General features: G+C 33.9%; 1 protein-coding gene across 2 annotated transcripts; it reads right to left on the bottom strand.

Moving 5' to 3' along the window:
- Window positions 1-18,953: 18,953 nt before the first annotated feature.
- On the bottom strand, window positions 18,954-53,685 carry DNM1_1 (Dynamin- GTPase protein; the record flags this gene model as incomplete). 2 transcript variants are annotated; one of them, XM_012939441.2, is made up of 18 exons in its annotated part: window positions 18,954-19,440; window positions 23,813-23,917; window positions 25,417-25,631; window positions 26,491-26,649; window positions 27,912-27,968; window positions 29,665-29,817; window positions 31,721-31,957; window positions 33,361-33,474; window positions 36,203-36,260; window positions 39,487-39,644; window positions 40,254-40,392; window positions 40,960-41,027; window positions 42,799-42,934; window positions 43,955-44,258; window positions 48,585-48,887; window positions 53,165-53,314; window positions 53,349-53,422; window positions 53,462-53,625. In XM_012939441.2, 18 exons carry the CDS (start codon window positions 53,623-53,625, stop codon window positions 19,305-19,307), a joined length of 2,730 nt encoding a protein of 909 aa, XP_012794895.1. In that variant the 3' UTR covers window positions 18,954-19,304. The 2 variants fall into 2 exon arrangements, with proteins under 2 accessions (XP_012794895.1, XP_051068222.1); XM_051215041.1 differs by adding an exon at window positions 37,182-37,217 and having other exon boundaries at window positions 18,954-25,631; window positions 36,212-36,260; window positions 53,462-53,685.
- Window positions 53,686-54,928: the final 1,243 nt, after the last annotated feature.

Below are 54,928 nucleotides of genomic sequence, written 5' to 3'. Positions count from 1 at the left end.
AGGTAGCCCAGCTATTTAAGCAGACCGCCAATTCTATAATTCAACCAATTGAGCAAAACAAGATTTTGATTAGAAATTGTTAATGTGAATAAAACGCTGAAATTAATTAACAACATAAATTACTTGTTCAGATTCATTCCTGTTATTACGTATTTATTATGTTAGGAGAAAATTTTATACTAAGACATTTATTTATCGTTTCACTTTGCTATCTATATACTGTTCTACTACAACCTATTGATATCAGATATAATTACATAATTACATAGATTGTGGGTTCGAATCTCGCGAGGAGGTATAATGGATGTGCACTGCTAAGGAGTCCCAAAATAGAACGAAACAGTCGTCCAGTACTTTCAGGTTTTTCATAGTGGTTTAGCTTCAACTGACTCATGATCTGAACTATTAATATCACATATTTGTTTACTAAAAGTATAAAAACTCGTTAGTTGTTTTAATGATTCTTTAATTTTCTATCATTACTTATCAAATAATCATACTGTTTAGTTGTAGTGCTCATCATTTCAGGAATTCGACAAATTTAATGTATGTTCTTAACAGATATGGATGTTTTTTGTTCTAATCAGTAAAAGCGATTTCTCTACTTAGTTAACTGTCCTCTTTTTTTATCATCTAATCATCACAATCATGTAGATTGTTCTATTTCTCTAAATGAATTGTAAAACAAATCGAAATTAGTAAAGTAACCTTATAGCATAATAAAGAATAGTAAATAGGTTAAATGAATACACTGGTCAAATGGACTATTTAGGGTACTACTATTCATATTTTACATATAAGAAATACTTTTTATTGAAAGGAAAATTTTACTTATAATAAAAATGGTATCTTAATGATTTCATCCATTATAACATTAATCTTCAAAGCAATTTAATGAAGAAATAAACTTGGGTGTATTCAGTCGACTAGTTTAACATGAATATTCGAATTATGGCAAATTGCTATATACAAAATGTTTTCTATTAATTATATTCATCTTGACAAGGATAAGTGAAACTGTTTAGTCTAGTTTATTAAGCATTCATCTTTTTCTGATTTTAACTTGTTCTTATTTATTTTATCATCTCCAGTGATTTCATTTTACTTATCGTAAATAAGAGACAACTGTAATTAAGACGATTCATGTCAAATTCATAATTCTGAATGTATTTTCAATAATGAAGCGAACTGTCGTTATTGTTTAGGACATATATATATATATATTATTATGTGTAAAACACTATGTGAATCACAACTTTATTATTACTGACGAAACATTCACAGGAAATAAAAACAATAGAATATGCTATAATAACATAGTCTGTAATCCTGACACCCAGCATTACATTCCTTGGTTAAGATGTATTTTGGTCATGATCTCCGTGGAGCGTAAAGTAAACGGTTAATAACGTAGATTATCTTCACTATCCTCTCATCGGTTTTTAGTTTTATATTTTTACCTACTAGATAATCATTAAGTAGTACATCTCTTAAAATTTAAAAGTATGAGCAGATGTTTAAAGTCTAGTCGTTTAAATTTCTTATTAGCCTATAATTTACATTCTCATTGGATCATCTGTTTTCTAAAAGTGCCCAAACAAATGATTTTAAGTGTTTTAATTGACCGAACAAATACCATTTTATTTTTAGCGAAATTGTAATATTTTCTATTTAGAAATGATGTCATTAGATAAAATGATAAAATAACAAACTTATGGTACTGAACAATACAAAGCCATAACATGTACATTACTACAACTTCAGTACTTCATGGCTCATTAAGTTTCATAAGTATCGAGAGAAAACAAGTAATTTTTGATTATGTAAACTTAATGTTTCGTAAGATTTCTAATCAACCGAAAACCGAAATGAAGAGAAATAGAACAATGTAGATAACATAACAGCATGAATTGAAGCAAAAAAAGAATTTTAAAAAAGAAAACAAACTTATTACTTAAACAATTGGGATTTAATAAAGTCATTTCCTGCCAGCATGATGTTAATTACTCATTGATCGTGTGATCTATATAACTCTGAACTAATATTATTGAGGTCAAGTTACTCTTTTAGATTTAGTTTGTTTTTATCTTTCAATATATTAAACAATATTAAATAATATAAAAAATCTGAAGATCAGTACTTAATTTTGTTTTAATCTTTACGGAAAGTTTTTTTGAATTTATACGAATATTCGTCAAGATTAGAACGAATAGTTTGACAGAAATTGGGCGCTGAGTAAATAGAAGTCATTATATGATTATTTTGATTTTGATTATTACCCTGAAGAAGTCCAGACAAGTTAGCTGGATGAATCTTTGGAATCATTTAAATTTCAGTCGCTGAGATTATTTCAAATATAATTTTCACAGATAATATTTGTTTGAATTGTTTTTATTTCTGAAGTAGTTAACCATATTTTCAATGAACTAGTAAACTATCTATAAACTAAACAAATCATTCGTTTCAGTAAGGGCGAGACTATAATTTATGGACGAATCAATCAGGTATAAAATAACAGGTCTCAGATTTTAGTGCGAACTTCACTCATTCATTCAGATAAATAGAGTTCTGATATTATAGCTGATGTCAGTTCGTGATGAAAGCCCTAAATGAAATTTCTAACCCTAATTATCAACTGTAAATCGCAATTCTAATTCCTCACACAGATTTATAACCATCATTTGGTCCTAGTTATTAGGTGAACACTCTCAAGGTCAGCCTGGTGTCGCTAAAAGGTCGTCCATAAATTATATTTTCACCTCAGTAAGATTTAAAACTGTATATGTTGTGACTTTAAGCCGGGCTAGCTATCACGTGATTTATTCGCCAATCGAAATACCACTTATTCAATATTAATACCGTGCCAAACCAAAGACGTCCGATCGGTATGGTCAACCTAGCGTCCTTATTAGTCCATTGTTGGCGTAGTTCATCCAGTTGAGTCCAGAGCACCAATTACAGCTCACATTATACAAATCATTTATTTCAAACATAATTGGTTCATACACTAGCCAAGCAGACCTCATCACACTATAAAATAGGAAATAACATTTATACAAAATCAAGCCAAAAAGTAGCTGTAAACGTGGGAGACGATAGTTAATAAACTGAACATAATTCAGGAACAGTAAATCGTATAATAATAATCTATAGGTCAAAATGAAGCTTATAACAAGAGGAACACAGATATACATAATCTAGCTACTGAACAGTTATACAATAGGAATATATACATAATATTAATTCATTAATAGCTCTCAGAAGTTGCCCGTAACTTAATCTTTACTAGGATATAACAGTATAAATCTGATAGTCTCTATAATAATGAACATTCTTAGGAACACTTATTTGAATATTTTTGCTGATATTGGTGCGATCCATTGTTTATTAAATTATAAAGTATCTGTCTGTTTAATATATGAAAAATTCCCATTATATTAAAACATAATTGTATTAACGAAAAATATTCTTTTCAGTAATTTCTCATCAGGTAGATATCCATTTACCTAGGTTACATGAACTACCGAAGGTACACAAACCGGATATCCAATTGAGATCAATTTCGGACATTTACGATTCCCCTTATCATACTATAGTAAAGTGGTTAGTAACTGTTTTAAAACCACTTCATAAACACCTAGTGAAGAATAGTATTAAGGATGTATTCCAGTTCGTCGACAAGATGAAACACATAAACACGAAAGGTTAAACTATGATGTCCTTTGACGTAACGTCATAGTTCACAAATGTTCCACTCAGAGAGACTGTCGAATACGTTTGTGAACAATTTAGAGAACAAGAAATAAAAACTACAATCCCTGTGGAGATCATCAAAGAATTATTACTAAAATGTACAATGAATGTAAATTTCAAATTCGATGGTGAAATGTATAGACAAATAGACAGTGTCGCGATGGGTACACCCCTAGGTCCCATATTGGCTGATATTTTTCTCTCTAAATTAGAAAACGGCCCAGTGACATAACAGATTGACAAGTTTTCATTTTACAACCGATATATAGACGATACGTTTATCCTTTGTAACGAACATACTGGCTTGATTATAACAATTGAGCGATTCAATACAGTTCATCCGTCCATAAAATTCATATCTGGTGAAGAAAATGGGAGAAGAATAGTCTTTCTAGATATCCTACTCACAAAAAGAAAAGTTAATGAGAAGAAACATAAACAAGAAAACTACTTAGACAGGCCAATATAGAAACATTTCTTAGATTTGTTCCTCTACAATACAAAAGGAACCTGATTACGACACTGCAACATAGAATCAGGACCATATGCTATCTAGATGTGGTTGAAAATCAAACAAAGGCAATGGATATGACCCTGAAAGAAAATGGATATCCGGAGAAGTATGTATTATCAATAGAAAGTGAATTGCTTAGTGGCAGAAGGTTAGGAAGATCGAAGATAAGAGAACAAGAATGACTGGTGTGTAAATGAAGGAACAATGTATTATGAGACGATTGATTGACATTTTGCAAATGAGGTGTTTACTGTATGGTTCCCAGATTTGATCAAAATATTCCGTAGTGTTATATCCAAACACATTGTCTCAACTTGTGTCCACGTTCGTTAGGATATTAGTGACACCATGTTTGAGTAGACATTTGCTATATAAGTTTTAGAACTACGCAATAATAAATATATGATAATAATTGTCTTAGAATAGGTCAAAACCGTCATGAAACAACTATCTTAGTAAATAATAATCGTCCTTTTATTCCCGATAATCTCTAAGATGGATTTTTCTGAACACTTGGTGGTAAACTGTGACCTGTAAACTTTAAAAAAAACTTTAGAATGAAACAGTAACATATCAATCATTATGGATCAATACTCTGTATACCATACATTGGCTAATGTTAAACATTTAGAATATAAACGATTCTAAATTCGTAGAAGTTTAAATGTTCGAGATTCCTTGCCCAGAAAGTAAATAATTTAAGACAAGAAGGTAATCTCTACATAGTTCCCTCCCGATATGTAATAATCCTTTGGATTAAATATAAGTAAAACTAAACAAGAAAGTTATGTAAATGTTAATTAATTTTCACCACATCTATCAAAATCATCTACAGATAATCACATATCATTATGTTGTTATTTGCAATATAACTAACTATATAAACTTATATTATTTCGACTTACTAGGGGGATTTGGTTTAGTATACAATTAAACAGCTTAAAACTAATCTATTTCCTAAGTCAAATTAACTGAACAAAGAACACATAATTAAATACACACATATTTTGTAAAATGGTAATTATTTTGGTAGTTGAATTGATAGATCGTTGTAATCTAGACCACCATTGAAAAAGTGGAAAAACTGGACGGCCACTTGGCCGTAGTACAAAACTTCTACTCTAGTGAGAAGTCATGGCCAAAAGAGTTCAATTTGAGTCAGGTAAACACCTCAAACAATAAATACGTGGACCGATCGAATTTAAATAATAACATCGATGGATGCCGGTTCAGTGGTTGAGAGGTCAAACGTTCACTTGCGAAACCGAAGGTTCTGGGCTCGAGTCCCTCATGAGAGGTCATGGATGCGCACTATTGAAGAGTCCCATCAGTCAGTCAGTCAGTCAGTCAGTCAGTCAGTCAGTCAGTCAGTAACAAAATGGAACTTCGTACGTACGTACATCAGTTCGAGTTGCCACACCACATTATCACACAAATACAATTGTCGACTGAAATCCCGTAGTGGTAGAGGTGTTAAGAGTATAAGCAGTAATCAGAAACATTAGGGTTTGAAGATGTTATTTAAAGAGTATAATACAGTGAAATAAATTTGGAAAGAGAAAAAAGAGGGACATGAAGAATTCAGAAGATTAGAATTTGGGAGGACACAAAGAGTGGATGCACCTGCGCCATTGCAAACGATTTTGAGCCATGTCACTCAACGTCTCTAACCATCGATTGCTATCATCTCGCGGTCCCCAACCAGGTAGTCTACACCTACCAACATGACTCAGTCCACTCATCAGTGACTTCATGGACTTGTGCCATGTTTTGGTCTGGCCGCCCCTAGCTTTCTTCCAACCTACTACTACACCATAAAACATCGCACATCGAGGCAGTTGGTGGTTGGGCATACGTAACACGTGTCCCAGCCATCTCAACTGATGAAGTCTCACTACTTCATCAACTGATTTGCCATCCTCACCCAGTACCCGTTTCCTAACAACTGCATTACTTACTCGGTGGTCCCAGGATATACGAGCAATGTTTCGAAGGCATCTATGATCTAATGCCAGTAACCTACGAATATCCTGTACTCTTACCTGCCATATTTCACTGCCATAAAGTAGGACGGAACGAACTGCTGCGCAGTAAACCCTTCCTTTGTTTGGTAGACAAATATCTCGCCTACGCTATAAATAGCGCAAGTTGGCAAAAGCTAGTCAAGCCTTCTGTATCCGTGCTGAGACTTCATCACACACCAGACCACAAGGGCTGATGCGACTTCCAAGATAAGTGAAGCGATCGACACGCTCAACTACTTCACTCCCTATCACTAGTTCGAGTGTCGATGCAACCCAATCCTGAAGCAACATTTTGCATTTCGAGGGAGAGAATCGCATCCCGAACATGCTTGCATTGTTGCCAATAATGGTCAAAAGACTGCATTTTGTCAGTGTCTTCGGCATATTCTAAGTCAACAAGTGAATCCCCTAATAGAAGTTCAACCCCTGGAAATTTAGATGAGAAAAGCGTTATCTCCAAAATCACGTCAACGACAAAGTTGAACAAGAATGGAGAGAGTGGGCAGCCCTGACGAACACCACTTGAGGTAGTCAATTCTGATGACAGTTCGCCATAAGCTCTCACTAGACCAGTTGTGTTCGAGTAGAGAGCCTTTATAAGGTTAATGTACTTCTTTGGTACTCCTTTCAGTGACAAACACAGCCATAGAACATCACGATCAACAGAGTCGAATGCCGCCTTAAGGTCGAGAAATACTACCATTGTGGGGCGTCTGAACGTGTGTCTGTGTTCTAGAACCTGACGTAGTGTGAATATCTGGTCTATACAACCACGTCCAGGTCGAAAACCAGCCTGATTTTCTCTAGTCTGCTCTTCACGAGCTTTAGTTTGGCGTCGAAGTATTATTGAAGCTAATATTTTAGACACTATATTAGTCAAACTGATTCCTCTGTGTTTGTCACAAGAGCACTTTTGTCCTTTCTTATAGACTGGCACAATCAGTGATTGAGACCAGCCAGATGGGATTACGTCCAGTTCCCAAATTCTACCTAAGACCTCAGTTAATCTCACTGCTATTGCTGGACCACCATCCTTAAAAATCTCAGGAGTAAACCTGTCAGGGCCTGCTGCTCTCCCCCGCTTCAGATATCCTATGGCTTTTTCAAGAGTCAGAGGACTTACACTAACTTGCCATTCAGGTTGACTGGAGATCGTAGGAAACCGAAGTGTGGCTGAAGGTCAGTTGAACTGATCCCTAAAGCGTTCTCCCCATCGATCCAATCTCCTGGATTGAGAATGCATTATATGTTTATCTTTTTCTGAGATAGTTTCTCTAACAGTCGGGTTCCTAATACCATTACGTAGGACCCTAAGGGGTTTCCTTGCATCAACTTTCCTACGTCCAGTAAGACGTAGAGCATGATCTGAGTCTAATCATGTGCTCCAGAATGAGAGGCAGTCTTCTATCCAGCCCCTCCATCGGTGGCTGTTAGTGTTTGCAAGAAACAGGCGGTTATCCGAGCATAGACATTGACATTATCTGTTCTTTGAGCCACGACACCATAAGATCCACCCAAGAGTCTCTCCCTTTCGCTTAGTTTACCTATTTGAGCATTAAAGTCCCCAGCCACTATTACTACATCAGAGCCCTTACCTTTTCGAAGAAGGTCGGAAAGCTTTCTGTAAAACATATCTTTTACATCGTTTGAGCTGCAGTCAGTGGGAGAGTAGGCAGAGACGACGAAGAGGCGACGGCGAGTGTCCCTATATTTCCGAGTCCTTACTGTTCCGTTTAGTCGGACAGTGCACAAACGACTGTCTACTGGGATCCAGTCTAAGAGAGCTAGTTCTGCCCTAGGACTCAATACCATACCTACGCCGGCGAGGCCACAAGAAGCAGCACCTCAACTTCTAGATACAAGAAGCGTAAATCGAATTGCTTCGTTACTTTGACATGGTGAGGTAAAATGAATAACACTAGTCGGATCCTGTATGCGCATTTCGGAGACGCAGCACACATCGATGGCGCGAGATTCTAAATTCCTTGCTAAGGAAGCCTGTTGTCCTATTTGGCACAGTGTTCGGACGTTGAAAGCTCCTACGTGTAGCTTAGAGTGTGGTTTCAGGAGACCAGGAATAACGTTCCGTGTACTCGAATCGTTTGCCCTAGCGGTGCGAGGTGATAAAGGGACATAAGAAGAGTTAGTCGTAAAGATAAGAGATTTGTTTGGAGGTGTAGGAGGGATTTGAATGTGACCGACTTGGCCTCGTGTGCTGTTACTGGTAAGAGGGCTGATATCACTTCCCGGCTGCCCATACCGTGGAAGGGTATTTCTTGAGGAACCTGACAAGGAAATTGGATTAGTGTTGGTCTTAACGACCTGGGAGCGTGACCGCAGAACCCAAGTAACAACTGCTTGAGGCTTGTTGCGCACGGCTTTTTTGTGGGAGGTTTTTAATATGTCAGCTCCGTTCTTCAAAGAGCCTTACCGCCGAAGACGGAAATCGGTGAGGTAAGGTGAGGTGTGATATTTTTTGGGTCGACCTTTTCTAACCCTTTCCTTCCTTGCAAGAAGGCAGCATCACTACGGATGCTGGTTGCCTGAAGGAAATGCCTTACTGCTGTCACACCCCTCTACAGTCAGCAGTAGGACATCGACCCCAGACCTTGAGTTGCTGCTTTTAGTCTTACCGTTCTCCATTCGACCTGTCTGGCACGGTAGAACCTACAGGAACATACGTTCCAGCCAATATAACTCGGTTGGGTCATCACGGTAGGCAAGCCTGACCAGCACGTCAAGGTAGTAGTTACAGTCGGGTGAAGAGTCCTACACTAGGACGAAGCGGCCGCCTACTGTTTCCATGTTCTCAGTGGTGGTCTAGATAATACTGATTCATGAATTCAGCTACAATCTCCACAAACACTCATTCTAATGATAATTATTTGTTAGACGTTAATGTTGTTATCAATTTAAAAGAGTATATATATATATATATATATATATATATATATATATATATATAATGTAATTAACGTTTATAATAGATCCATATACAGAATCGTTGTAAATATTGTTTATTATGAATTAATATTCATTCTGTTTACCATATACCTTTTATGTTCTAATTATATAACATTGTTTATGAATTAAATGATAAAATACATTATTTTTATTGACAAGTTTTCATGATCATAATAATATTTTAACAATAATTGGAAATAACATGTTACTGATTGTCAACTTTAATAAATGAAATACTTGTTAAACTATAAAATCAACTAAACTCTAATTTGCTCCTTTTTTTAAAAATGTTACATTGGTTACGATGATTTCACACATAAAGTCTATGAAATAAATGAAACCATTTAACATTCAAAGAATAAACGGAATACACCCATTATGACATTAAATAAGAAAGAAAGATTAGTTCAGCGAAGAGTTCTCTTTTCGGCGAATTCATTTTCAAAGCTGTACAATCGCAAATATATATACTTATTTTTACAGGGTGATAATTTTAGTCAAGTTGACTTTAATTACTCATAATTCTATAGAGATCTGGTTATCTTCCAGCATCCTTAACACTGTACTGATACTTGAGTTTCCCAACACATATAGATGTAACAATAAACTATTTTCATATGGATTGACAAGGATCTTATGACAGTAAAGGAAGTTTATGGATCTCCTGGTAACGTTGTTATAACGAATACTGAAATCATCTTGCTGCGCAAATGTATGTATAAAAGAGAATTCTGGAGACCATTCCAGGATATACTTGGTTGGAATAATTTCCATCAGGAACATTGACCTCTGAAACACCTCATGCTGAACTAAGTCTTGATTACTAGAAACTGAAGGGCGTGTTTTATTAGGAAAACCTTTGATATAGAAATTAAGAGATGGTGAACGTGTGAGATTTAAAGAATACAGGAACACAGCAACAAGAAGATGCTCAGAAAGCATGAACATTAATCACATGAAGGTACGCACCCGTTTCTCAGAACTTCTGAGATACTAGAATTTACGTACTCTAGTATTTAATTACACACCCTTAAATCTTAAAATGGTTTTCAGTATTGTCCAACGTTGATTAAAATGTCACTGAATTCTAAGGGACGTTGAACTGTTGTAATTGGCTCCACAAGAGCAGGTGATAGAGGAAGAATTGAGCCTTTTAAAAGAAATTCTTATCAAAAACGGATATCCTCCTACATTCATTGATAAGAACATGAAGCCGAAAATGCCAAAACCATAAACAATTACAGTAGAAAAGGAAATTTTATACATGAACATCGACTTCAAAGGTGGCAGAGCCGCATATATCTTAAAGAGGAGAATTTCGGATTCTTTAAAAAGAACATTCTTCGCAGCAACATTGCGAATATTATTCTCCAGTCGATCACTGTTCACCAATAATCTGAAAGATAAATTATCGCATCTGACCAACTCACTGTGCATTTACCAATTTATCTGCTCTTGTGGAGCTAGGTATATAGGTCGTTCGATGCGTACTTTATCCAAAAGAATTCAGGAACATTGTCCGGCGTGGCTAAAAAGAGGAGGCAACGGCTCAATAAGAAGTTCTATAATCGAACACCTTGTGAATACAGGTCACTCAATCAAGACAGACTCTGCGTTCAAAGTCATCTACAAGGTAAGTAGAAGCCTTCCTAAGACAATTAGACTACATCTTCTTTGCATTGCCGAGGCAATAGCCATACATTTTGAAAAACCAGAATTATGTGTACAAAAGAGACTGGTACAACCTCTTCTTTTACCATGGTCTTAATGTATTAAAATTTTTCTCTTTCTCATTACTCTTGTTCCTTTACAGCCACCTGCTTCACCTTCCATCTTCCCTTCAAATCTTGTACCCCCAACCGGTTTGTTTTTATTTCAACGATCATTCCGATCACATTTCATCTCTGTTTCAACATTTTATGTTATTTTATCATGCTGAGCTACTCTTACCCGATGAATATCTAAGTCATTTACTATCAAACTTTCCTTGTTTTTTAAAAAATTTTTCTAATACCTTTGTTTATTTAACCTCACTGTCACCATGTATATCACAAGTTTATTATCAGTATTATTATCACCCTGTAAAAATAAGTATATATATTTGCGATTGTACAGCTTTGAAAATGAATTCGCCGAAAAGAGAACTCTTCGCTGAACTAATCTTTCTTTCTTATTCAAAGAATAGTTTATAAAACTAAAAGTTTCGTAACATTGTGGAATGACATCAGATGAAAGATAACTAAATATTTTGTGAGTACTGGACAGTTTAGGGACGCCTCGGCAGTGAATACTTACGAATATGCAAGAAATCTATGTTGAAACGTGCATCTCTTACAGAGAAGATCAAACTATTGGTTTAATCTAATGCTCTGAATTTTCGACTTCAGATAATTATTTATATTGCTGAACTATTATTGAATATAATAGATAATGTCTGTCCGTACCCTATTGTTAGTTTGGGTGCGTCGATCGGTGTGCACGAGTGACGATAGCTGCTCCCTCGTTTGAAAAGTATCTCCAGTAAACATAAGTCTGTGATGACAACTTATCTCAAAATGAACAACTTCCATACACCATTTCCTGATTAATTCACATATCTTGATAATAGCATTATGTCAAACAACAGTCTATACTAGTAGCAAATTTCTGAATTTCACATAAACTTCAGTTGAATAATACGAAAGTAACACAGATCTAACATAAATAATGATTCTGAATTCTAAATCGTTTAAGATGTTTGTTTGATAGTGTTGATTACTTCCAGAGTGAGACTATCCTCATAAGATTAATACATAATCTTTCAAAGAAGTTGTGTAACAGTAATTATAATAATAATGACCCTATTCAATACTATATGTTTGAAGACAATAAAGAATGTACAGCACAAAACATACAATAATACTATAAATTTCATTTTAACGTTTATCACATTTGTAACTATTTTAAAAACAATTATTGTTGGGTGTTTCAACTTCAACCGTAAAGGTTTTCGGCCATTACCGCAGAGCATAATAGGTTTATAGTATGAATTCTAATATATCCTGCTCTTGTTTGATCCAGAGAATAAACAAGGGAGAAATCTTCCAACCATAGTGACGTTATCTCCTGTATCTTATGAACTTCAGTATGATGATAAGTTGTAGGCTTTTTAGAATTCATATATATAATTACTTTGTCATAACGAATCTAACGCAAAACATTTATTATAATCAAATATGGATGGTGTCTAACAGTGGAATCCAGGACACGCGTTTCATCCTATATGGGACTTATCAGCTGGATGTACCTGCATTCCAGAGTTGATGTTCACTATGAAACTCGAACATAGTACCGTTCTCTCTTAAACGTCATCGCATTGTTCACTTAGTCCTGATAACCACTTGCTTGTGCAATGAAGTAAAGTTTAAATTCATTTTTGTATTGTTTGTTTGAATCTCTCGATTGATATTCAGGAATGCAACTGATAATTGTAGTTTTAAAATAACTAGACAAATACGTTTGATAGATCGTGAAATTAATTTGTATTACAAAATTATTAAAATGTGGATTTAAAGTCTAAAAACCAATTGAATACATAATTGTTATATCCGAGCTAAGATTAAATCACGAGTAACTTCTGAGACATATTAATTGACTAATATTATCTATACATTCATATGGTATAACTATTCAATAAGTGGATTATGTATATTTATATTCCTCTTATTATAAGCTTTATTTTGACCTATAATTTATTATTGTACGATTTACGGTTCTTAAGCTATGTTCAGTTTATTAACTACTGCCTACCACGTTCACAGTCACTTTTTGGCTTTATTGTGTACAAATGTTATTTCCTATTTTATGGTGCGTTGCGGTCTATTTGATTGATATATAAACCCAGTATGTCTGAAATAAATTATTCGATTCGCACATTGGAAGCTGGTATTTGGTGTTCTGGACTCAAGTGGGCGGGATAGGCGGGCCTGGGACCAATAAGGACGCTAGGCTGCTCATACCGGTCGAACGTCATTGGTTTGGCACAGTGCGAAGATTACATAAGTCGTATTTTGATTGGTGGATAAATCACGTGATAAAGGCCGGACATAAAGTCACAGCGATAATTAATACCGTTTTTTTATTGCATTTCGCTAAAAGTTATTCATAGTTTTAGTCTTTTTATTCATGTTTTAATTGGCTTAAACAAATAGGGAAGTTATTCTTGAAACCCAACAAAGTTGTTGAAATAATTATCTGAGGGCATAACTGGTCTTCATTATAGAGGTTTTTGAACGTTACTGAAATGATGAAACACCTATCCAGTGATTCCTGGCTTTTAATGGTTATCAATCATGATTTCAATAACATATCTAGTTGTTTGCTTAAAAATAACCGGGTGGAAAAAAATTAATCATTACAGGTTTCTCATTATAGAAGTTTAGGAAACTAGGATTATCTATTAAAAAAAATAATGATAATAAAAGGAAGACCAAAGGCTAAACACCATGAACCACTACGAACAGCTTTATTACGTTAGGGGAAAAACACAACGGTTACTGATTTGTTATTTCAGTAGTAACAAATTATCCTATCAATTGTTATGATCTGGTATGACAACTGTTCAACATTTGTATTTAGAACAAATAAAGAAAACTGATGTGTGGGCGAGAATGATAATGGTTGGTTGTCTCCTTAAATAGACATGTAGATAGTCTGACAGGTGTTAGATGAATTATACATTACCCTATCCTTATTATTATTGTTGTCACTCACTTATTATTGGTTGTTCATTGTTGTTGAATTGTGTCGGGTTTTGGTTTGGAAATAAATTTACGTTGTAGTTAGGCTAACCACATGTTCTTGATCTGAATTGTGTTGACGTCCTGTAGAATAGACACTGGGAGGGAATCTAGTGTAGATATTCATCTATGGTAAATTAACGTCCCATATGTCTAAACGTGGAAACACAACAATTACAACATTAGACGAAGTAAAACCAAGAGTTATAACAAAAAGGTGAATGATAATAGATTACAAGATAAAATAAATATGCACCCTACCAAGTATAATAACACAGAACAGTTTTTCCGCAAAAAAAACATGCTAATCACAGAACTAGACAATGGACAGAAAGGGAAAAAGTGTTAATATTGAGAAAAAAGTCTGATACAAAAACAAAGTATCGATTTATTTTCACATTAGTCAGTAAATGTGTTAGGGATGCCGAGGAATATACCAATCATTATCATGTTAAGTCTAATGATGTCCTTGGACTCTAAATGGGCATTCCCTATTGGCCATTATTTATTTCACTCGTTAAATATTGTACAGATGTTGTTTTCTATTTTTATGGTACGATGTGGTCTGTTTGGTTGGTATATAAACAGAGTATGTTTGAAATATAACGATTCGTAACTCAGAGGCTGTGACTTGCGTTCTAGACTCAACTGGCTGGGCTAGACAGGGGGAGTGGGACCAATCGGGACTCTAGGTCGTCCTTACGAGTTTTACGTGTCACTGAATCGATCAATAAAACGCTGCGCATCTGACCGTGCAATCCATCCGTTACAACAAAATGCTTTCGCTGTACAAGATCACATCGATCATGTCGTTAAAGTGTAAGCGGATTTACTATTAACCAAAAACAGTAAACAATTAAGAAATCAGTTTGATAAATCCCACAGACAATTAACAGATAGATTGTTATAAGTGAACTGTTAACCAAGAAATAATATTTGATTATATTGGCGATAATTAAGATTAAACAAGTTTTTATAATGTCTCAATTCAACCGGAAACTTTTTCAATAATCAAGTGAGTGATTTATACCGTCATTTGATAAAAGAAACGATGAAATCAATATTTCCGCAGAAAAAATATGTGTATTGTTGGTGGTAGTTAATTTCGTAAATATAAGAAGGATTTTTAAGCTGAATAGTTTAATAGCTGTTAAACTACATCAACAAAACAATTGTAATAGAGAAAATGATCTCAAGGAAACGATGAACTTGTCAAATGAAGACCCTAATTGTCGACTTCTGTACGAATAATTTCAGTGAGAAAAGCATAATTCACTTGCTACAAAACGTCGAATTGCTAAGTAAATTGTTTATATCCAAATGTCAATAGAAATTGAAGAGAAGTATGAGCTGAAAAGGCATTTCGTTTAATGGTAAGTCTATGAACTAAATGGATAACTCCCAGCTGTAACTTCAATGGTGGAATAAATAGAGAAAGAAGTTCAAGCGGCGAGACTCTAATTTATGGATGACCTTTGAATGAATCTCAAGTGACCCTCAGAAATATTAGCCAATCGGAAAACAGTCAGTATGGAGTAAAAATATTTATACAAAACCAAGGAAATAAAGTGGATACAATTCTCACAAGTGATTCAAAAGCTTGTCAAGGTTAAAAAGAAGTTCATAGGTTCTAAAATCGTAATGCAGGTGGTAGAGGAAATCACCCAAACGGCTACAGAATAGTCGGCCTCTGGAGCCACCATAAAGTCTCAAATACTCTTTCAGCCACATAGTTTCAATATTGGTTATGTCCACTCCGGTTGTTGAGTGCACAAAATGCTACTTGTGGATAACGACACGATGCACATAACCAAGCCCATGTAGGAGTTTGTACGCTCTCCAAACATCCGTATATATTGTAGTACCTGGCTTCAGCCAGTGTTACTAGTGCTTTTATTATCCATTTCGCAATAAATGTCGAATTTGCCTTAGTTAAATTTTCATCACGAACTGACATCAGCTGTAATGTCAGAAATTTATTTAGCCAAATGCATGAAAGGCTTTCGCATTAAAATCCGAGATCTATTATCTTATACCTGATTGATTCGTCCACAAATTATAGTCTCGCCGTTTTATTTGTTATAGCCGCTCAATTATCACGTTTTGTACAAAATTCCTGTGAACTGATCGTACGTTAGCATTAAGCACTGAAGTCGGCGCCGTGACCTTGAAATCTCTAAAACGCTTCTGACTAGCCCGTCCACAAATTAGGGTCTCACCGTTCAAGCTTGTTTAGAAGTCTTACCTAAGATTGTTAGTCATTCAAAAAATATTTTGAATTACGAGATTACTTAAAAACCGGCGAACGGAACAAAGGATCAGCGACATAACTACAAGACAGTTAAACTATTCCAGTTCATCCCAGCCCCGTTAAGCAGAGGGAGAAGTCCAGGGTTAGATGAGGGAAAGTATATTCCGCAAGCAGTCAGAAACACGAACAACAAGCACACAACTTAAGTTTATATAAACAGTATAAAGATGTATTCGGGAAACGTCACAAAATGTCATATTAAAGGAGCCAACCAACCAATGACATTTAGGGTCCTTTCAAGTGGGAAATATAACCTGAAAGTAAAAATGGGCGCTTTCGACGCGAAAATGAGAAATTCAATTTCCCAATATAAAATTACAAAAATAAAACGTTTACTAAGTGATTTCTGGGGGTCTAGCATCCCCAACATATTCATTGATTATTAGTTAAAGAAAATGTCAAAATAATTAACTTTTATATGAAGTTATTATTGAATACCATATCGAACAAAAGTCAAGTGAACATAAAATCACATTGGATTAATGAATGCAAATTAGTTTGATGTTAAGTGTAAATTACAATGAATCGATTCATAAATCAGATGAATATATATCACACTTAGCTAATATGGAAGTTAACTGAACACAAATTACATTTAAATCAATACATAATCTTCCATTGATTTTGAGTATTAGCCTCCCTCAGTAAACTAATGTGTGTTGGAGAAAGAAATCAATCGGGAGCAATGCGTTCCCGTTTGCTTCAAAATTTTAACTCGGACAAAACAGCTATTTTTAATACACAGAGTAACGTAAATATAAGTAACTACCGCAACTGGATTAAAATAATTACAATACAATAGTTTGAACACCGTTAATTTGTTTCATTTGAATTTTCCATAGAATCAATGAGGGAGTACACACTGAAAATGCGGAATTTATACAGGGTAGTTGAAAAACCCATTCTTAATCATATGAAATCTCTTAAGGAGAGATGGATACTTATGAATGAGATTTTTTATGGACTTAACAGTTATTCTGACAAAATTCAAATATCATAAAAGCATTATGCATACATACATACTTCTTGATTGATAAAGCTTAAAACATATTTTTACGAGGAATTGTCTCATAATATAACGAATTTTTCCTGCAGTACGCATGTTCTTACATCCTTCAACTGATATGTATTGTAAGTAATCATAATTAAGTTTCTGAGTTATGCTTTGAAATTATAGCAATATTTGTAGTTATGTTGTCATTGTGTCCCGTCTGCTGGGCGTTTTATTCCTTGGGATTTCGTAATCACTCTAGAGTATATTATTGAGAATGTCAATGATAACTAGGTTCAACAATACGGATAAACCTGAGCGACCGGTTAAATAAACCTGGGATTCCTCACCGCAGTTAGCCAATCAGAAGAACTCCAAGTCTTGCAGTAAACATTTAGAACTTAAACAATTAATGTGGCATCAAACGGTTCGAATGTCCCAATACAATCTTTCTACATTGAAGATAACTAAATTTATTACTAAGTAAACATATAAGTGTTCATTTCTAACAATAATTTTAGCATAAAATGTGTAATGAATTTGAAATGGAGAAATTTCTATGTCAAAATAACGCTACTCGAAATTAAGTGAAGAACATTACTGATATTGTCATATTAGATGATGGTTGGAGGTAGTCGACAGGAAACCCTGGACCCGGGTTTCGTGCTACTTGGCACTCGTCAGAAAAGTGTGCCTGTAATCTTGAGGGAACTGGTTCTCCCTGACGGATTCGACCCCGTGTCACACAGCTTCACAGTCAGAGACGTTACCACTGAGCTATCCGAGCCACGACCGACCTCCTGTAGGGCTGAGATGTAATCACAATTGATTGGTCACTGGGTGGTGACTAATGTCATGTGTGTCAAGTCCTTATTAGTGCAGGTCGAATGCTATCGACCATGTTGCAATGTGGCCACCAGTAGCGCAAAACCCGGGTCCAGTGTTTTCTGTCGACGACCTCCAGCCGCCATCTAATCTCAACATAGTGCACGCAGTGTCGAGTCACCTAGACTGATGGTCACATTCCAACATGGTCGATAGCATTCTATCTGCACTAATAAGGACTTGACACACATGACATTGGTCACCACCCAGTGGTCAATCAATTGTGGTGATATTTTCATAATTTTTATTATAAAGAAAATCCTATATTTTTATTGTTTATTAGAGAATCAAAAGGGGCTTTGTAAAGATTTTAGTAATTTCAATAGTTGAAATCATGAGTCAATTGAAGCTAGACCACCATGGAAAACCTGGAAGCACATGATGGCCGTCTTGTCCTAGTATAGAACTCCTCTGCAGTGCGCATCCACGAACCTGTCTCGCAAGATTCGAACCCAAGTCCTATCAATCTCGCGCACGAGCGCTTAACCATTAGACCAGTGAGCCGACATCCAACAGTGTTAATGTCTAACTTCAACCACTGCTGGGGATTCCCATACTAGGACGAAACGGCCGACCTGTGCTTCCAGGCTTTCCATAGTGGTCTAGCTTTAAATGACTCATGATATCAAATATTGAAATTATTAGAGAATCATTAATTTCAATTTAATAGAGAAAACCGAAGTTTTCGATAACAATTAATCAGATTGATTTTTATTTTGTTGTTTTTATATGTTAAGAATTGTAATATAAGATAGTGTTTTACAAATCATCAATTTCAAACAATAAATCCTATAAAATATAACTAAACAGGAATGAAACGACTGTTTATTATTTTCTTGTTTTCAATAACTTTGAAACCGAATCGTGTTTTATTTTGGTTTGTTTGATACCCACAAGCACATTAGTCTTAACATCGTTTCTTCTCAAAAACGTACGACAATTAATCATCAACGGGAAGGCTGTATGTTAAAGAACTTATGAGTGGATTGTTACTATGTTTAACTTACAAAATACAGATAATATAACTTATGGATATGTTATAAACGTCGATTAAACATAACCATTAACAGTTTTGGTGGTTTGCTCACTCAATCTGAACAGTTATTAACAAATAAAGACGGATTTTCTCCAAGGTAACATGCGATTTTTTCATTACATCCAATGTGTAGTTGAATGTTCCACTTTTAAATTTAGCGTTTCCATTTAATTTAGAAAAATTCCTTTTGTAAAGAAATAAAAACTGACCAGAGATGGAAAGCTGGTTTGTTGTAGCCTATTGACTAATTACTAAACTCTGACAATGAGACCCATAAGGCTAGTACGATTAACCCTAAGCGCTGACGAGATAATTTTGACTTACATTAATCCGTCAATATGAGCACCTTCTTCCCTTTAGTCTTGAGTTCAATGGGAAGGCAATGCAATCAAGCCTCGATTATTATATTTCAAACACTCAGTATATACTCCGCCATAACACAAAATTCACTAATTTGGTCAATCCTATAGTGATTTATCTGTTACTTCACTAGAATTGCAGTTATACTTTACGTTGAAACCTTCCAGTTAATACGAGAACTCACGTTATAGGGACAGTGTTACAAAATTAAAGGTACATTAATCTTATTCATTTCGAACTACTTCCCATTTGTGATAATACACTTGCACGATTTATATTGGAACTGTTCAAAATAACCTCAGTCACATCCACAGATCCTTACTAATTTCACGTTTTATCGTCTCTATAACATCTTAGTGCTACTTACGCATAACTTTTGGAATTCGATGAATAAAACGAAATTCCAATTTGATGTTTGGTGATGATAAACCTTAGATACAAGGTTGGAAGGGGGAGATTGATTATGAATACAGTGGTCTTGAGTGCTGTCAAAGATGAGGGCGGTTATCACTTCCTGGTTGCCCACACCGTGGAAGGGTTCTTCTGGAGGTACCTAAAAAGGAAACTGGATTAGAGGTGGTTTTAGTGACTTGAGAGCGTGACCGCAGTGCCCGTTCGACAACTGCTTGAGGTCGGTCACACACGACCTTTCTATGAGTAATTTTTGTGTTAGCTCCGTATTTGTTGAGACCTTACCGCCTGAGACGGATATCCGTGGGATAAGGCGAGGTGTGCATTTTTAGGGTCGACCTTTTCTAACCCCATCCCTCCTTGATGGAAGGCAGCATCGCTGTCATGCTGGTTGTCTGAAGGAAACACCTTACTTCTGTCACACCCCTCTACAGCCAGCAGTACGACTTCGCCTTCGGACTTTGGGTTTGTTGCTTGTAGTCCTACCGCTCTTCAACCGACCTGTCTGACATGGTAGGACCGTGAGGAATGGTTGTTCCAGCCAGTATAGCTCGGTTGCTTCATCACGATAGGCGAGCCCGACCACCATGTCAAGATAGCAACAACAGTATAAGGCAACATTCCTAGTTTGCTTTCCTGGAAAAGGATCCATTGTATTCGATACCATCAAAAAATAGTAGCATGAGACTAATTTACAAATGAAGTTTCCTACTTGCAGAAACAAAATTGCCTAAATTCATAATTAATAACGTAAATATCTTAATTTGCATATTTTTGTGGACAAACTATATACATAGTTCTCTGAAAGCAAATAATAAGTTTTAATATATGTATATCCATTATTTAAAAGACAATTTGATTTCTAATAATCTTTGCTAAAATATAAGTTATACCACCTTATGATTAACAACAATATCCCAGTCAATATAAAAAAACCATTAAATAATTAACTTAAGACAAAATGAAGGAAATATCTACAAAATAAATAGTAATCCTCCATCACAACATATTTCAATTAATTAACGAATGAATAAAAACACAAAGAACAAGGAATGAATAATAATATTTTCCAAACCAATCATAAGTAATATTATACTTATCGTTAACATTACCATAAACTGGTAATAAATGTAGTATGGGTTTTAGGTAATGATAATAGTGATAAAGGAATAACAACTGTAATATAATTACAAACAGAATTTTAAATAAAAGATCAATAGTGTAACCGTATACTACTGTGTAAATATATGGTTTGAAGGATAAAGTTGAAGACGGTAAGGAATATGATGATGATAATGTTGAATGAGATTGATTACAACAATAAGAATAATTTATGAAGTATACAACAATATTTGTTATTATGCATCAAAGCAGCTTGGTTATTAACCAAGCTTCATAAATTTTATATATATATGAGTGTATCCATGTGCATGGAGGTTCGCATGTAAGTTAACTGATGTAACACATTGAAATGTATAATTGTTTGACATAAATCGTCACCAACTGAAATTGTTTTTCACAATATAATATTATTATTAGAAGAAAATGTAATATTGATTTTAAGAATAAATAATTGCATTAATGGATTCTGATAACAGTGTTTGAGTGATGTGACTTATCAACGACACCTAATAGGTATATCAACGACGCCTAAAATGAAATCGGACAAAGTGTGATTGAAAATTAGTGGAGAAAAAAATATATTAAAACAGTGAAAAGTGAAAAATAACATCGGAAACTAAATACTGAACTTTGTTTAATCTAGACCTTAATTGAACGTTTCCTGTCTAGTGTGAAACATTTCACAACAGACCTTTAGAAAAGACTATTATTATTTTTCTGACAAGTAAATTATATACATTTACTGATTCAAGAAGCGGAAAACTAAACCGACAAACCAATCAGATTGAAGACTGAGGTTAATTTGTACTTTATTAAGATTTGAGTAAGCCCTGTCAATATTTAGTTAGTAAGATGCTTAAAATTTATAAACATAGAAAGAACACAATTTATAAATATTTAAAATAATAAGAAAGGTACTAGACTTTAAAGAAAACCAAAGAACTAACTGTATTTTCATTCTTATGACAGCACAGCATTCTCGCATTTGATTTCTAACTTGCTTCTTAAACCTTTATGGAATTTTACGTAGTATATTATCCACATACATCACTTGGATTCTGATAGGCTTAAAATCAGTTCAAAATCATCAGTATAGGTATAGCTTTACCTAAAGAGCCCTTAGTGTGTACCACAAGATTAAATAAATTTTCATCATAGTAGATGTCTTATTACTATTATTAACATGTAAGATAGGAAGAATGAAGAAATTTCACATTTCCTCAACGATTATACAATGTTTAAAAATAATTCATGACTATTCGTTGTGAACCGAATATAAATTACAAAAGGTCACAACAGTGTGTGAATAAACAACTCAGAATCATTGAAAGTTTTAATCTGTGAGATATGCAAAGATCTACTGTGAAAGACATTTTAAGTGAAATGATTGATCACGATTATTGAAGTAGTAGATCGATCAAAAAGTGTTCGTAGCTATTACTAAAGTGTTATTATGTAAATATAACTGGGGAATTTAGAAAAAAAGTATGTGGAATAAATCTCATAAAAAATATTATCCCTAAAAGTCGTTTGAGTTTTAATTACAAATAACATAAGACCGAGTAGAAACGTGCATCGGTTGGTTATCACAAACTTTATAATATGCATTATGAGTTTTCAAACTCACAATGTCAATATTATATGTTCAAGCACATTTGACAATTTCAAATCATTACAATAAAAACAGTGAATAATCCAAACAAACCTAACATTTAAGGGTGTCGAAGATTCAACATCAGTGATAACAACCGTAAGCATAAGATATACATCTGTGAATTTATAGTGTATCTGTCGATTAATGTGTAATATGTTTTCAATATCCTAGCATTATTTCTGTTTATATATAATAAGTTAATACTACAGATAAAAGAATTATTTTAGCTTTAAATTTCGTTGTAACTTTCACTTTATTGCTTTTTTTCATCCTGCAAGTTGGAATGAGCTACAGTAGCGTATTAACAGAAGACTCTCAGTGTAAATTACAGTTTTACATGTCACACTGACGGACTAAATGAATGAGGAAATGGTCGAAATTATTGAATATTGTACGTTTTACTGAACACTGAGAAAGGATGGTTATCTTCGAATCAAGCGTTTGTTATCTATTGAACAGTTTACCTTATCACCTGATGATAAATCACTTTCACACTTTAAGTACATTAATCTACATTAATATCATCGATATAAGGCTGAGATGTAACATAGTAACTCATTTAACAATAATAAGGAATTCGTACAATTAGTTTCGTACTAAAACCAAACGGCCATCCAGTGCTTCCAAGTTTTCAATGGTTGTTTAAATGCGATCGACTCAAGATTTCATTGAAATTAAATTTAAGTCGTTTGGTATTTATGTACACTGTTATTAAGAGATTATGTAAAAGTAGTAGCTTGATAGAGTAATTAATTCATAATCTCTTGTTCATCAATTGAATAAGTAGGCATACATTCGCCTTAAGATTTTTTTATCGCATCCTATGGTGTGATTAACTGTTTACCACTTTCTGTTCGGTATACAAATAAAAAAAGAAACAAACGGAAACTCACTTCAACCTCATGCAAACCAGTTTTTAATGCAAGAAACAACGACAACAACAAGGAAAAAAATCAACATTCCAAATTGGATGGTAAACATTGACTGATATATGGTTTTATTTACTTACGCAGGAATGGATGGTGGTACTAGTGGAAAACTTGTAATAGAATTAATTAATCCAGGAGAATTGGAATCTTTCACGATCGAGAACATGTCAGCTGGATATAACCGTCTATATATACATACACATGTATAGAATGTGCACGTATACATGTAAAACATGAGATTTACAATTGTGACGGTAGTAGTAATCGTAGGAAATGTGCATCGATGAAAAACAGACGTACAAAATGAATAAAACAGAAATAAGTGACAACATATACAATGCACAACACATGAAACAACAAAAAGACAAATAATTTAAGAAAACAGTGCAGTTTATCATGTTTACAACAGGAATAATGTAATATTATGAAGTAACTCCCCCTCCAAGTACAAAATAAACCAGTACCCAACAGAAAACACAAGTAGTATCACACATATTTATTGACTGAATTTACAGACAACTGTTAGTAGATAATTATAATGAATGAAAACAAATAATAATATAATCAAACAGTTGTTTGGAAGCTTATAATATAGTACAGTGAATCATAAATATACATTGCGTTATCTACTGTTTAACTCCCACAAATTTTGAGGTATAGTTTGACTTTATGGCTTTGAAAGTTTTAATTTAAGTTGTTAGAATTACATACTACCGCTATTGTAAGTAGTCTGTAAAACTTGTAAACGCTATAGAAATATCTCCCATATAAATAATTTGTCCAATTATATCTATCCCTATAAATGTGCCTATATCATAAAGGTTAGTTTCAACATTCACAATTAAAGTCATGAGTGTAGAGTTCAACACTACCGACATAAAATTTGTATACTTTAGTAGTATACATACAGAGCTCCTATAAAATAGCATTTCACACAGACACATATTTGACCAAATAAGTATATTATTATTTTAACTACATAATATAAAATGTGCATGAATAAAATGAAACTTGCACAATCAATTCTAGTCTATTGACCAATATTGCCATAAAAATGTTGGCTGGTTAGGTTTTGATGCTAATCGTTCTTTAGATAATCAATTTGCTCACAATGTTGAGTAAAGACAATTCAATAATTCTTAAATCAAAGTATATGGACACTTTTCTGATAAAAGCTTATTAATAGTAAAAATTTCAGCTTTAGAAGATGATGTATCACTCAGAACTGTATATCGCGTTTAGTTGAGGAAGAAAAAAGTCAGTATCGACCAAATCTAGACATTGACTATAGTTCAACAATTTACCGACTTGCGGTCTAAATTATGTGAAGGAATTAAAAACTTGCAAGGTGGATCCGTAACAGCATGGTTGTATAAGTTGAAGATAAATTATCCTTTGGTAATATAATAGAAAAATCACTCTTTTTTTCCGATTTCTGAACACTTCCACACCAACTGTCATTTTTCTACTCATACAAATATGTTTGTAGGCGTGATAACAATCTATCATTAAGAAGTTCTATGTTATTTTACGAAAAGAAAGTTGTTTTTTCTTCATCAATGGAACTATATTTCTTCGTACGCTAATAGCTATCTCTAAAAAAGTGCATAATTTATCTTCTTTTAAGGGTTCACTACTTCGAAACAACAATAATTTGAAAACAACGACAACAACAAAAGCTTACTGGGGAATCAATGGAGAAGGTAGTTGTCCAGAACTTGTTTTAGCAGGAACTGATGGTACTTGTCTGGGACCAGAGCCTTTGATTGAACCCGTATTACTTGTAGAATTCCATCCACCAGGAGGAGGTGGTGCTGGTGGACGACGATTAGCTGTTGGACTAGGAGGAGGAAGTGTACCTGTAGATCCCGGAGCAGTTAAACCGCCTGGAATATCACTCTATTTATTAAAATGTAAGAACGATTAAAAACAATAGCAAATTTTTTAAATATCATATAATAAGTGAAATCGAAACAAATCAACTAGAAATGCTTAACACAGTCAACATGGGGAGGTTTAATTTTTTCGACTGTTGAAATTTATCTATGAAAGTCTGTTATTTGTTTGAGGTTCACATACATGTTTTATTATATTGATATTTAAAGTAATTAGTCCCTTTGATAAATTTCGATAATGTAATAAGAAAACGAAGATGATCAGAATTATGTGATATATTAGCGCAATACATTTCGAACAATCTGATCACACATATACTTGTTAAGAGCATTTATAAATAAAAATAAAAGGTCAGCTAGACTGGAAATGGGGTAAGAGGAGTAATAATAATGTGAACACGATTCGAAACCTAATGACTCTGGATAATAAGTCAATATTACCAGGGTAGGTTTAAGCCAATGTTGATATTGTTTAACTAGCTAAAATTGTATTACAACATGGAAATAAAAAATTCGACTTATTTATTTACATAACTGACTTCAACGTACAAGAAAAGATACGTAATAATGGAGATTTTAGGATATAACTTGAAGTTGTTCTAACACTAGAGTGATTCACTATTTGAAGAGTAAAAAGAAATTATTTCTAACATAAAAAGATGCTCCAGGCAAGAATGTAAGTTAGAAGGTCATATCACAAGAAAATAAGGTCATTAGCATTTAGTATCTATGAGGTTTTGAACGTCTAGTCAGGATTATCAATCAACAAACAGTAAAATATGGTCTACTATATGGGCATAAATGTGATAGCTAAGTTGCATTAATGTACTTTAAGTGAAAAAATACATAAAATAGCCATTTACCTGTAGCCAGTCATCATTGACTGGCGGTGGAATTGGTGTTGATACAGTGGACATAGACACTTCACTTATAATATTCAACGCTTCTTTCATAGCATCATAAACGCGGACCATTTCATCGCGTTTTTGTTGAACCCCCAATGATTCAGACATTAAGGAATTCTTAAAGTGTAATAACAATGACAGTAAATGTATAGACATTAAAAGAAAATTACACTAATTGGATAAAATACCAAATAACATTAAGAATTATTATAATCAAATTATTTTGTGTTTAATTACAATCCCGAATTCTGGTGATTAGTAAAGTCCACTTTCTTTTCAAGTGTAAAAACAATTAAAATTCAAACACTCCATTCCATACTTTATTACTGTATGGGGCCGAAACCTGGAGAACTACGAAAGCCATCATCCAGAGGATACAAGTGTTTATTAACAATTGTCTACGCAAAATACTTCGGAACTGTTTGCCAGATATTATAAGCAGCAACCTACTATGGGGGAGAACAAATCAGATCCCAGAGGACGAGATCAGGAAGAAGCGCGGAAGTGGATACGACACACATTGAGGAAAGCACCCAACTGTGTCACAAGGCAAGCCTCAAGGCCAACGAACACATTACGCCGAGAAATGGAGACAGATATGAGAAAAGTGAACAAAAATTGGAGAGAACTGGAAAGGAAGGTCCAGGACAGAGTGGGTTGAAGAATACTGGTCAGCAGCCTATGCTCCATTGGGAATAACAAGTGTAAGTAAGTAAGTAAGTAATTCCATACTTTACAGCTAGAATATAAGTGAACAAAAGAACTCATACTACTTTTTGTTATATATAAAAAAACAACACTGATCAGTGAAATTTAATGATGTTTGAGCAACATCAAACTAAAATTACACCAACTGGATTATATTGATTTATTTATTTTAACACATAAATATTTGTACAAGGAGGCCCCAAATACATATGCGCCACACAGATCTCATTTGATATGTGTGAGGGCTGTGATACTGCCCGGGTGCCCAAACCGAAGCAGGAATTTTGATTTAGAAGTAAATTAATTAAAGCTACACATAATTGGAGATATTTGAAGCTAATATTCATTAACTGATTCACTGAATTTATTGTTTGCTTTTTTATATAGGTAAAGTGAGTAAAATTTATTTGCAAAAAATAAATCAGAAATTATTAACAGGAAAATAAAGTTTATTTTGACTTTCTTAGTTTATGGTACAATTTTTTTTTAAATGATTTCCATGACGAAGTCGATCCATTCAACAACATGGAAAAAAAATTATGTCTAATCAATTCATGAATTCCATTAATTTATCACCATAATACTATTAAACAGAGATTAATTAAAAATCTATTTATAAACGCAAAGTAAACAATATAACTGATTCATTCTAAATAATAAAAGAAACTCACCAAGTCACCAGCTTGGTATAAATTTGGTAATAGTTCACCTTTTAAGAAGGATTTAATCTGAACAAGAAAAGAAAATGTTTTTTTAACAACCGACATTAATTATTACTAAAAAGCTACATGGAAAAAAAGTATTTTATGCAAATTGGGACTGTTAAAGAAATTAGATACAAAACAACTAACATAGTACGATTTACAGTGTATGCGAAAAACATTAACGTGAAGAGACATGAAAATAATTATATCAAATAAAATAGATGAAATTACATTAGACATACACAGTAATGAGGTTACATTTCACGAGGAATAACTGGACAGCATCGTAATTAATTGAGATGAGTGTCTATTACAATAAATCTAAGTACCAGCATTGTTGTATCCGAAGATTATGTATATGTATATAAACTACGTATGTCTGAAACATATGATTCATAAAGTGGAGGCTGAGACTGTGTTCTGGACTCAATGGGCAGGGGGTTAGGCGAAAAGTCACTATTTTGAGGACCGATAAGGATTCAGAGTTGACGCCGGGCTGTTAGTGCTGGTTGACGTGTCATTGGTTTAGCACAAAAACAAGGTCCTAGAAGTCGGTATTCTGATTAGCGATTTTGCCATAGAATAATTGACAGGGTCAAAAGACAACAGATGCTACCAATGATGGTATGTTGATTTTATATTGTATTACTACTAAGAATAATTTGTTTAGAAATAATTGTTTAGAAACAGCGAAACCCTTGAGCACAATAAGATATGAAGCAAAATGACAACATTGTATTACTCTACTGCTGTGAGATATGATATATGAAAGTAGAAAATATATACAGGCTAAGCATTTATTTACAGATGCCTATGAAATATTATCCAAATATCATAAAACAAAAGAGTGCGCAATACTGGAGTTAGATGTAAGGTACACGGTAGATATATCAAATCAGTTCATAAAGCAGTAAATTTTCACTGAGTGCAGCTAATGGGTCATGTGTTATATATGTCGAACCATCATCTACCTTGACATGTAATACGAATGTCGATAGTAGGTTAAAGAGCGCTAGAGACACATATCATCAGTCCACGAAGACACTGACTATTAGACTGAACTGTGTTAATATACATAGAGTACATTGTTGGAGTCTGAACGATAACTGTGATCAGTGTTTAGAAATGTCAGGTGACATGGCACAGAATCGGTGACAATGATCTTAACGTACGAACTCTTTGTCTTTAATAAATAGTAGGTTTCAATATTCTTCCATACAGATATTTTCTTATCTTTTATCCGAACAATATTCTCAATGCTTAGTCGTGTCACTATCATTGATACTATTTTCCTATACATATTGCCCCCTAGGAGCCTCTGTGCCCACCAACCTGGTTAAAGTGCCGGACATTCTCTTTTCGTCCTCTCAATTTCGTAAACAACCCTGACGTTAGTTTAAGAAAATGATGTAAGTCAAAGTAACCTAGAACAGATTATCAACTGTTTAGAAAAATAGAACTTCAATATACTTTCAAAAGAAATGAACTAAATAAATGGATGCAGACCGATGACATTATCTGTTTTATGGTCATGTCTATTTGGTTGACTCACAGTGTATACTGAGGCTTGGTAAAAGTCCTGCCAAATTACTTTGATAAATAAAATAATGCACTACTTCAATATTTTGACGATAGAAAGTTTATCCGTCCACGGAAAACATAAACATCATATTGTTATTTTGTATGAAGGGCTTTCATTTAAACGTATATATATACTCACCTCATTAACAAGCATATGCATTAACAATTTTGGTACCAAATCTAACTGTGTTTTAATCACAATTTTCATGTATGAATCGACTAGATTTCGTATAATTTCTACTTGACGTTCCAGCTGAGGCTCACTGGATTCAAGTGATGAAGTGTCAGATTGCTGAAAAACATAAATGATAGTGAAAGGAGAGGGTAAAGGAATACCCAAATTGATTAAAGCTATGTGAAAATAAGCCTAATAAAATATAATCTAAAAAATATTATTGGCCAGATATATTTTTCGCTTTTTCTCTTTCCTAACGATGTATAGCCGTAGAAACGTGTACGGGATTTGAGAGCTAATTAAGAAACATGGTTTCACAGCTGTGATCAGTAAATTTACAATCGGTTTTGAATTTAGCTAGAGCCACTAAGATGAGTACATTTTAATCCAATAAAATAAAAAGATGCTACGTTAACCAACGATAAAACATAAGTACCACATCATGAAGTAGCATGTGTATGATCGATAACAACGAGAACAATTTTTTTATAAAAACGCTACAACATAATTATTTATTTTGTATATCGATGACCAACACCTTCCAGAACCATAAAAAGATGTTAAATCAATAGGTTTCTTTTCTTTTTTATTGAAAGAGTCAACCCAAACAATTTTTTCGACTTGGAGAATATTTCAAATAGACAAAGTATGAAAGATCTTAATTCTATTTAGATTCAGAATCACAATAGAATACATATTTTTGGAAAGAATTAAATGACATTCACAAAGGAATTTAATTAATTTACATTAGAGATATTCCCATTCTTACTAGTTTACTGATCAAACATTGGTAACATGTAATAACATAGCCCATAAAAAAATTTTCGGAATCTAATCTCAAAGTAAGCATAAATTTGGTGTTTAGAATGTATGTCCTCACTAATGTAGTTAACGTAGATACCTCTTATTGGTTAACTCTATACATATAAGTTCGATAATTTATCTACAACCCAATAATCCGAAAAAGGTACCTTTTTAATCTTTTAAAGTTGAGTACTTACAACAATCCATATTTTATGGTTACGGGAAAGAGGAAAGAAAATTACTGACCAAAAATGTTTATTTCTTAGTATAAAATTACAGATAATAAACATAACGGTCAAGTCGTATATGAACTATCTCATGCAAATAAAAAAGTACTGCAGTATAGTTCCTATCATGTTATCTATCGTATATAAATGCACTCGTTTTAATTTGTAACAAAACTATTTTAATTACTGCTGATTTATATGTTAGAAAAATAAAACCCACTATTCATTATTATGAGTACAAAAAAATATCTACATTTATTTGGTAATATTATACGAAAAAAACACATTTGATATAAACAGAGATGAATGGTGGTTAACAGTGGAATCCATGACGCGCGTCTCATCCTATTTCAGACTCATTAGCTGGATGCACCTGCATCTCAGAGTTGATGTTCACTTTGAAACTCGAATTCAGTACCTTTCGCTTCAAACGTCGTCGAGTGTATCTACTTAGCTACTGATTCCATCTCTGATTATAATGCTTGTGACTTAAAGCAACATCGAGGCAATCTGCACAGGATTCAAACATCCCAAAAGAGACTGATCAATTACAGTCATAAACATCAGTGGGAAGATTCAAACAACCAATACAGAAACAAATTACTCTATAATATAATCGACTTCAACATAAACTATGCATTTTCGAAACATCTCAATTTATTTTACACTAAATGTCACACATACAATGACAAAGAAATAATAACTGGTAATTAGGTTTTTTTTTATTGACCATTATCATTATCTTTATTCACAACAACTGGTATTGAAGTGAAGCAGGAACTATTTTAATTTGATGACTTGATGGTGAAAGGGGATTTAGATGAATTCGGAGGTGAAATATTATAATTCGTTTCTCGGGATTTCGATAATAGACTACGTAAGAGAGATATAATCCCGTGTCAGTTAGATAGTCTTCAAAACATTTTATCATTAAGATAAGCATATACCACAGAAAGCCATCATAGGATAATGTTGTTTTTATTACATACCTCCGTTTTTTCCGATTTAGTTTTAGCTGGATAAACACCGGCACGCAAAAATGATGCCTTCCATGAATCAACTAATTCAGCTGATTCAGCACACAATTCCAATTGTTTATAGTCTTTGTAGACATTATGATTATCCGGATAAAATAATGCAAAAGCATGCTTTTTACCGAAAAATCCCGTTTCAATATCGCGTATTTTTAAACCATCCAATAATAGGACATAACGCTTTTCTTTCTCCTGAAAAAAAATGTGAAAAATTACCAGTAAGGATATTGATCCCTAGTCGACTTCAGTATTAACAAGTAATATATGGTTGATAAAAATACTATGCGTCTAATTATTTAACAGTATATATATATATATATATATATATATATATATATATATATATATATATATATATTTCCTTGGAAGAAAGAATTCAATGCATACTCATTTATCTAGGTGATTTTGTGAGGTTTTTGTATGAAAATTTGATATTCACCCCGAACTGATATTACCTAGCTTTAACGATTCGCCAACCGTCAGTCTGGGATAAAAATCGACGGAATATTTTTTACTTGTAAATATTTCGACTAATTGATAGTTACATATTGACTCATCTACGCAATTACAAAAGCGGACACGATGCCACAAAAGGTTATTAAGAAAAATACTGGTCACCCCCTCCCAGATAACTCTATTTTATCCCCAAACGATTGAGAAGACAGAGGAAAGCGGATGTTTGATTGCAGTCGTGACCAACTATGATGGGATGTAAGAATTTTACAGAAAACATTTATATTCCCTCAGGAATCGGTCAACAAATGTGCCGGCTCAGGGGCGTCGTACTATTTTGTAACTTGACAAAGTTTTAGCGTAGCTACTTTTGATATCCTATGGATAGAACTGGTTACTTGCCCCTGTATAACTAAACAGGGCCTAATACACCATAATGTAAAGAAAAATAGACAGAAGAGGTAGATTTATTATGCGCCAGAAATATATCCACAACAAATACAATCACCAACTCCATAATTTATTCAAAAACTAGATAAAAACTATGTCGAATTAAATATGGTTTACTTGTTTGATCAGTAGGTAAATTTGGATATACTTAACTACGTAGCAGTTGACAGAAACTATTCAGTAACCTAAAGTATATATATTTATATAAATATATGTATACAATTTGCAACATTAATAGGCCACATTGACTAAATATATAAATAAATTATTCTATTGTGTATTTGTTTCTAACATCTTTAACCACATACTTGCAGCTTAAACTTTAAAATGGGGCTAAAATAAATCTTTTTTCGCCAATACTGGTAGAATCTGTTGGGAAGTACTGAACAGTTTAACAGGTTTTCAAGAATGAATGGAATAGTGCATCATGATTAAGTAAGTATTGGGATACAATCTTACCAACTACATTAGCTAACGAGTATTAGCTAAGATGAAATGTATATCCTGTATATAACCGTTGAGAAATGTCAAAACACAAAACCAATAAGCACTAAATTGAACTAGACAAAATTCTAAAAAATTAAATTAACGATCTCTAAATCCTTACTGTCGTAAACATAAAGCGAGGCAAATATCAAAGTATTCAAAATTAAATTCATAAGACGATATTTAATAAATGTTATGTAACTTACCTCATCATCTTTGTACCAGGTCAATGATTCAGTATTCAATACAAACCAAAAATCTTTGTTACCTCCACGAAGCAAAGTAACATTTTGCAAAGATAACCAACCTTTACGAATTACCTGGAAAACAAATAAAATCAATGTGACTATTAGTCATAAGAAAAAAAAGAATGTATGCATAAACATTTATTATTCATTGACCAAGAATGTATGTAGATAAATATGACTGCTTTTTAATATCAGATTATGCACAACTCAATACGAACTTCCCTAATAACTATGCTGATATGATGATTCATTAGTCTAGTTATTTCTTCACATTTATACATTTTGAATCTGTATATTAATGCAATCAGATGTTGCTATTTAGCGACATATTCCTATTTTCGTTGAACATCCCATACAAAATTCAGTATAATGAAATTGGATGCATACTTATGGGTTAGAATTTCGACATAGTGACTCCAAGTGCGATTACAGTTGTTTCTACTTTTGAAAGTAAAGGCCCTAATATGTAGAAATCATTGATGAATAGTAAAACTCTGGCATATGACAACAAAGAAGCACTACATCGTAAGTAATAATTCGCTAAAACTTAGAGAATTAAAAATATTTTTACTTAAATAGAATATAATTAGTACCCACGCTAAAATAACCTTTAAGTAAAATGTTGAAATATTCTTTTAAATACTTATCAAATTGACCCTCCAAAAAATGTTCCCACAATGTCTATTGCTCCCTTGATGAAGTTCGAAACGGTTTGTTACGCGACATAATGGAGTTATTTAAATTTCAATCTCTGAGATTATTTTAAATATAATTTTTTTTACAAATATTGTCCTTTAAATACTCGGTGCCCAATTTTCGCTTAACTATTTCTTCAAATTTGACGAATATTCGTAAAAAGTACTGCGTCCTCTACTAAAAAAGATAATCACATTTATTGAATGGTAAAATTAAGCTTCACTGTACATAATTTAATTTGAAATGGTTTAGATTATCCCGTTTAAAGCGGAAGGTACTAGGTTCGGATTCCCGAATTGAACATCAACTATCGGATGAAATTACATCCAGTTGACGAGTTCAAAATAATACGAAGCATACTTCTTGCTCGCATTCCTTTGTAAGTCACGTTCCGTACATTCGAAATAAACTTCTTCGTACATGTTTTAATTTCTCTAAAACCAAAAGCCGCGTCTTTAAGCAATTTCCATTAACAAGGTGAATTAGACTGAATCGTAACTCAGAAATAAGCGAAATAGTGATTCGAATAATTATTAATAGGTACTTGTAAATAATAATTTGTGAATAAAGGTTTATACATATGAAGCAAAACATGAATATGTATGAAAATGTACGCAAATATCTATTTTACAATTAAAATCACTTGTGTTCTGATCATGAAGATGGTTAGTATGTATGAAATTCGTCAATGGACGTTAGCTTCGAATGATGTATTCGCTGAATGGCTTTCTCATTACAACTACGATACATCGAGCTTCAAAGCATGACGTCTAAATGACTTAACTAAAATATTTTCATTGATAACACATAACTGGACAAATCAATTACTTCAATAGCGAAGCATACAGGCGATATGAAATTAGAAAAAAAAACATTGAACAGCCGATTTCACTACGCCTCATCACCATGCATAGTATGTTAAAATACGGATAAATCGGGATAACTTTAAAGGTATTAATTGTTGGAGTATCAATGTCTACTGTCTCCTCGGCCACACGATCAAAATCATAAACAAGAATTGGAATGTCACATTACACATTAAATTCCTGTAGTTGAGGGATAATCCTTTAAAAACTCTCCAAACTTAGATATCCTGTAGAGAGATCTATATAATTTGAAAACAGACTGTGTCAAGAAACAAAATCATCTGACGTCAGAAAATAATTGTGTGTACACTAGAAATACGATAGTCCACAAGTTATAATTACATACGAACCAGTCAGTATGTCGAAAAGTCTATTGGTAGGTAAATTATGCAAAAAATTTACCATTAAAAATCAATTATGGCTACAAAAAAACACATTGGACGAATGAATAAATTAAGTATGTCGTGTTGTATTTTCGACATTAACCATGTGATATGTGCAAGTCACAATTATTTACACAATAATAATAATTAAGTCATTACTAAACAAATTCATCTGCTTCTAATATGTGAAAAATAATTTATTATATCATGGTAACATGGACAAAAATATGACACAAACTGAGAAATTGTTTCATAAACAACATAATAAAACCTGCAACAATTCACATGTGTCGACTCCTAATGAAAAGTGTTTTGAAAAATATACCGAAGTAAGCTGCGAGATCTTTCACACATACCATGAGAACAAACGATGTTTTAAAAATGTAAGTCTCTTTTTGATTACTATCTTTGCCTGTTGCATATTACATAGGTTTAATTTTCGTGTGCAACACTAGGGATTGGAAACAAACCCTACATCCAAACTATAATATATAGAAAATCACTATGGACATACGATAGTTACAACTTTTAAGGAAGTGGTGAATTAATGGTTTGAGTATTTGGAATTAAATCATTAAAATGCAGGTTTAGATCTTGTAGCATTTGGTGAAATTCTAACAGCCAAACGGCATCACCAGTAGTCAGCATCATTTTTCCCCATAAATTGATCAGATGTAAACATTAAAACGATAGTATTTGTAAACTACTACGTTTACTCGTACATTTAATTAGTAGGATATGAACAAAACAACATAATTTACAGAATTTAAATCTCCCTCAATAGAAACAAACTGTTCGTATATTAAACAATAAAATACATACACATATATATGTAAAATAAATCAGCAAACATACTGAGCTGACCTTATTTCCAGGTTTATTTTTTGCTACTTCTGACGACTGTTGTTCTGCACTACAGAAAAATAAAGAAAGAGATGAATGCATAACCAGCCTTTTTATTCTTTAATTTGATCACCCGGATACAGAAACAGTAGGTAAAACTAAATACGGTTATATTAATACGTAGATTTATAAACATAACTGACACTAATGCAACAGATGAACATCAACTGCGCATCGAAAACCATTAAACAATATAATACTTTATCTAATAGTGTGCTGATAGAATTTTACCTTGATTTTATATTTTACAGATTAAACTAAGTGTTGTTGGACTTATGTAACTTTGAATTCCATGTTGTAAATTTTACCATCTTCAACATGTTCACAACATCCTATCTTTTTCATCTTGCTAGTCGAAAACAATTCTTCTAAATTGATTAAAAACTTCCTAGGAAAAAAACTGTCCTATATAACAAGAAATGAGAGTTTTTACAAGGTTCTAAGCGAACTTAAGCAATGCGTGTTCATATGAATAAAACATAGTTGATTGGGTTCCTTATGAATGGAATTATGTAACTTGAAAATGTAATCCGAATGAAAACGATTTTATTATGAAATATTATTTTTTAACTAGAATCTAGTAAAACAAAAATCCAAATTTCTTGGGCTTTTCTTCTGATTAAGCACAATAATTGGTGAATATTAATGAATTTCAAGTTAAAGAACTGAAAAGTAAACAAAATATTTATGTAAACATAAATTTCAAAGCAGGAAAGCAAGTATAAGCAAGCAAATAAGCGCATACACTCTCAAACAATCACATGTATAAATGTATTATTATACTAAATGGTTAAAGACTTGTATTCATCATTAAATTCACCAACAATTAAATAAGTTAAAAGATATACATAAGAAAAAGGTAAACAAACATTATTTCAAAAGGTATGGGCTGAAATGTTATGGTGACAATAACTTCACATTAAAACCATACCGTAATATACATAGCGGCGTATGTATGAGAGAATTCCTAAAGAAAACACATCAACGAATAAAAATATATTCAGGATTGATGAAAAATGTGTATGTATGCACTTATGAACAACAGTGAAAAGGATTTTATTGACATAATGATGTATGTAGCTTTATTTTGATTTGTAATCTTAGAGTAAATGTAGTAGCAATGACACTGAGAAAGACTGAACATTGGGAATATGGTTCAAAAAGGTAGAGTGGAAAGATATGTATGAAGGAATAATAAGATTTAAGATGGGGAGAAAAACAAAGTGATCGAATTTGTTCGATTTTGAACGACTTTGAGCCATATTACATAAACTCTGATCATGGTTATCGTTCAATGGACACAAAATTACATAGTAATAAGGCAAGATAAATAACAAACTGACTATTATTTAGAATATCACAAGTCATTAAAGACTATTGAGCATCTTATATTTGATCCTTTGACGAGAATCGTGAATGTTCATTGTTAATTAGTAAAGTTAGAATGACTGTTACTTTTTTATTTAGATGAATGTTTAAAAGCTACTTACGATGAAAACTGTACTCAAAATTTACTAGACAGCATAAAAAGATTAATAGTTGACAGATTTAAAAAAGGAAAAATAATACGTACAATAGGTAAATTCAAATCAATTCACAAACACAGTATTCAGAAGAACATGAAGATGGAAAAATATTTTGTTCCGACAATTTCAAAAGTTAATACAACAAAAAGATTCATATATTTATGCTCTTTTAGACTAAGTGTTTTTTTGAAACTATTCCGTCAAAAAGTGGGAATGAAATATGCTAACAAACAAAAAAGATATTATTGAGATTACAAACAGATCTAAGCTAGACAATCACTGGAAATCAGAAAGCACTGTACAGCTGTCTCGTCCTAGTATGAGACTTCGCAGTAGCAAACAGCCATCAACCACGTAACATAGAAATCAGGACTTACAGATCTCGTGGTAAGAGCTTAACCTGAGCCAGCATCCGATGGTTACATGTCTAACTTCGTTCGATAGGCTATACTATCCATTTTTCACTGTCATTGGTGGGTAACTCCCTCACCCAACACTGTTGAACTACAGTGATCACAGGTTCTCACTAGAGCTCAAAGGATTTCCTAGTTTCAGCAGGAGGCAACAATCTCCACAAACCTCTGAACAAAAAATACTTATGAGACCCAACAACAACACAAATCTCCGTGGTGGGTTACAAGTCTCAGTAGACAGTGTGAACTATGTGTCTAAACCAGCAAGTTATAATAAAGTTAAAGTACTCTTATGGAGTTATAACTTGTACTTAGACTTTTAAAAGAAAATTTATGGAAAAATAATCGATCTTCATATTTCGTGAATTTGTACCGAAATTGACAAGTGATCGCAAAGAAATCGATACACCAAACATTAGTAGGGGACAATGCTTAGCATTAAGCCATTATTATGATGTAAACTGTTCAATTGATGATATATTAATAAATACGTAATGTATTATCTGGATAAAGAAAAGTATACATTTTAAACAGCTTAATAATAAATATTGACTAATTGTGACAGAACCTTCAAGAAAATATCATTTTTGTTACATAATAAGGATAAACTATTGTTGGGAATCTCACACCAATAAACAATAATCCGTTGGACAGATCACAATCATTAGTAAGTAGTTGTTTTTGCTCATGATACAATAATGTACATAGATTAATTCAACTCCAAGTTTATTTGCGTTCGAAAGTAAAAATATTTCTAAATTAAAGTGTGTTGTTTTATTTTCTTAATTGTTGGCACCACTCATCCAGTAGTATTAATAACATTTTTATTGAACATACATACATGTATAACTAATGCTTAATATGATATTATGACGACAAGAGCACTTATAAATACAATGAATGTATTTGAATTATGGTACATTTTTGTCAATTGAGATTGAATAATACATAGAATAGTTATTTGGTTCAACTTTTTTTTAAATGGGGTATATGGTATTGACTTCGAGTTTAAATATCATTTCTGACTATACTATATGGTATACCAACATCTATTAATTTAAAACAATATTTTAACGTCCATATATGCAATTTCATATTGCACGATATCAATTGTACCTATTGTATCGCGCTGACAAATAATAATGCTTAGTGATCAACATAAAGACAAGAGGAATATTTTAAGTACATTTAATATAATAGAGATGAAATAATTGAGCAACTAAGAAATTCTAACCTCGGTAAACGTCATCAACTGAATCAAGTATTATAATAATAATTATTATAATAATATAGTTACCTTTCAAAACCAATAAAATCTTCATGATTGGTATTCATATAGGATAACTGTATGTCAACTAACAGTACAATTTGATCTCTGGCACGAATTTCTCTTTCACGAATCCATTGATTTACAATACGCTCTGTTTCTTCCCTTAAACGTGGAAAATTCTCCATCTACAATGTAATCAAATTAAATTAAATAATCAACAACTTTCCTTTTACAAATCATTCTTTTAATAACACATATGAAAATAAATAAAAATAGTGATATTATTACTATAATAATTAAGTTAAAGTACAAAAAAAATTATCCAGAATAAAGAAGGAAAACATGAATAAAGTACGTCATAAAGTGTTTTGATGTAAGAAAAAAACACTTTTCCCTATATAGAACCAACAATTAAAGTGACAAGTGTAATGTGAAGCGAGAAATTAACTAAGAATATGAACAGTTTGTCAACCTTGCTAAATGTGGTTAATAAATAAATGATGATAAACGCGGTTAGAAAAACATTGAAGACTAAAGAAAACACTGAACCTTTGTCGTCTTTTGAGTAGCCACAACAAGACATACACAGGATCCAGCTGACAAGAACCGAACTAAGGACTTTTAGGTTTCGTAGAAAGCACAGTACAATGGAGCTACTGGATCAAAATTTAATAGTTTAAACTCCCAGAATTGTGATGAATACTAACTTTATCATAAACAAATTTCACAAGTTAAACTTCAAAACAGTAATAGTAATAATAGTAACAGTATTTTGACAACAGTTATATACTTACACGTGCAGTACATGCATGTACAATTTCAGTCAATTGAGCCACAACTAAATCAGCACATTTCAATGACGGTATTTTCATTTTATCAATTTGTTTACGAGTTATAGTTTCGAAAGCTAAATCAGGCGTGAATAATCCAGTTCTACCGAAACAAAAGAAAATTTATAAAAGTTAGTATTAGATACTTGCAAGATTTTTGAACAATAATTTAACCACCACTAGCCTTGTCTACAGAATTATGTGGGGTTGAAGGTTCCAGTAGAGAGAAAACCTGGATATAATCAATTACGGTTCGAGATAGTTAAACAGTTTAAAGTAATACAATAGCCGGATAGAAAGTGTCGTGTTACCATGAATAACATACCGTTAGAATTCCCTGTAGTCAATAGTAACGTTTCCATCTAGGACCCCAATAGATCATATTTCATAAATTGCATTCAATTCAATTTCTACATTATCTGAATATATGTGTACAAACCACATATTGTTATACTGAAACTGCATTTTAAACAACTTGATAGTCAGCGAAATAAGTACGCTACAGTAGTAAGAATCATATAAATCTTTGAAGTCTAGATTGATTTTACAATGTTTGTTTATCTTAAAACCTGACTCACACAGAGAACAGAATTAATCACCGTTGTTTTAACTTTCGAAGTTTTAAAACCTTTGAGATGAAAGATAATACAAATGGAAATCGATCACTTACCTAATACCATGTATATTACGAATGGCGTAACTTATTTCTTTCCGTAATTCTTCTTCATCAGTTTCGATCTAATGAGCAAAACCACAATCAAAACAAATCAGGAAACAATAAATTAAGTAGAATATAAAATAAAGAAATTTGGTGGAAAGCAGTGTATAAACATGGAAGCCAGAGATGGCCAAGCTAAAACGTGTCATCAGCCCGTGAAGACATTGACTGTTAATCTAATCTATAATGGTAGATGCAAACCACCTGGTTGAGGTCCAGGTGACAACCGCTATCAGTGGTCAGGGTTTTGGGTGACATGGTTTAGGACCACTCACAATTGCACAGACGCATTTGTCCTTTATCTTCCTCTCGATATTGAAATTTATTATCCTATCATATATACCTTTCCATTCTGTCTTTGTGAACTATATTCCCAAGGCTTGGTCTATCATATTATCATTGCCACTACATTTTTTCTATCTCTTGCTATTCATTTTGTTGTTTTCGTCTCGTCATAATGTGATACAGCGAATCGGGTCTACACACACGTTTGCCAGGCCCTTATGGTGGCGATTTCTGTCTGTCAGTCATAAATATGGATTCAAGCAACAAATGGTGCACGTCTTAGACAAAAATAATTCTAAGAATGCTAGATACTTTTTACAAGCTTCGTATGTTTAAGTCAATCAACGATCGATATACACATTAAGCATAATCGGAAGTTTTTTAGTAAGAAGTGTCACAAAATTACAGCTCAAGTAAACGAAGTATTTATTTTAATTACAGGTCTATTATTCGATAAAAAATGTCTAACGGTAACTGAACAAAATCATCGAAATAAATTCATTTATGAACTTCGTTAAATTTCTGTACAGTAAATATGTATAGTGACAATATTTGTACTTCAATCTGACCACAGAACCTGGAGAAAAACATAACATTCAAGTGGAAATATTCCATCTTTGAACTCGACACTGAAGTCACTAAAGGATAAAGATTAGTGACAAGTTGGAAAATATATCTGAAGCTTTCCATTTGAGAATACAAATCACAAGACGTGTGGGACTTCGAAGGATGGGTTTTCGCGGTAGCTGGTGACGATACCCACATATATTACTGCAAGATCCTATGGTTAAACTAGTTTATTGGACAGTAGTCATGACTTTTCAACACATAGATGACCCTTAGTATACACAGAGCGCTACGAGTTTACTGTCACTGTTGTGTAAATACGATCAAAAGGTGAATGGACTGAATAGGACTTTCCTTGGGAGATGCTATAAACGCACGGCTGTATGATGACAAAAAGGGAAATTCGAGTTTACAATCGTCAGTCTGATCAGAGTACTGACACCAACCCTTAACAATAAACCTGTTGGGGATGCTATTTCCCCAGAAATCACTTGGTAAACTCATTTTTGTAATTTTATTACAGATAATTGAACGTCCCATTTTCACACCAAAAGCTCCCATTTCTACCTTCAGTTTGTGTTTCTGTCCTGGAAGGACCTTGAAAGTTCGTAGTTCGTTTCCGCTTTTAGTACGCTATTTTGGAAGTTTTTAGGGACATTTTTGTATCGTATATATACGTATAAATCGTGTGCATGTTGTTTGTTCTTTCGGATGATATCTTAATTCGTTGAACATAGCGAAATCTACTTTTAACTGAACAGAAATCTAAGTATAACTACGCAACAGGGCATACAAACTAGTCGTCTGAAAACATCAAAATGACTTGCTATTTGATTACATTTGAGGAGTAAATATTATACGATTTGTCAACTCTGTCATAAAAATGATACTAATAGAGTGCTGAACATACTTTAAAAAGTAAATTATCGAACATTTTACCTTGTTCATTTCATATGGTAGACGCTCATGGAATATACGATTAATTAATGCGCCACCAGATAACGTTTTTGTATCTATTTCAGAACCTCCTCCATCAATTGCATGATGAAAATCTTTTTCAAAACTTTGTACTGTTCTGAAATTAGAAGGGAAAAGAAATATTACTCCATGGTTACTTCAAATGATTTCTGGATTTAGTGATAATTTGTAATTTATGATAAGTTGAGTAAAACTCTTCAACTACTGTGATACACCACTAGTTTGATTTATTTTTAATAAGCTAGGACCTAAGAAAACTGTGTATTGCATGTTTGAAAATTAATTCCTTTGATACGCTAAGTGGTAATAATATGTGTAATTCCGTTCCGAACAATAAAAATACACAGCTCTATCGTTAGCTTGGTCTACATAGATGAAGAAATGTAGCTATCGCTCATTGGTCGGAACATACACTATTTTAAATTAATAGATCAAGAATATGCGCCATAATGATTGTTTATGTTTATTCAACAACGTATCATTTCTAGTCGCAATACAGTAAAAATGACTCAGAACCTAATTCACGAATTCATACTTATTTTTTGATATTATTAATATTGATGAAAATAGACTTTACTACTGAGATCAAGAATTTTAGTCAGATAAAATCCTATCATACCAAACATGCAGAATAGTAAACATACATATCATAACAACACAACTCCTTCCTACATCAAAATGTACAACTGGCGTGATTTAAAATCGAGATTGACGATGTTATATATCAAGTAAACATGAGGGTTGTCTTTTTTTAATAAAAAATAACAGAACCTACAGTACTTTTTAAGCAAAGATAGATGGTGGCTAACAGTATGATTCAGGACGTGCATTTCGTTCTGTTTGGGGCTTGCCGGCAGGACGTACCTGCATTCCAGATTTGATAGTTACCCTGGGACTCAAACCCAGTACCGTTCGTTCCAAACGCCATCATATGATTCAGCTGGATGGATTCCACTGCTAGGCACCATCCTTCTCTGTTTAGAAAATGCCTGTGACTTAATGAAAATATCGAGGCAGTTTGTACAGGATGGACATTTGCCAAAAGAGACTGATCAATTGCAGTCGTAAATATCAATGAGAAAATTCAAACAGCCAATGTATATAAATTAAAACTTACAGGAGCAAAGCTTTAGTTTTAAAAGATGGATCACTAGGTTTGTAATGTTTATATTCTTCAACTTCTTTTTCCATAGCTAGCATTTGTGATTGGAGTTTATTTCTTAGACCAGGTAAAGTATCTCGAATATGATTAGTTAATTGTTGATTTAATGTAGATTGCAAAAATGGTGTTCCCATTCGATCAGCCATATGACGATAAGATGGATGACTTAGAAAGAATTTTCTTTCAGCTGCTAAAGCAGCTTTAATATCTTTACGACCTTCGATATCCCGCTGACTACGATTAACCACACCGATATAGCCTAATTAATAGGAAAGAAACAGAGTATTACTTATAATAATTAAATGAAAAAGAAAACTGGTTAGTGTTACATTTGATGAATTAATAACAATGAGGAGATATCCTTCAGTCAGTAAGAAAGTAGGACATCGTACGTATGTAAATCGATTCAATTTCCCATACCCCATCAGCGCAGAGATGACATTGTCAGATCGAATCCCAGAAGAGTAGATGTAGTAATAGTATCCACGGTAATAGAGAAGATTAGGCATCGAAGATATAATTCGAAAAATAGAAATTAGTGAGATAAAAACAGTTATTGGAGATTTAGAAGCTCAAAATTTCAAGGAAGATGAAAAATGGATGCAACTGCACCATTGCAAACGATCTTGAGCCATGTCATTTAAAGTCTCTAACCATTGGTTATATTAATCACATGGACCCCAACCAAGTATATATTTAAAATACTTATTTTAGCAAGCACTGTCTACTCAGTTGCCAAGATGAAACTGAGGCGAAAGAAGCACTGGACAACTGGAGAAACAGCATTACAAAGGTTCAAGACAACCTTCCTTCGACAAACAAACAAACTCAGAGAATTCAAGATAACTCTCAACAACAGATTCCAAGCCTTACAGGATTTACCGAAAGAAGTAACTGGAGAGGGACAAAAGAAGGACCAACTTCAACGTATCAGGAGGATCCAGGCCGCAACAAGAATCATAGGAAATGGATCTCCACCGAAACCGCCGACAATACTCAAGAAATGAAAAACAAGAAGGTAGCACTTAACGACAGCCAAACAAGTACAAAGAAAATCATGGCAAAAGCTGAATGCAAAGAAGCAAACACGCAAGTTAAGAGGAGCATTAGATCCGACAAACAGAAATACGTGGAAGAACAAGCAATGACAGCGAAAAAAGCTGCAAGTGAAGGACTTATGAAAAAACTACATGGTATAACGAAGAAACTAGAGCAATCAGTCAAGCAAAAAGAAGGCAAGCCAATCACTACGATTCAAGAACAGGGGAAGAGATGAGCGGAACAATTTCAAGAATTTCTGGATAAGCCAGATCCACTCAATCCACCGAACATAGAAGCACCAAACACAGACCTTCCCAATGGACGTCACTCCACCAACGTTAAAACAAATCAAGATGGTCATCAGACAAATCAAGAGTGGAGAAGCAGCAGGAAACAATTATACCATCTGAAGCACTGAATTTGGACATAGAGGTAACTGCAAAGATGCTTCACATTCTATTCGGGGAGATTTGGCAGGAAGAACAAGTGCTGACAGACTGGAAAGAAGGATACCTCATCAAGGCACCAAAAAAAGGAAATCTGAGCAAGTGCGAAAACTGCAGAGGCATCACACTTGTGTCAGTATCAGTAAAGGTTTTCAACAGTGTTGCTGAACTGAATGAAAGATTCAGTAGTCGCCCAACTACGAGATCAACAGGCTGCATTCCGTAAGGATCGGTTATACACAGACCAAATCGCGACACAACGAACCATTGTTAAGCAATCAGCTAAATTGAACTCGTCACTATACATCGACTTCCTTGACTATGAGGAAGCATTTGACAGTGAGGATGAAATGGCCCTATGGAACCGTCTTCAACACTATGTAGTACCTTAGAAGATTATCACCACATACGGAGTCCTCGTGACGGACTAAACTGCAAAGTCGTGCATGGAGGACAGCTGACAGATGCATTCCGAGTGAGGATCGGTTACAGACAAGATTGTTCACCCTCGCTCTTTCTCCTTCTTCTGATAGTCGGTTGAATTACGAAGACCTCCACATCTGAGGGAAAGCACGGAATACAACGGACAGCTTAGATGCAACTAGATGATTTGGACTTCGCAGATGACCTACCCCTTCTATCCCACACACATCAACAAATGCAGGTCAAGACAAACAGTGTAGTGTCAGTCTCTGCATCAGTAGACCTCTACATACACAAGGGAAAAAGCAGCATCCTCAAATACAACACGGAGAACACCAACCCAATAATCACATTTAATAGAGAAACTCTGGAAGAGGTGGAAACTTTAACGTATCTGGGTAGCATCATAGATGAACAAGGAGGATCTGATGCAGACGTAAAGTCGAGGATTCGCAAAGCAAGAACCGCATTCCTACAATTGAAGAACATATGAAACTGAAAGCAACTGTCAACTAAAATCAAAGTCAGAAACTTCAATAAGAACAGCAAGAGAGCCTTACTGTGTGGAGCTGAAACTCGGAGAACTATCACAACCATCATCAAAAATTACAAGTATTTATAAACAATTATCTACCAAAGATACTCAATGTCTGTTGGACGGATACCATCAGCAACAACCTACTGTGGGAGGAAACAAACCAGCTTCCAGCTAAAGAGGAAATTAGGAAAAGACGTTGGAGGTGGATAGACATAATTTTTGAAAATCACTAAACTGCATCACGAGGCAAGCGTTAACTTAGAATTCTGAAGAGTAATAGGAAAGAAGATGACCGAGTAAAATATTGCATCGGGTATGGGAAGCAAACATGAAAAGGATGAATAACAACTGGAATGGACTGACCAAGCCATTGTTCGATTGAGAATCCTGATGGGCAGCCCATAAACCTTCATGAGGTATGACAGGAGTAAGTAATGTGTCCTCGACTGAATGTGTATACTAGTGCACTTCCCCTGCTACCGACAACCTGTTCATAAGAGTTGTGTACATAAAAGGTTAAGCTTATTCTACTTTCTATAGACACAAAAAAGTCAGTAGTGGTACCTTATTTACTACTTTTCTTCAAAAACGAACAAAAGAAACTTCATGGTTTGGTAAACTATCTTTTCTATCTTTTGTAATTTTAGACAGAAGCAAGCACGTAATGCAACTCAAATAATAATTCCACCCCTCCCACTGGAGAACATTTATTCAATTTTACATTGTAATAACTAACAGTGAACAGATGAATGAAAGAAAGGTTACTAGGACATAATATTAACAAGAATAGAAACAAGATCAATAACTAGTAGGAATGAAAATCCGATATTATGAATAGAACTCAACTGGTTAGCCAATAGAAATTATTTTTGAATTCATTGATTGAGTAGGAGAGAACAAAATACAATAACAAAGCAACAAAATGAGTAAAAGTAACGGGAGAAAAAAAAACAAGTGAAGAGTCAAAATGTAAACGAAGAAAGAGCGAAATGGTATAACTAAGGAGGATAATCAAAGACGGAAATAACTTTATCTACACAAACTGCGTTATACGTTAGTTGTGGGCCAAACAGGATTTAAGTGGAAGTGGTTGTGTCAACAATTTAACTAAATATGATGTACTGCAACATAGTATTCATTAAATTTCCAGTTAAATTACATCTCTTGGAAATGGATTAGAGAAAGCAGTGAGCGTTACCTACGTTTAACGAGTTCGTTTAGAACCAGGCACTCCAAAGAAGATGCAGGAGCAAGGCATCACACACTATTAGATGGAGTGTAGGTTCTTTTGAGCTAGTATGAATATTTTGTTAAGGAAGATAACTACACAGAAACGAGAGATCAGAAATTTTTCAGTGAAAGTATTGATATAAAAATCTTGATACAACAAGCTTAGCATACAAACGACAGGAATTGATCTGTCATCCATTATACGTTGTAATTGATAACGTTTTAGTGATATCAAATACCTGAAAGATATCATAAGCCTAAAATTCATTGAATAGATCATATTGATTGTATTTCATCATACATGGGTACAAACTGGCCTGATAATCGAAGAGTTGGTGGCGTTTATCATATCAGTAGTTAGAAATCCTAGGTATAAACACACTTTCGACCCCTCCTAAAATCATATTCACATACTATAGCCTTCAAGGAGAATGCATTAACGCTAAAATTAATTATCAGGAAAACAACGGTTGATATTTTCGGCTTAAACTGTATTATATACTTTTAAAGAATAGTTCAGCCTTTTAACGAAAAAATAATTTCGGAATAGAGTTTCAATCGTTAGTTAGAGCTCAGAATTCTTAAGTTACATTTTCCTGGATTCTATCGTGGTAAATGTACCCAAAAGAATTCTTTGTTCACTTGTATGGCTTTTTATCACTGTGCGATAAATTACTGACTAGAAGAGCTCGGGCAGAATGAATGTATGAAAAACTACAAATATGCTTCATATGAAATAAAAGTCAGCTATATTTTCCAAACCGTTTGGTGATTTGACCTTAAATAACTTCATCTTGGACACGTATTACCGTCTTTGTGTTATGCTTAGGTATTTCTAAATTCCTATGAATAGAAAGGATACTAGTAATTCCAAGTAGTTTTTTAAAATAAACAAATTGTCACTAACCTCTTCTAAGTGGCAGAAGACGGTTTTCCAAGATTTCTCGAGCATCCGTACCCTGATCCATTAAATCTAACTTTGTTACTACTCCTATTGTTCGCAAACCTTGAGGGTCTACTTCTTTGGACAACTTTAATGCATCTGAATTAGCTAAATCGGAATTCGCGGGGGAAACAGCCAAAATTAAACAATTTTCCTGCGTAATAAATTCCAAAATCATTGATCTAATTTGGACTTCAATATCTAGAGGTTGATCACCGACAGGAACTTTAGTCATTCCAGGCAAGTCAATCAGAGTTAAGTTGAGAACTAAAAGAGATCATAGAAGCAGCATAATGAATTACAATAAACTATAAAACTTAATCCTTAATGAAAGGAAAGGTTGTACACAAACTACGTACATATTGGCGCATTCAGGAATTCAGTATTTAAAGATACTATTCAAATAAACGAACAAAAGCAATCATACGAGATATCAAACGCATGATCAACAGTTTATAGCTAAATTGTTCTTATCACTATTCTACGTGAAAATAAGCACCAATCATATGTGATACATAAGTACATTAATTTAGTGTTCATCAACTTTCCCAGAAAAGTAGAGAATAATTAATCAATAAAATCACCTTTATCATACCAAAAATAACATTACGTTAGCATGAATAATAAACTGTTGGTCAGATGATAAATGAAAACTTCGAATGAAGAAAAGAGATATAGATAATGACAAATTTCGCAGTAACTCTAGAAAATCTTAGAACTAAGATTAGAACGAAATAACACGGATGGATTCACTTTGATGAATTTATACTAGCTAACCAACTTAAGGCCTTGCGTGATAACTCTGTTGATCTTTGCCTGTTTCTAAATATTTTCTTATTGTATCCTCTGTTTGGATATTTTCTTAAAATATTCAGATAAAAATTTAGTCATCCTGAAAAAACCACCCTTGAAGTTAAAAAAACTCGCATAATTTACCGAAGTATCTATTTAGAAATAAGTTAGGAATAACTAAGATACAATAGTTGGACATCGTATGTGCAATACCCCGTAGGTATTTTAAGCAATTATCAATAGATCATTAGAGTCACACATAAGACTAGTACAGATATATCACACGACAGTAAGTGGAAAGACTTCCTTCGAATAATCAAACGTGTTATTTTTCATTCTGAGAAGCAAACAGATGGAACACAACAGGCTGAATGTAAACTACGTCGAGAATACACTTGAAATTCAGTAACCAAAAACCAATTCATGTGCTCAAAATTAAAGGCATGTATATAATGAACTGTTCCCATGTTTTACAGCGAAAAAAGACTATAACCTAGATTCTGTACAAGTAGTGTAGAATAAGAACGTTAAAATAAAGATTTCTCTTCTGTAATTGAATTTTCAAAGCTATACAGTGGAAATTCTCATAAGGAGAGATCTATTAAATGTTTGTTAGTAATAATACTTGATCAAAAGCAGGAACAAAAGAATAAAGAATGAACAAAAATACAAGCTGCCAATCGCCCTGGTACAGCCGAGGGTAAGGAGAGTGCTCACTTCTTGACATGCTGTGATATGCCATGGGTTTACACCCTCTGCTAAGAAAGTTTCACTCCCTTCACGCAGCAAGAAGTTTTCACGAAAACGAGAAGACAAAACGAAAACGTTCGGAGCTTTGATTGGGTTGTTGAAAACGGAGGATCTACCTAGGGGATTTGGGAAACCCTGATTTCAAACATATGGTGTATATGGTCTTCAAGATCACAATGGAGCGGATAGGGTATGAAACTAATTTTTATCACAGACTACTATGAGACTGAATTAATGACTTCGCTCTAATCTTGTGGATTAGATCTATACGTCAAACTCTCGGGTATTGGCCCTCCAAGAAAACTAACTAGCTCTGTCTGAGCTCCTGGGCAGTATGCTAATTCACTTACAAATATAACAGTTAATAATTATGGGGAAAATAGCTTGTTTCTTTAGTCTTATTATCCATTCAAATGATACTTCCATCCAACTTGTTACGAACTAATGGATTTTGTGAAACTTCAAGTTTATTTTCAGTCTTGTCGCCATTCTTTATCTTTGCGACTCAACAGCTCGTCTCTGCTAAAAGACCTTTCCTGTCTTTGGTCATGGAATGGCCGGTTTCATAAACGCTGTTACAGGTTAGTAGCAGATCATTATCTACGTAAAAGTGACGACAGAACTGAAATCAATCAATATACCGATATTCCACAAACAACACAAATGACTACTCTAAATGAATGCTGAATTCTTCGACTGACGATTGTGTCAGGGGTTTTCTCTTTTCAGGAAACAGTTAACAACTATCTGTACAAACAGATAGTAATGTAAATTTCTGTTTATTCCAAATATTACTTGGCCGCTCAACTAGAAAATGGGAGGGAAATTTCGAAAACTCAATGAAGTTTGATTTTTTTTCTTAAAACGACACAGGCACACGAAGAACCTAGTTGGTGTGATGAGCATGGAATGGACTGTGGGATAAGTTACGCTATTGCAAAGCAAAATGAATCTATAATGAAATACGTTTTTGGTCAGAAACAACTAATGTTACATATGGAACAAAATGAAATAAAAGACATCTATAAACAGTTGAAACTAGAACTTCAGGAAACCTCATGTTGTTGAACTCACAACAGTTGACAAAAATATTAATAGTAATAAAAGTTGTCATACTGCTGCTCAGTAATGAATTAAAATGAATAACTAATGAATAGCTAGTAAAATAAACTGAATAAAAGGCTGTTAAACTGAAAATTCACTACAACCGAACATACTAATTAACCTACATTAATATGGAAACTCAACTAATAGGTTATTTGTTGTTAAAAAATAACCCCTGTTGTCTGAGCGTTTAGTTAGTACAAGACCACATAATAAGTGCAACTCAGATAAAGCTGAAGACTAACAGCAATTATTCAGACGATCATTTTGTTGAGCTGTGTGAGACCTTACACGACAAGCTGAACTGCAAGAAATACTAAGAAAGGCACCATATCCAAACAGCACAAAATAAGCCCCCAAATGCCCTGGTACAACTAAGATTAGGGAGAGCCAGCTCCCCCTTTCGAAATGCTCTCATATGGCCACGCGTATATAGTTTCTACCAGAAAAGTCCTACTCACTGACTTCTCGTGGAGGGAGTGTTGTTTACGAAATTGAGAGGACGAAATGCGAAACTCCAGCGCTTTAACCGGGTCGATGGACATGGAGAGTCCACCTAGGGTAGTTGGGAAACCCTGATTCAAAACCAATGGTGTACATGGGCTCCAGGATCATGAGAGAACAAACGGCGTACGAACTGATCGTTGGTCACAGGCTACCATGAGATTGCACCTCGTGACGTTGCTCGACGGCCTTGTGTATCAGACCTTTAGGTCAAAGGCTCCGGGTGTGGCTCCCTAAGAAAACTACCTGCTTCGGTTTGGGCACCCGGGTAGTATCCTAGCCCTCACATAAATCGCATGATTTATGTGGCGCATATTTATTTGGTGCCTCCTAGTACTAATGTTTGTGTTAATATAATAATAATAATAATAATAATAATAATAATAAACAGCACAAAATCTTTTTTGGATTCAGTCTTACTTAGCGCAAACGAAAACATAAATTTAATGTACGTACATGGTCTGGCATTGAGACATTCGATCCTACGTTGCCTATTTAACAATCCTTAATCATACAAGGTACTTTAATTCCCGATAAATTTAATGAACATAAGATGGAGAACACAACTGACAATGCACAGACAATAAAAAATCCAGGTGAACATAATACTGAATTTCGGACAGGATTAACTCGATCGGTTAGTCAACTGGTGGGACTATAATTTATGGACTGCCTTCAAGTAACGCCAATAAATTGATTGGGAAGTATGAACATCAATAGTGACATTAGAATCTAAATATGAACAAGGTCGATACTTTCTCCTATTGAGCGTGTGGCTATCGACTTAATTGGCAAGGTGAGGTCCTTATAATGACTTGATGAGAGTAACTTGTTTACATTACGTGTGAAACATACTTACGTACAACAACTTTTAAATCAATAGTTTTCTAATCCGATACGCTTTCAAACCCCAACACAAAATAAGACACTGCACATATTGGTGACTTTGGTATCCAAGTATGAAACCATTCGAATGACAAATTCACCTGGTATAGAACTGGTAGTGGGGAGACTACGGAACTTATTTGGACAACAAAATCAACAACTGTCCAGACATCCTAAATATTTATTTTGGGAATAAGTATTCGGTATTTAAACTTGTTAGATGTGTTAGATGGTCATTTTTTATCGCGGACTAACAAGTACCTAATCTAGGCACCTTACCATTATTTCAAACAATTCCTGAAAACCACATTTGTTCTTCCTTAAGTTCATAAACACTATAATACAACGTACTGTTTTGCGTTTTCACTGTTGTTGAAATGATTAAATTCAGGCAGTTAATCTGGAATAGATCAATTGCGTCGTAATCAAAAGAGCTTAAGAAAAACCGGTATCGACATGACTACCACAAAACAATACGGGAATACATAAAATTTAGATTCCGGGCTTACCATTGGGAGAGTAAACACGAAGATTAATAGGAGTGTTGGAAATTCCTTTGTTACTTCCAGTTAGCCTGTCTGTCTCCGCTTCTATTTCCTTGCGAACCTCATCAAAGTCTGTAAACTGCTTGTTTTTACAGTGTAGGAATTCAGCATATTCTAATAATAAGATCAAACTATAACCGTAGCTTACCGTTGCGCGAATTGATTAGTTGCAAGACCAAAGGTCGGCGTGTGACAATTCCACTTCCACGAGGGAGAAAGTCTCTAATTGAGACAATAAAATAGGTAACATAACAGCCCTACCGACCGACGAAATTTTCCAAAACACTGCTTTTTCCTGCGCTTTGGCTTCCGACTACAGCGATCTGAGGCAGATCCAAATTAAGTGGGACTCCTAATGAGGAAAACGCATCTTGCAGCCGGTTAACCAACGGGATAAGCTGTTCCATCCCAACATTGCCCGACATTATTCCCAAACAGTCAAGTGACCCGCGGAATTTTCTTTTCGCTAACGCGGTGACAAAACAAATTCTCAGAAATCTCTAGACACGAAACACGGCTTTTTTAATTTAAGTTTTTGAATTGCACGTACTTTATACTTTTCCATAATTTATTCAATTGTAGATAATATGAAAAAATTAGGCGACGTCATAAATATTGGGAGTCGTTTCTGGAGTCATGACTGTATATAGCTCTTCAAAGTAGACGCCTTTATAAACTCTCGAGATTGATGCTGATTTTCTACTTTTAACGGATACTTCTAGACAAGAGAGCTTGGTCAAACATATCCATATCCCAGCACTGCCCATGTTCAAATGGTGATGGATGGGACAGAAGCAACCTTTGTATAATAAGCTCCCCTAACTGGTAGTGGTGGATTACCGAAACCTCAAGGAAGAAATCTGTGTAAATTAACCAGTGAAAAAAATCGGGTAAATTATCTTTAATATTACCCTAAGTCCTTAAGAATATGTTAAGGTCCCTAATAAAAAACTCCGGAGAAGTAGCTTGGACCACTTCAGCCGGCAACAAATTTCAGAATCTGGTCACTCGTAGATAGTATAAGGTGTACCTACGATCCGGTACGCCATGCTGCATCTACAATTTTTGAGTGCGGCCTCTAGGATTTGTGTTGATATTGAGCCTTGATATGCGTTTTTGGGGATGCTTAGTTGTGTTTAAAGTGGTTTACGTGATTGCAAGATCACCACCGAGATGCATATACCCTTGTAAGTTGATATCCACTGACCGTGCTTCGTGGATCTGACAGATCCTCTGACTGAATGGTTGAATAGGTTTCTTAAGTTCTTCTAATAACCACAGGCTAAATCTACACGACAACTTGAACACGAAAGAAAAGGGGCGAAACATATGAAGAACCCTCTACTCAATATTTTATGTTCAGAAAATTGGGGGTATTTATAACATGAGCTACTGAAGGGTTCTTAGACTCTGTAGAATTATTGTCTACTTCGTTATGAGTACTACTCTAATAATAGACCTAATCTTAAAACTGTAGACTTGTCATTTAACTGCACATTCTATAAGGTCTTACATGGAAGAACGATTTAGTATATAGATGTTTTAACAAGTCATATTAAAGTGCATAATAATGACATTTGGTAGTGATTCAAGTTGTAGGCAGTATAAGTAATTTGTGCAAAGAAATAGGACAACAATCAGTAATATAGAAATTCCGGGCGAGACTAATTCATGGACGAGCCAATCAGAAGCGTCTTAGAGATTTCAAGGTTACGGCTACAACTTCAG

This window comes from Schistosoma haematobium, chromosome 2 (assembly GCF_000699445.3).
Source record: "Schistosoma haematobium chromosome 2, whole genome shotgun sequence".
In the NCBI taxonomy this organism is placed as follows: domain Eukaryota; kingdom Metazoa; phylum Platyhelminthes; class Trematoda; order Strigeidida; family Schistosomatidae; genus Schistosoma; species Schistosoma haematobium.
The sequence above is the reverse complement of the archived record's forward strand: the minus strand, read 5'-3'. Positions and strand labels throughout refer to the sequence as shown.